Source organism: Falco cherrug, chromosome 16 (assembly GCF_023634085.1).
Source record: "Falco cherrug isolate bFalChe1 chromosome 16, bFalChe1.pri, whole genome shotgun sequence".
Lineage (NCBI taxonomy): Eukaryota > Metazoa > Chordata > Aves > Falconiformes > Falconidae > Falco > Falco cherrug.
Window position 1 is genome coordinate 5416968 of NC_073712.1, and position 66959 is coordinate 5483926.

The following is a 66959-nucleotide window of genomic DNA, read 5'->3' on the forward strand; positions in this document are numbered from 1 at the left end:
GGCCGGCTCGCTGGTGTGCTGGAGCCTGCGGTGGGCTCATGGCTCGGCTGCGAGGCACCCATCGTGTGCCGGGATCACGCCGCATCCCTGGGGTTGCCCCTGTGGGATGGGGTTTCCATCATGGGCAGTCCTGCTTTGGCCGTGTTGTCCTGGGTGCCGCTGGGAGGATGCTCCTGGCTGCGGGACTGTCCCCAAATCCTGTGGGGACGTGGGGCTTCGGGGGCACCTCGGCTCATGGCTTCACCCCCAGCTCCCAGGGGAAGGAGGTGCATGGCTGGGGGTGGCCAGGGACATCTTGCCACCTCCCGGGGTGGGGGGGGAAGGTGCCCCATTGCTGCGTTGGCAAAAGCCTTTGAGGCTCGGGATGGTCACGAGAGTGTTGAAGGAGCCACCCTCTGGGCTGAGGGGACAACTTCTGGCAAGAAATACCTGGCAGGGATGAAGTTTCTTGTTCAGCATCGGGAGTTTTTGCCTGAACTGGACCAGATTTTGGGCAGGAGTGGTGGGCAGAGACCTTGTACTGGGGAGGGAAAAACCTTCTGCTGGGACCTAGGGCTTCCCACGTGGTGGTGTGTCCCCTCTGGGTGCCACTTATCAGGCTGTGCCCTGGCAGCTGCTTTGCCAGGGAGCTGTGTGGCACCGGGGGCAAGGGCTGCACTGGCTGCTGGAGAAGCGCCCCCCAAACCTCACTGCTTTTAAGCACGGTGTGGAAGCAGCATGGAAATCTCAGTGCCTTGAACAAAACCAAAACAGCCTTTAATAACTTGCGAATTTTTTTATTTTTTGGACATCTCCTTTTTCTCCCAGGGGCGCTCCATGCAGCCGGTGAGGGGCTAGTGCTGCTGAGCATCCCGTGGCCCCGCATCCCTGCCCCGGCTCCAAGCTGGGAGAGAGGCAGGAGGCGGTGGTGAGATGTGTTGTGCCACCAAGAGGGATTCCCGGTGGGTGGCCGTCACCCAGCGGGCTGGGTCCTTCCTCCGGAGTCCAAAGTCCCCCAGCCCATCCCTCCTGGATGCAGCTGACGGCAGGAGGGAAATTCCCCGAAGTGCAGGGTAATTCGGATCTGGAATATAAATACGGCATCGTCAGGCCTATGAAAAAATGGAAGAGAAAATAAAGGTGCAGGGGGAGCGTGTCCCGTAACTTTTGTGGCAGGAAATGTGGATTTGGAAAATGTGGATTTGGAAAATGTGCTGTGCCAGGCGTAGCTGCAAAAAACGCCGATTTTGCTGAGGTGGGTTTGGGGCGGGGGGGGGGGGGGGGAGCGAGTCTGTGCTTTTCTAAAGTGCCGTCTCCAGCTTTGTTCCCAAAGTTATTTGCTCTTTCTGCCTCTGCTCCCCCACCTGCTTTCCCTGCGGTGAACTCTCTTCCCTGACCAGAGCGGTGACACTTTCATCCCGCATTTCTGCGGCCGGATCGCGGTGGGATGTGGTTTGGTTTATGGGCATGGGGAGGGTCTCCCCCTCCCCATCTCCTGCTGGTGCTGCTGTGCCCAGCGCTCGGCTTCGGCTCCGGCTCTGCTGGGAGCAGGGTTTGTGGGGGCCGGGCTGCAACTGCTCTGCCTGGCACAGATGTTAGCTGCTTATAAATTAAAACCTCAAAATCAACATGATTTCTGATTTGGAAAACAAAAGGGGCGTATGTCCCCTGCTGTGCAGGTACATCAGGGGCCAGGAGGAGGAGGAGGAAGGTGCTGCTGTGCATCCCATCGCTCCCGATTTGGCTCGGGCTCTCAGCACCCGCGGTCCTGAGTGCTCGTGCCTTGCTCCTGCCCCCGCAGCGGGTCCCATTCCCGTCCCTCTGACCCCCTCAGCGCTGGGGTGGGTTTGTAGGGTGCAGCTTGTGGAGGGGGGTCTGGGTCTGACAGCAGAGCCCTTGCTGCCCCGTGCGGGTGCAGGTGGAGGAGAGGAGCGGGCAGGCTGTGCGTGGGGCCACATCCTGCACCCGTGCAGCCCTGGCTGGGCTCAGCGCTTTCCTGGCTGCAAGTGGATGGGCGTAAAAACGCCAAAAGTCGCTGTGCCCCTCCTCGATGGCACTGGCCCTGGGAGCTGGGCTCCACATCACCTCCTGGGAAAAGGGCAGGGGAAGGTGGTTGCTTCCCGCACGCCGGCGGGTCCCTTACGTGCACTGGGTGCAGGGTCCACCAGGGCAGGGACGTGGGGGCTGCAGAGCCTGGGACATCACTGTTGGGTACAGGGTGCGCGAGCAGGTGCCACCCCCCGGCTGCCCTTTGGGGGCTCGTCCAGCCTGTGGAGGCATCTGCACAGGCTCGGGGAAAATCTCCCCAGATTTGGGGTTTGTTGTGCATGTTGGGGAGGGGGATGCCCGGTCAATGCACTCCCACGAGAAACAAGTAAAGGAAAACATCCTAAAATTATGCCAGTGGGGGTGAGGAGCCCCAGGAAGGGATTTCTGGCCAGGCTCCGCGCTCGTGGGGTGGCAGCGGGTCCTCTTCATCCCTCGTTTGCCGAAGCAACAGGTGGAAGGTCTGTGCTGCACTTCGGGTCTGGGTTTCCCAGCTCCTCCGCTCACCCAGGCAGCGTCTGCGGTGCTGTGGGACCAGCCCGGCCCTTTTAATGGGACAGATCCTGGGAATGGATCCTGGGGCTGGGCTCTTCCTGCCCTGAAGGCGCTCAGGACCCTCTGAGTGCAGCAGGCAGGTTGGGATCAGCACGGCTCCATTCGGGTTATTCATCCTTCTCACTTGGAACCGGGATTTTATTTATACCTAGCGTGGCAGAGCCGCCTCTTAGGGGCCGTTCTGAAATCCCTTGAAGCCTTTCCCTGGATGCTGGTGGGCTCGAGCCCAGGATAAATGTCCTTTTCCTTGGGAAGTGGAGCCGCAGCTTCAAATCTTGCTCTGTCAGGGCTGTTGGAGCAGCCCCATCCACAGATGGAACACCGCGTTACCCCGTACCACACAGGGATCGCACCAGTGCCGACACCGGCATCGCTGGCAAAAGCAGTGCCGGAGCAATTTTCCCCCAGGTTGCAGAGCTGGTGGGTTTAAAATACTCCCTGATGAGGCCAGTCCATTTAGAGATACAATGAGGGGAGGTTTAACAGGTGAGGGAGCTCGTTTGGGCGTTGGTGCTGGTTCTGGGGGAGGTCGGTGCCACCTGGTCACTTGTGTCCCCACCGTACCGGAGCAGCGATGCTGCAGTGGGGACCACCTGAATTTGCAGCCATAGATTTGGGTTGCTGCAGGAGGAGCTGGTGGCCGTGCCCGGCTGTCTGGGAGAGGGACAGACCCCTCAGGGGGGATGAGCGTCTCTGTCATCACAGGATCGGTCCTTTCTGACCGTAGCAGAGGTGTCTGCTGGTCCTCACTGTTGCAGATACAAACGCTCCAGGAACTGCCCTGGGAGCGAGCAGGGGGTCACTGGATTTTGCCAGGGGGGTTAGAATAATTGATGTTGTAAAATTCCTGGCAGTGGGCAGGAGCCGTGGTCTGTGCTGGGGCTGGCTGGGGGTGTGGGACCAGGGTGGCCGACACAGGGCGGTGGGTCGTGTCCCTCAGGGAGCTGGTGACCGAGACTGTGTCCACTTCGTGTCTTGCCTGATGCTTTGTGCTGGTGTCGCGGTGATTTTTGGTCTGGGGAGGAAGGGGGACATCCCCTGGGGTGGTGCCCTGCCTGGGGCGGCTGGTGACAGACCTGGTGGCACCGTGCCCTACAGTTGGTGATGATGGAGCGCTTGCTTCCCACCCAGGGGCATGTGCTTTGGGGACAGGGCTTGGCTGTGACCCTGTCTCAGCAGGAGATGCAGAAAGATGTTGTGACCCGGTTGCGGAGGAGCGGTGCCGGCGGGGAGCCCAGAGCCACGGTGCTGCTGCTGTGGGGCTCATGCCGAAGCCACCCCTGCGTGCACCCAGCTCGAGGGGGGCACCCTCGCCTGCGACCCCCTGCAAGAGCCCACGCATGCCTGCAGCTACGTGGTGCCCTGGGCTGGGGTTTTCTCGGTCTCCCATTAAAACAAGGAGTTTGTGATGCCCGAGCTGCTGCTGGGGTGCCTTGTTGTGGTTCTCAGCAGCCGGTGGTGAGTCCTCCCCAGGCAGGGAGGGCACATCAGGAGCCAGCCGGGCACTGGCCACCTTGAGCCCCGTTCTCTGCCCCAGCACCCATGGGTGCTCACGGGGCCCCTGGAATTTGGCAGCTGAGAGCTGCGGGCCAGGGCGAGGTGCAGGGTGTCACAGCTTGCAATTGGTGAATCATAAACTAATATTTTAAAGAATGAGGATTATTTTTAGGAAGGGTGGAGGGAGGAAAAAAACCTCTTATTTTTTTAAGTGTGCTTTGTAGTAAGGATGTATCTAACACCTCGTTAATGGTAATAATCCCCCGGATTTGCATGGTGCTTCTGTCCTGTGCCAGTGGCTTCCATGGCTGCTGCAGCACGGCCATATCTGGCCCGGAGCATCAGTGGCCACCGGCGTGCTGCCCTTGGGTGTCATCTCATCCCAAAGCTGGGCTTATTCAGGGATCTGGCTGTTCTCAGGAGGGAAGCATCGCCCACTGCCTGGGACGAGCAGGGATTCGGGAGGTGCAGATCACCTCAATTCACTTTGTCCTTCCAGAGCTCTGTCCCAATCCGTAAAGCAGGGATGCGCTGCCCATATTTGGGAAGATGCTGTGTGTCCCAGTCTGGTAAGGGCTGAGCTTGCGATGCACAGGGCGTGAGAGCCTGGATGGATTGGCATCGCCTGGGAATGCTGTGGGTGACACCAAAGTGGTGCTGTGGGACCAGATCGCCTTCCTGTGTCACCGGCCTGGCAGCAGTCCAGAGGGATGCTGAAGCTGTGGAGGTGTGCCGGCATCCCTCCGGGAACAGAGGGGAGAAACTCTGGATGCATTCGCGGCCGTGGGTGCGCTGGGCAAAGCGTCACCCTCCTGGATTCCCCAGTGAAGGGTGCTGGAGCGGGGATGCTCACCCAGGGAAGAGGACATGGCAGCTGAATGTGGCTTATCCAGGTGACACAGAGAAGGAGCACGGGGAACCTTGGCGATCTTTTGGCTTCAGCACAGGGTCTGCATGGGGAAACGCTTCCCCCGGCCGGCGGGATGCTCCATGCCTTTCCGCTCAGCCTTGCTCTCTTCCTCAGCACCCAAAACATGAAATGCACCTTCCCGATCCCTTCCGTGGGTGGTGTGGCCTCGCGGCCGCCCATCACCATTCCCGGTGTGAGACCCTGGGACGGCCCAGCCTCTGCTGAGCACGCCGCATCCCAGCTTTTCAGAAAGCACTGGAGAAATCGCTCGTGTTCTTCCAGTCACTGCTCTGAGCAGAGGTGTCAGGGCTGTCGGCAGCCGTGTCGCTCGCCGTGGCTGCCGTTTGCTCCGGGATGGTGCTGAGGCTGCCGTGGGGGGTGCTGGGCGCCCGGGCAGACCAGAAGTTGAGGCCGTGCAAGATGGAGCCGAGCTGTGCAGAAATAAAATCAGGAAGGTTTTTTTTGAAATTGCTGAGACCGGCTCTGGCAGTGGCTGCGAGACTGAGCCGGCCTCGGGTGATGCTTGCCTCTGATTTGGACGCAAAAAAAATGGACTTCAGACCAGGAGTTTGAAAATGCCCAAGGATAGTTCTCCCCCCCACTGCCTTTTTTCTTCTCCCTCCTCGTGAGCAGCATAATTTCTGGATGGAGACCAGGCCTCTTCCTGCATAGAAATGGGATTTGCCATGGAAAGCATCAGTGTGCAGCAGGGAGCGCATTAAATAGAGCGTTTTCTGGATGAATTTTTGCACATACATGACGAAGTCTGGGAAAACTTGCAGCGTCCGAGTTCCTCCCTCCTGCTCGATAGGCACCATGACTTTTTTTTCCGTCCCTCTGGATTATTTAAAGGCCAGAAGAGACTTTTAGCAACGTCCAGTCTGACTTCACACAAACTCAGCTGGAAAATTTCGCTTGGGGGTCTGATATGGCAGCTCGTGTCCCAGCGCCAGGTCCCTCGCGCCAGTGGCCCTGCCATCGCTCCTCGCCCTGGTCCAGTTTGTCCCTCACCTGCTCCAGGTCATTTTCTTCCTCCCTGGCTCTGCCCTTGCCCTTTGCAGCCTCCCCTGAAGAGATGGGGCGGGGGGAGCCCCCGTGGCTTGATTTTTATTTTTGTGGAAGAGCTTCCACCCTTGCTGGGAGCCTTCCTCCACCCGGCGCTGAGCTCGCCGTTCCCAGGGCTGTGGTCCTGTGCCTCTGGCAAGTCAGGATGCTTCCCCATGGCCCTCCTCTTCCTCGGCTCATGGGGGGCGATGTCCTTCGTGGCTCTATCCCAGAGGAAGAGCCCTGGTAGGCAGGTGCCTCGATGGGGACACCCGCGAGCGCAGGACCACGTTCGGTGAGCGAGAGGGATGGAGGTGATTTTGCATGTGCAGGGCATGTTGCCTGTGCAAGGCGTGTTGTGTGTGCGTGGGGTGTTGCGTGTGCCCCGGCTGGGCTTGCGGGGTGCTGCAGCAGAAAGGCTGGGGGAGATGCACACCATGGCTGCGTGTCACCGATGGGGCAAGAATAATAAATAAATTAAAAAAATAATAAATAATAATAAAAATAATGGTGTGAGCTAGGCGTGTGGGCAGAGGCTTAAACCCGAGCCGGGGTTTGCGGGGAGATGCTGGAGGTGCCTCTCCAAAACGCTGGTGTGAAGCTGGCTGTGTCCCGGCGACTGGTGGGGATGGAGCAGGCTGCGGAGCGATGCTGGGGAGCAACTTCGTGAGCACGAGAGTGTGGTTGCACGAGTGTGCGTGCACACGCGTGTGCGTGCACCAACGTGCACCGTATTCTGCGCTGATGCCCCTGCAGCCGCTGCCGTTGGGCTGGGGCTCCGCTCTGGCTGCAGGTGCATCCCATGTCACACTGGCGATGGGAGGTGGTTTTAATTATTGTAATAGGTTTGGGGGGGGGAGAAGGTGTTTGCGTGGAAAATACCCCGTATTTGAAACCCCTCATCCCATGTGGAAGTGCAGAGCGTTTCTCGACAGCAAGTTGTGCATGTTGGGAAATCACCTGCCCAGTGTGTGTTTTGGGGTTTGGTTTTGGGGTTGGTTTTTTTTTTTCCTAGTAGTTTGGAATATATTTTTTTTTTGTTCCCCATGAATTTTTTCCCCACCCTATTCATTATAATTTTTGTTAATTAGATTGTGCTGGGGAATGGTCTCTATTCAAAAGAAGAACCACTGAGAGATGTTTCTCCAAGTGTGTGTGTGTGCATTTCAGGGGAGGGGGAGGAGAGAAGATGCTTGAAAGAAATAATTTTCAAAATAATTTCTTCATAAAGCTCTTTAAAAAGAAAAAGCCAGGTCCCCTTCCCCCACCACGGCCACCTCCCCTCGGCCCCCCCTAATTAAACGATTTGAATTTTCACGTTAACCGCTTGGTGCTTCCTCAGCGCCTCAGATGATTAGAAAGGGATATTCATTTATGCCTTTTAAACACCGCCCCGATTAAAATCAGAGAGATTTTTTCCTTCATCAAAATCTAACATCCTTGAAAAATTAATTTGATGCCTCTTGTTATCAATTAATTGAATCTCGTTGGGAGAGAGGCTTGTACGGCGGGTGGTTGGAGCTGGCCCTTCTGTTCTTAGTTGCTTTCCCCCCCTCTCTTCTCCCTTCTGCTGCTGCTTCCAAACAGTGACATTATAAAACTCTGCCTTTTTTTAAAATATATATTATTTTTACTCATCTCATAAAATAAAATAAATGAATAAAACTTGCTCTCTCTTCCCGCCTTCCTCCCCCATTCCCTTGAGTTCCTCTTGTATGAAAGACCCTTTTTTTTTTTTTTTTTTTTTTTTTTTCCCCTTCCTTTCTCTCATCCCTCTTTCCTATAACTTCCGAGGCAGGGGGAAAGAAAGAAAGTTGGGGCTTTAGCAATTTCTCGGCATAGTAAAGCGGCCAGGGTCCATCTTTCTTCCTTTCTTTAACGGTGGATATTGGATATTTCATTTGAATCTCCCTCTTTTCAATTAAAAGTGCACAGCTCCTTCTCTTAAAGCCGCTCTATTCTCCTCCTCTGTCTCGGCAGCCGGAGAAGCGATTTTCCTTTCTTCAACATTTCAACTCTTCCCCGGAGACAGGCTGCCTGCATTTTTTTTTTTAATAGACTTTTTCTCCCTCTATTAAACTTTTCCAATCTTCATCCCTTTATTTTTTTTCCCCTTCCCACCTCTTTAGACAAAAAAAAAAAAAAAAGAGAGAGAGGAAAAGTTACAAAATTTAAAGAAGTGGGTCATTCAGGAAGTTATTGAAGTAAGTTAAAAAAATAGGCGTTCGCTTCATTTGTGCTCTCCTTGGGGTGAATCTATCTGGTTACTTATAGATTCACTCTTCCCTGGTTATTTATGTCCCGTTGTGAATTTGGGGCTGGGGGTTTTGGGGGAGTTTGGTGCTAACTCCAGTGAGTGCCCAGGGCATCCCAGCTTGGGGCTGGGGAGGTGCTCTTGTTTTCTCCGAAGTGCTGTGGGATGCGGGGGTGGGGGATGTTTTCCTCACGGGCTCCCCATGGCTGCTGAGGGCATGTGCCCCCCTGGTCCGGTGCCCTGGGCGAGGGGTGATTTGGTGCCAGGGCCCCCAGTGTGCGCATCCCCCCTGTGCCATGCGCTGTTCCATCCCATCGTGGTGAGGGGATGTTGTGCCAAGCTGGATTTGGGGTCCTCTGGTGAGAAATGCCGTTGCCTGTTGCCAGCCCTGCCTGTCCTCGCTTGGGGGTGCTCTGTGTTGGTTGCTGAGGATTTCGGGGGTGCTCTGTCCCCATGGCATAGGGTGCTGCAGGGTGGTGTCTGCGCTTCGGGGTGTTTATCCTTTGAATTCCCATTTGGAACGTATTGGGCAGAAAGAAAGCAAGTGTTTTGGCGGAATGAGAAATCAGGGGGTGCTTTAACCTCCCTCCCTGCTGCCAGGGCCAGATCCTGGCTCCAGGGGGGGTTCCTGAAGCTTGGCCTTTGCCCCCAAGCCTCGCTCGCATGCATGCATCTGCCAGAATGCAGGTACCGGCCAGCATCCCAACCCGCCGGGATGCAGGTACCGGCCAGCATCCCAACCTGCCGGGATGCTCCGGCATGGCAGTGGTGACTCACGCTGGGTGCAGGGCACCGGCACCCACCCAGCTGGCACCCACCGAGGGTCCTGCCCCGCTCGGGGTCCCCCTGGGCCCACACATGTGGCTCCTGAGCAGCGAGGCAGGAGCCCCCGTGCACCACGTCACTATTTAATTAGACGTCCCTGATTAACAAAACTTGGCGTTCGGCTTCCTCCTGCCCTCATCTTTCCTGGCTCCGAATCAATGGCTTTGATATGCTAATTAGGGAGTAATTTAATTTCAAAAGGCCGCAATTAACAAGGGTGTTGTGGACATGCTGTAGTTAAGCGGCATAATCTAATTTGCATTAGTAACAAGCAGGGACTAATTAGAAGCTTAATTAGACACTTAGACGGCTCTTGTGTTTACTTTCTTAATGAGATGGAGTGGGGCTCTTTTTTTTTTTTTTTTTTTTTTTTAATCTTTTCAAGAGCACAGCAAGGGAAGCGCAGGATGGAGCAGCATCCCCAGCGCCCGGCACGTGCCCAGCACCGGAGCTGCCCGGCACTGGTCCAGCCAGCCCCGCATCCGCCATGGATGGGATTTTATTTTCCTTGAAGCCTGGCAGGGAATGGGAGATGTGCCAGCCAGCCAGTCGGTGTCTCCGGGGATGCCCCGTATCCCCGTGCGGGATGGCTCGCTGTGGTGGGCACTGGGTGGAGGGTCTCCCAGCTGCGGTCAGGGTGTCCTCGCTGCTGGAGAGCTGGTGGGTGCAAGCTCCGGAGAGCAAAGGATGCTCCGAGGGAGACGTGTTTTGGAGGCAGGTGGGCTCGCTACGATTCAGCAGGAGTTGTGCCACATCCCGCTGACCCGGTGTGGCACGGTCCCGGGGGCTTCCCCGGATAGCGATGCTCACACTTCCGGCTCTCCAAGTGAGATGACCCACCTTTTTGGGGAGAAAAACTTTCCTGTGGTCGTTCTTGCTGGATTCCGCTGCCTGACGGTCACCGGGGCAGCGATGGCACCAGGGCGGGCAGGCAGGGAGAGTGGCAGGGGATGAAGGTCTGCCCGTCAGCCAGGGCAAGCGCCCAGAGGTTGGTTCTTCCCAAAGAAGTTGCTGGGAGCGAGATGAAAGTGGGAGATGAAAGTGCCCAGAGGTGAGATCCCATTAAAGCGGTGCCCGGGCTTAGCCAGTCCTTGGTTCCTTAAATCTCTTCTAATTTACAGTAATGCTCTAGATTCGTTTCAGCTCCCCCAGACTTTTATTTTAATCCCCTTTCCACATTTCCATGTGTTTATGTGTTAATTAAAGGGTAAAAAGCCACTCTCCAAGCAATCCTGGCTGCTGCTTCTCTTTAAGCCAAAGCCTTTCAAGATTAGCGAGCCACTTCCTAAAGCCTCGGCGGTGCTGGATCCGGATGGGCAGGTTGCTCAACTTTCCAGAGCTCAGAGCAGATCCGGTGCCTGGGATCGAGCCCTCATCCTCATCTCTTCCCATCCGTGCCGAGGAGCATCCTGCAGGACTTGGCAATGAGTATTTGCTTGGTCCATGCTCCTGCCGAAGGGGCAGCTGGCGTGCCGGAGCGAGAGCCCTCGCGGTGCCGTGGGGCAGCCCCTGCTCCATTCCGGGTGCTGGCAAGGCTGGAGCAAGGAGGAAAGGTCTGGAAAACCGCTTTGGAGCTGGGAAGTGGCAGAAAGGGTGGAAAAAGCCTCCGGAGCATCACAGTAGCAGGCCACTTGTAAATGTGTGGTACCACCTGTGCCGTCCCTTGCAAAATGCGGTGCAGCACCAGCAATGTGCTGGGGTCACCGAGATGTGGCGAGGAGCCTTTTCCCACCAGTGTTTCCCACTGTTCATCCTCATCCCTCCCAGGTGGTGGGTTTGAGCTTTCTGGGTTTGCATCTGGGGAGACAGAGCGAGGATGGGGACAGCTCGAGGACGGGGACCCGCTGGCCACGGGGCTGGGGCCGTACGCAGCCCTGGTCCTGCCGGCAGCCCGCGAAGGGCAGCCCAAAGTTAGAGAGCCCCTGATGGCTGCGGTATTGAGGATACTTAAAAATAGGAGAAGCTGCTAAAATAAGTGTTCAGGCAGTTGTTTCTGAGGAGCTTGTGGTCTTGGCTGTACCTGTTCCTGCCGGTCCCGTGGGCTGAGAAGCGCCGGTTTAATTTTCACGTCCGTGGAGCTGAATCAAGTGGAGAAGTGGCCATGCTTCGGTTGGGTCTGGGTGCCCCAAAATTTGTTGGGAGCTTTTTGGGAAGAAACCACTTTGTTAATGCTTCATCTCTTCCTGCCCCCACGTCCTTTGGTGCAGATCTTTGCTTTGAGTCCGCTGGCTCGCTCGTCTCCGCGTTGAGCCTCCTCTGTCTGGTGGGGATGCGGGGATCCGTGGGGATGCTGGGCTCCGTGGCATGCACACATGTGGTGCTCCCGTGGGACCCCGGGAGCGTGGTGCACACGTGATGCTCCCATGAGATCCCAGGCAGCGTGGCACACGCGTGTTGGGCACACACACAGCTCCGTGTCCAACAGCCCGGCCAGCTGATCTGTACCCTCCCTTGCAGGGAAGCTCTGGGCATCCATCAGTCTGTTAATTGTGCTAATTAGAGAGTGTGGAGGTGTTAATTGGAAAACCCTGGTATCGTGCCTGTTTGCAGGGCGGGGTGGGGGGGAATGTCAATAAAATTGAATTGATGACTTGGCATGGCGCGTGCACTTTACAGGTTAGCAGCAAGTCAGGGGATGTCAAGGAAATGTTACTGCTCAGATGAAGCAATTGTTAATTAAAAATCAACGGTAATTAATATACTCTCATTGCCATATGGTACTGCTAAAGGCAGGGGGATTCTTTACTCCAGTTGTAATTCTCTGTTTCCTTTTCTTTGTCCTGCGAAAGGTGCGTGTTTAAGTAAAAGGAGGGGGGGGGAAAAATAATAAAGAGGCAGAGTGCTTATTCAGTGAAGTGATTTTGAGTCTGAAATGGTAATTAGCAATCCATTTGCGCAGCTTCTGGTGCTCCTTGCCATTAGAGGGGTCTCCTCCCCTCCCCTTTTAAGTAAAACCATCCTTTTCTACTTTATCTGGGTGTTGTATCTTCGGTGATGACTGTCTGGACAGGGTCCCTGCCTTTCTGCCTGGGGGAAGGTCTGATCCTGATTAGACCCTCTGGATAGCAGTGTGTGGAGAATCCCTAAAATATTGGTTGCGTTTGAAGTAAAAGAGATGAAAAGCAGGAGCTGGGATGCTGCAGAGCCTTCCCGTCTGTGTGCGGGGATGCACGTGTGCTTCGGCGCTCACAGCCGGTCCTGCAGCCGGGTTTTGCTCTTCCCAACACGGCTTCAATCGTCCAGGATCAGTCCTGGCTGGAAAAATGCTCGTTCCTAATTTAAATCAACTTCATAACGTTGCAGACACTGGCTTCATTTTTTTTTTTTCTTTAAGGTTTTGTAAAACTTTTATATGAATGGAAATATTTTCATTATTATTATTACTTTCTTTATTACTTCCCTTGCAGTGTTGGGAACCCAGACGCACCAGCATCCCAGTAGGGTTTGTGAACGGGAAGTTGAGTTTTACTAGACTTGGAGAGGGAACCCAACTGGCCTGGTGTCCCGGGCTTCGGGAATCACCCGGCTGGACCCCAGCGCCGGTTCATCGGCTCCAGCATACCGCCTCTGGCAGGGACCAGGGATGACAGAGCAAGCCCACGGTTACAGCTCCTCCACCAGCAGAAATTTCCTCCTAATTCCCAATAGTTAAGCTTCAATTTATGCCCCGAAGCCAGGAAAGTTTTATATCCTTTCCAAAAACTTTTTTTTTTTTTTTCCTTTTTTAATACTTCCTGTTGTAACTCTGGATATTCTTGTTCTCCGTATAAAAGTCAAATCCCTTTTTGAGTCCTGCCGAGTTTCTGGCCATGGTGATGCCTTGTGACTGCCGGACACGGGCAGAGCCTGGCTTTCCCCGTGGGGCCACTTGCCTGGTTGAAACACGGAGCAGGCAGCGGATTTCAGAAGGAAAATGAGAAAAGAAACAGCAATAATTTAATATTCCTGCAGTCTCTTATTTGGCGTTTGGGAGGGGAAAGGAGCAAACGTCCTTTTCGAGGGCAAAAGGTGTTTTCTGTCTTCCAGCTTTTTTTGCTCCTAATGCAGCATCTGTAGGTGAGCATCCCAGCCTTTCCCGATCCTTCCTGGGGAAGCTGCTGGGAGCGTGCCACGCTCTCGCCCCGGCATCCCAGCTCCTGTGCTTCAAACAAAACCAAAGCCCGGTAATCCCGTTAACCTTGAACTCTCCCACAGCCACCGGTGTGTCACCCTGCCCAGGTTTGGTAGCACCGGGACGGCGGGAGGGAGCCAGCAGCTCCACATGGGAATTAATGTCAGTCATATACCCTGCGGAAATGACTTTTGAAATGCATATAATCTCAAACATGCAAATGAGAAGCTTGCTTCACCCTGTTTAATATGAATGATCAGCTTCTGAATAGCTATTATTACACGCCACATTTCAGCAATTATGTTGTTCACGGTTTGTCTTTCTGTCTTTTGGGGCTGGGGCAGGGGGAGATGAGGAAAAAAAAAAGAGAAGAAAAAGAGAGAAACAGTATTTCTTCTCCCCATCCCTCTTTCTTTATTCCCCTCCTGTTTCAAACTCGCCGGCCGGCTGCGAGCGACGGTGGGTGGATGCTGAATCCCGCTCCGGCACCCACCAGTGGGGAAGGAGTGGGACTGAAGGAGGGAAAACTGCGTCCTCTGCTTTTCCACGGAGCAAAGCGTGTGTTGGGAAGGAGAGGGAGAGCCCTCGGGCTCCAGCGGGGCTCCCGTGCCTGTGGCAGGGCTGCAGGGTTTGGTGCTGGATGCGGCGGTGGTGTTTTCCTCTAGTGCCAGCCCGGATCCAGGAGTTTCTCCTAGAAAAGGGAACCCTCGGGTTCATAGCTAACGACCTGCCCGCTAATCACACCCAGACGAGCCAAGACTCTTCGAAGCCAAGCCCTGTAACTCCTGGGGGTCATGTCCCACCTCCGTAGCCCCTTTGCCTTAATTTATACAGCATTTAAGAGCTGGGGGGGAAGGGATGCACTTAGCACCCAGCACCCGGCTGTGTGTTGGGGTGCAGGCGGCTTTTGCAGCCTGTGACTAGCCTGGTGGTTTCCCCCAGCTCGGCTCCGTGGCTCAGGAGCCTGGATTTGCTGAGCAGAGCTGCGGATGGATGCCCTGAGCTGCCCGCATCCCACGGCTCGGCTCCCGGCATTGCCGCAGGCTCCCTTGCCACGGCGAGCCCTGCAGCCGGGGAAGAGCCGGGAGCTTCGGGCGTTCTGCCCTCGTGCCCCGGGTGTCACGGGATGAGTTTCCAGGGATAAAACCCATCCATGGGGGTAAAGCATCGCGCTGTTGCCTGGTGAGAGGGAAACCTGTGGTTGCAGGAGGTGAAGTGCAAGAGCTGGGGCTCATGCGGGGCTGGGAATGTGGTGGGTGTTGTCGCCCCTGCGCTTTGTGGTGGAGGGCGAAGCGCCCAGCTTGGTCCTTCGAGGGGATCCAAGGGGTACAGCAGGAGGGCGGGATGCTCGGCAGCATCTGGGAGGATTTTCCGACCGATGTTTTCTGGAGTGCTACCCTGCTCTCGTTTCGTTGCATCCCAGCTCCACGGTACCTTTGGGCTTCCTTCGCCTGGTGGCAAACTTTCTGCTGGGTGTTTTTTCCTGCTGGGAAGGGCTGGTTTGTTGGGAGTTGAAGTGCTTTGTGGAAACGTGACAACTTTGTTGAGATTTTTGTGGTGAAATGCATGGCACAGGCTCCACGTGCTTGGTGTGTAGCCTCGCTGAAGCTTCAGCTTTGCCGTCTCCGCCGTCTCAAAATGAAATATTTTGGAATTCTCTGAAAAACACCCGGATTCCTGGGGGTTTGTGTCTTGTACAAGGCTGGGAGCAAGCTGAAAATGTGGTGTTTTCCTAAGGGACAGCTTGGACTTGCTTTGCCCCAGTGCTTTATAGGGCTGGCGGCGCATTCATGGCAGCTTCTGCTGCTGCTGCACATTTATTTTTTTGGAATAAATTGGACGCAGGTAAAACTGGCCGGGGTTTGACATCCCATCCCTGCATCTTGCCACCAGACCTTGCGGGGATCGGAGGCAGGGCACGGCGAGGCTGGGGGACGGGGCAGCGGAGTGGGGGATGGCCAGCCGGGGGGTTCAGACTGTCTTCTCAGCCTCTGTTCTCTCCTCCTCCTCAGGTCCTGCTAGCAAGTCATGATGGTTGAATCTGCCTCGGAGACGATACGGTCCACTCCCTCCAGCCAAAACGGGGGTCAGCAGCCTCAGCAACCAGCCCGATGGTGGCGGGGGCGGTGCAGGCGGCGGCGGAGGGGGCGGCGGGCGCGAAGGAGCTGCGAGCGGGGAGACCAACGGCGAGATGAGCCCCGTGGAGCTCCTGCACTTCCAGCAGCAGCAGGTAGGAGGGATGCCCCGCTTCCACCCTACGCAAGGCAACGCGGGGACTGGGTCCTTTGAGGATTTGGGGTGGGGGCACCACCGGATTTTACCCTCCCTTCATCCCCAGGGCTGGGCCAGGAGGTGGGTTGCACCAGGCTTGGTCATCCCTGTTGGAGCTGGGGTGCAGGTGCCTGTGTTTTGGGGTGCGCATCCCTCGGGAGATGGAGTCCACCCATCCGTGCAGCTGGTGGGCTGGTGCCTGCTGCCCCGGGGGGGGGGGGGGGCTGCGTTTTGGTGGGAGGTCCTGCCTGTGCTGGTGGGGTCTGCCTGCTCGGTTCCCCATCGGTACAGGGAAAATGGTGCTGCAAAAGGAGGAGGGCTGAGAGAGCAGCGTGCAGACCTGCTGGCTATAAAATAAGGAGCAGGTTTTCTCTGGGTCTGTGTTTGGTTATCCAGGTGGGTGCTCGCCCCTTCTCTGGTGCTCCCGGTGCCTTGAGCTGAAGCACGAACCTCACACGCGTGGCCAGAAACACGTGTGACCGCCACAAGTGCGTGCAACAGCTCTGCCCTTGAGCACACGTGTGTGCACCTTGGGGAGCTGCGTGGCACACGCCTCCCCTTGCACTGTGCCCGCCCAGGCGGCTGTGGGGAGGGGGGGGGGGATGTGTGTGCATGCCTGCAGGTTACCTTTCAAAACAAACTTTGGCAAAAACATAAATTTTCCTTCTCGGATACTAAATAAGGCAATGATCCCTGCCTCGTATGGAGATCGCCTCCCTGAGCCATAAATTCCAGCGTGAAAGCTGTAAAAAATTGCTGTGTCTGATACTTTAGTAGTGAGTGCTGTAAATCCATTACCTGAATAACAGCCGTTTCTCACGCAGTTAAGCCCCTGTTCCCCTGATCTGAAGGCTAATCATGCGTGTAATGCCGCTGCAAGTCACCCCTGCCGAAGGAGCCGTCGCTCGCTCCCCTCCCCAGCCCCGAATTTCACCGCACGCGGCAGCTGGAGCCAGGGGTGGGAAGGAGATGCTCGTTCCTGCCCAGCCGAAACAGTGCGAGTTGGAGGGTTGTGATGAAATGGGGTTATTTCCTCCAGAAAAGAAAGGGGGGGAAGAAAAAAAAAAAAAAGAAAAGGGGGGGTTTGGGCAATGCGGAGCGCTGCTGCTGCAGGCTCGTCCCTGTGGATGGTGCTCACCCGGTAAATCCTGCCCTGCCCAAAGCACAGCCCACGTTTATTTCCACCCTTTTGCATTTCTTCTTTCGGATTCCCGGTGTAATTACACTGGGAAACTCACCGGCACGTGGAATTATTAAGGCAGAGGATTTGGTAAACTTCCAAAAACAAATGACATCTGCAATGACAGCACTTTGGGGGCGGGGGGGGGGGGGGGGAAAGAAACCATCCCGAGGACTATCAATCTTCATGCTTCAGGGAGCAGGCTGAGCACCAGCTGGGGTCAGGAATAAATGTCCCCATATAGAGAGTTTTGCACAATTAGGTGCTTTATGAAGGCTTTACACCATCCTCGGGAGCATCCAGCGTTCGCCCCTTGTCACAGGCGGGCTCTTGGACCACTAGGCTATTCCTGTCTGACAGCTCCTCCGTCCCGGCTCCGCTGCAGCTCCCGAAATGTCAGCACTCCATCCTGATTTAACCAGTATGAATCCCCAAGACATTTTAGGAAGCCTGGAGGGGTGGAAACCCACCCAGCCTGGGTTGGAAGGGCCGTCGGTGGATTAAAACTCCACGTCCATTGGGGTTTGCCTGGGTGATGCAGCTCACTGGGGACACGTGCTGTGCCCTCTCGTTTTTGGCTGGTTTTGCAGTTTTTGGCAAAACGAGCTGGTTTTGACCTTCTGGGGGGCCATCTCTCTGCTTCCAGCCTTTTGAAAGGGTGAACCCGGACAGCCCTGGGGCTTGTTGGCAGGGACTTCTCAGGTTAAAACTCTTCTCTGAGGATGCTGTCTGGAGGGGAGTACCCTGGGTGGGAGCTTGAGGGGAGGTGTGTGTATGGGAGGGTGCTTGGGGACCCCCCCAGGGCTGTTCTGTAGCTGCTGGGGGGTCCCCAGAGCAAGGGGACGTGGGTGTTTGATTGCACCAGCCCGGCTTTGCCGAGATGGGGGCTGCCAGCCACGGTGCCGGCTCTGCTCCAGCACGGAGCACAGCTCTCTGTCGCATCCTCGGCTGTGCCTGGTCCACCTGCCCACCCCAATCCATGCAGAGCATCCCATGGTCCGGAGAATCCGGAGGGAGAGTGGAATGGGGTGGGGAAAGGGCATCCCCCTCCTTTCCCTCCCTCTTTCCCTCTCCCCCCAGCCCAGGGGATGGTGTGCAGGTTAAATCCTTGGATTTCAATGGCAGGATTCGGCTGAAAAGCTTGAATAGCGCGCGCCTGCATTGTGCCGGGGTTGGCGGAGGGGAGAGGTCGGCCCGGGGCATGGGAGGGCTGCCCGCCGGCCGGGGTCTCCCACCGCCGTTGCTGTGGGAACGTGGCGAGACCTCCAGCGCACTGACATCCTCTAACGGGGCTCCAAAGGGCCCCGCCGCCTTTGCGCATTAATGAGTTTTTAACGCGGGGGCCAGCCCCTCGCCCCCTGCCGCGCCAGCCCTCCTCCCCGGTAATCCTCAGCGGAGGAAAACTGGGCAGGAAACGGGGGCAGTGGGGTGATGGGGTGTCCCATCCCGGCGGCGGGAGGAGGATGGGGGATGCCCCAGTTTGGCTGTCAGGGTGCAGGGCTGCACCCCACGGGAGCAGGGGGGTGCGGGGAGACCCCCGGGTGGGCATTGCACAGGGCTGGGTGCCGAGCGGGCGCTGCTCCCCGATGGTTTGGGTTCCTCCAGGGTTTCCTTGAATTCCTGCGAAGAATTCCGGGTCTCCAAGTCTTACCCCAGAGCTGGGGGTTGAATCTGTGGGGTGTGGAGTGACAGGGTCTCGGGGGTCGTTGCAGCTTGGGGGTGCAGGGGGTGGCAGGGTGAAAGCGCAGAGGTGCTTGGAGCAGGGATGTCATGGGGAAAGTCCCCGAGCCCGGTGGCCCCACGGTAGCTTTTTCCAACTTGCAATTCCATGGAAAAGGAGCCATCTGGAAAATCCAGCTGCTCTAGCGTTGTTTGGTGGTTTTTTATGACGAAAAAAAAAAATCGAAAAAAAATTTTGCAGTTTATTGCAGACACATGTCCAAGAAATGTTAAGTTATTAAACAAAAATAAGACTTTTTTTTGAAAAAGAAGCAGCAAATGAGACTTTTTTGGTAGTTAAAGAAGGGTGTGGAGGGGGGAGGAGAGGCACTTCTCTGCCATAGGAAAGATACCATTCCATAAAACATGTGATCACATCTCAAATATATTGTGTAATCCGCTATTATTAGGGTATTTAAGATAAAAACGAGACCAGAGCACTTAAGTGAAACTCATCTCTGTTAGGTTCCTTGATTTATATTTCATATTTTTCTGAGTACAAATGCAGGAGGGGTTTTCCTCTCCTTCCCCCCGCCCCCCACCCCTTTTTTTTTTTTTTTTTTTTTAATAATTTTTTTCCTCCATGGGGTGGGATTGTCGGGAGCTTGTTCCTTGTGTTCTTCATTAGTGGAAATGGGTTTAACCCCTCGCCTGCCAGGACTGAGGAGTCAAGAGCGGAGGAATAAAGTCCAGGAGCATTAGCGTGTGCAGCGAAAGGGAGAACAGCTGGGGCTGAGCGAGAGGCACAGAGCCGGCTTGTAAAAAGGACTTCCCCCCCCCCCCCCCTCCCCTGTGAAGAATTGTGTCATTTTTGTTAATTTTGATCTCTTTGAGCCATTTGGTTCTGGTTAAGCAAGACCAGGGCTGGGCTGGGTGGAAGTGCTTCTCAATATGGCATCATTTACCGTTAATATCCATCTAAAAATATCCGTGTGTGTGTGTTGTTTTAATGGCTCTAATTCTGGAATGTGGCGATGTCATTTTTATGAGGTTAGTGTAAGAATTTTACTTTTTTTAAAAAAAAAAACACGTTTTTTTCATCCCTTCCCAATTTCTACCCTCCAAAAGGAAAGGAGGGAGAAGGGAAGATACAAGACTCTCTTTATAGATGTTCTTCCTGCGCCCTTCCTTGCAAAATTCTTGGTTGAAGATAAATTTTTAGGGTGGCTTTTCACTCATCGGAGGTTAAAACCCCATGCACAACTTTGATCCCATCCAGGTGGAAAATCCCTCGGCTATTTTCGGGCAGCGGTTCCCATCGCAGGCCGGGCAAACCCGCTCCCCCCTGCGCGGCAGGCAGCCGGCACGCTGCTTTTGGCTCCGGCAGCTGGAGCATCCGGGCACCGCTGGGTGTAATTAAAAACTACACCCTCGTAAAATGAAATACCTGGTAGAATAAGGTAGTTTAAAAATACCCTGGGCAAGATTTTCCATTGCACTGTTTGATTTTTTTTTTTTTTTTTTTTTTTTTTTTTCGGAGGGGGGGACACGGGTGGTGATGGTGGAGTTGGGGCTTGTGCTTTTGGCAAGAGCCATCCGTGTCTCCATCCTCGCCAAACTGTTTTGAACCTCTTGACCTATTTCTTCCCAATTTGACCAGGCAGCGGGAAGCCTCGGAGAGGCTCAGCCCAGGCAAGATTTGGGGAGAAAAAAGCAGGGATGAGGGGTGAAGGTGGGGGCTGAAGTGTGTGTCAGCCACCCTGAACGGGATGGGGGTCACCGTCTCCTCTCTCCCGGCTCTTCCATTGCTGCGGCCAGCTGGGACCTGGTGTTCCCGTGGGAGAAGGGGGAGTTTGTGGTGTTTGCTGTGGGAAGGCAGCCGAAAGCTGGCCCTCCTGCCGCCCTGGGGAGCCTCCACCATGTACAGGCTGGAGGTGTGGAGTCCCACTGGCCCCAGCATGAGCCGTTGGGGGAGGAATTACTGATAATCCCCAGGTACGTTGGGTGGAAGCCGGGATAACGGGCTGCTTCCCTGCTGGAGCATGAGGTGCTTTTGCCTGAAGTCAGGGAGGATCCAGCTTCGGTTTATCCAGCAGACTGGAGGGATTTGGTGTCTCCAGGGAGAGACGAGCATCCCCGTGGGCTGGGTACCCCCAGAGCCCCTTTCCATGGTGGAGAAACCTCAGCTGCCACAGGAGCAGCTCGGAGCTGGTCCTGGCAGGGTGTGGGATTCATTCCAGGCACGGTTTATTTATAGACCCCTTCCCCATCCCAGCACGTACCTTCCAGCATCTCTCTCGTCTCTCCCTGCCAAAATCTGGTGTGTTACGTGCCCGTGGCTATGGGCCACCCCTGGCAAAGTCGGGGTCACCCTCCTCTTCCTCAGCCCAGCACCATGCAGCTGCTGCTGCTCTTGGGGAGGGCAGAGCCACACAGCATCAGCTCCTGATGTAAAAGTGTCTGAGCCACGTCGAACTTTTTTTATGGGATAATTTGCTGATCAAAGGGAGCCATCCAGGAGCATGATGAATTTGACACAACCCATTCGTTCCTAATTACGGGTAACGTGCTAATGACTCTTGAATAACACCATGCAGCAGGATACAATTTTTAAAAGAAATCAGTTTTCCTCTGGTTCACAGAGCCAGGAGGTGGAAGCCCATCCGCTCCTTCAGGGGAGGCTTTTTCCTTCTGCTTTCACATCTCCTCAGCTCTAAGAAGTTGTGGGCAGCACCTTCCTCACTCATCCCGTGGGAAAGGCTTTATCCCACGGGCAGCTGGGCTGGTCCTTCTGCCCTGGGGGTAGCAGAGATGCAGGTAATGCAGGGCTCTGCATCCCAACATCCAGTTCTCAGGGCTCCTCCAGCTGTGCAACAGGTTTGCGGAGCCAGGTGCTGCCAGCCAGAGCATCCTTCGTTTGCAGGCTGAGCTGAACTTGGGCTGAAGTGGAGAAATCGCTGCCGAGTGGTGGGGAAGGAGGGAGGGGGCAGCTCTGGGACACTGGCAGAGAGGCCCCTGTGTGCAATTGTAAGGCCATGTCATTTTTTTTTTTTTTCCCCTGTAAATCTTGTAATTTCGTGCTTCAGAGCACAACAAAGTGAGAGAGCCAGCAGGGAGTGAATTAAATTCCCCCCTGAGAGGCGGCGCCGGGTGGGCAGCCAGCAGCAGGGCTGAGCCAGCCGGGTGCTGGGGGCTCAGTGGCACCCACAGGCCAGCCAGGATTTGGGTTTAGAAAGAGAGATTCTGGGAGAAGTCCTGCCTAGCACTTTTCCTGAGTGCTGGCGTTACGTCTCTTCTGTTTTCCTCTCTTTGTTGCATTTTCCATACCTGCTGCGCTGATTTTTGTTGGGCTGGGGCAGGGATTTGCCTCACCGATCACCTCTGAGACGGTGCTTACAAACACGGGGTGGAGAAAGCAGATCCATACAAACCTCTGTCAAACGGACACCCAGAAAAATAGATAAAGCTGAGGCAGCTGGTATACGCACGGGATGCAGCCAGTGGTCCAGCACCCATCCTTGGGTAGGTGCCTTGGACCTGCCAGCCCTGCTGCGTGCTGGTGCTGAGCAGCCGTCGATTGAATTCCTCCACCCTTGGCTTTTAACGGGAATTACTGTTTTCATTTCAAAAAGTAATTAAAATATCAGACCTTGAGCTGTCATAACTGTCACATGGTTTTTGTGTTCACATTACCGATGCACATCTATTACTGTTAATAACAGGGAAATAACATGCCCGTGGAGAAACGTGCCTTGTGCTGAGGCTGCATCGGCGCCGGGAGTTGGACCGCGGGCTCGTGCCATTCCCGGCAGCAAATTGCCATGTTTGTCCTCAAGGATTTTACGTTTTTAATCATTTGGATAAAGTGAGTTTGCAGGTTTGTGGGCCTGCGGTTTTTGTTCATTCCCAGCAGCCGGCCAGGGATGCTCGGGAAGAGGCGGTGGGCACGGGGCAGCTCTGGCTGCACCCACGCTGGGCACGCCGGGCTCCTGGCTACACCCTGGGGTGCAGTTCATGGTAGGAGCGTGACATTAGGATCCTGTCTGCTTTTGAAACTCCTGGGCTTTTGGCTTTCTCGAGGCTATTTGGTTCATACACGTGGAGACAAACACAGCCAGGCAGGGCAGGGGGTGCCCTGCGCCGCGTCTGGAGCACAGTTGTTGGGTTTGGGTCCCTTGCGCTGAAATTGTGATGGGTTTTAATAAAATAAGTAAGGCTGCATCTGCGAAACCCTCTGCTCACAGCTTCCAGGTTCAGCAGCAACTTTAAAATTATGTCTCATTGCGCAAGTGCACTTCTGACGCCTGTCCGTGTGCAAGGAGTGGGTCGGATGGATTTATCCACGAACAAAAAAAAAATACGGCACAACTCGGACATCCTTTGCTTTACATCTGTTGTGTACCCTCTTCCCAAGCAACTTCTAGCAGAGGGGTGTGAAAGGGGGCCTGAAATGCAGGTAGTGGGTCTGTATGGGTGCTCCATTGAAGGGTGCGGTGGGTGCTCCTTGGTTTAGTTAGAGGTGAAGTAAACAGGCGAGCGGAGCCACGGGCAGTGCTGCTCCGGGTTGCACGTGGATTTTGGCAGGGAGGGACGGAGAGGCGGTGCACGGGCTGGGGGCTTTCTTCTTTATAGCTGGAAACACAGAGAATTAACAAGCAGCCCTTTCTCGGGGGGCACAGCTGCCTGCTGGAAGCCGGGACGGTGATTTACGGCCGGGGCGATGACAGCCGGGGGAACCCGTGTGGCACCGCCGAGCCGGGCTCTGACCCCGTGCCGGGCTGTAATGCAAACCTGTCCTGCAGGCAGGGCTACAATGCCTTGCTTGTTCAGAAACGGACACACCTCCCCCCCCAAAAAAAAGGAGAAAAAAAAAAAATTCTTTAAAAGCAAAAATAAGGAGCGTATGAGGAAGCAGGTCTGGGAGCAGCAGCGGGTACCACCGGGTTGTTTTCCTTAGAGCTTTATTCCCTCTCCTGGTGCTCAGCTCCTGAATGAAGCGCCTTTTCTCGGCTGGCACACGCTGGTGCTCACCCTCGGCCGTGCTCACCTGTGACTTCTGCCGGTTCGCACTTGCTCCTCTCTCCTCCTTGTCTCTTCGCAGGATTTTCCTTAATTTCACCTACTTTCTTCGACTGCCAGCGCTGCCGTGCGTGGCTCGCTCATGGTTGTTTGTGCCGGCATGTGTTTCCACAAGTGTTTTTTATCGATTTACATTGACTTCTCCCTCTTTTGCCTGTTGGGCAACTCCCTAATGAGACACCTTCATCCCTGCAAACAAGTTAAGGAAACCTGTAGCTCTTTCTAGGCAAACACCCGTAAAAATAAGCAGGTTTTGTCTTGGTCACTTGTGCGAGTTGCTGAAAACTCCTGCGTCACCATAAACTCCGTGTGGATGTGTTTGTGGATTATTAATTCAGGGTGTAATCCTGCACTCGGCCTGACCCGAATCTGGGCGATGACTGGGACTTTTTGCTGCTCCAGCCTGACAGTCAGATGTAAAATTAACTATATACAGTCGCTTTTGACACACAGGTTGTCAGCTGCAGCGGGAAGGTAGTGGTGGCTCCGCAAGGGTGGGATAAATCCATCAGGTGCTGGTTGTGCCGGGGCTGGGACTTGGGGAGGCTGCGGATGATGCGCGTGAGAATCTGCCAGAGGCACAAAGATGCGGGACCTGGTGACTCGCTGAAGATGGGGCAGGGGGTTTTTGGAAGAGGATCGGATTGTCCCCATGGCCTTCTGTGGCTCCACAGGGTAGGGACAGCAGTTGGGATATACTGGTTGTACTGGTGTGGCAGGAGGGAGCGTCGGGGGGGTCGTGCCCTCCTCGTGCATCACTTGCACCCCATGAATCAAACCTGCGGAGAACCAGTCCGGCCGGCCCCGCGTCTGGGCGCTGCTCTGGGGACCTGGAGGGGGAGCGTGCCCGGAGGAGGGAGGAGGAAGAAGGCATCCTTCCTCCTGCCCACCCCGCTGTGTCTCTTTTGCAGGCTCTCCAGGTGGCACGCCAGTTCCTGCTGCAGCAGGCCACGGGGCTGAGCTCCCCCAGCAGCAATGAGGGCAAGCAGCCAGCGGTGCAGGTGAGCCCCCAGGACGTGTGTGTCCCCCCATCCCTCCCTATTCAGGAAGGGCTCGGCTGCAAACTTAACGCTGTGGGCAAGCGCACGTGCAAACACCCATCGTCCCCATCTCTGGGGTGGCTAGAGCACACCAGGAGCCCTCGAAGAGGGAAATCCCCTGTAAACCTCCAGAAATTTCTTAGGGTTATTTTTTTGGGGGGTGGGGGGTTGGTCCCCGGTGTGTGCTGATGGTGGGAAAGGGCGATGCAAGGGAAGGGCTGGCTCCAGGCAGGGTAAGGACCGGGGAGAGAAGGTCACCGTGTGCCACCATACGTTGGGACAGCGTTTCCGATAGGGAGGTACAGAGTTTCCCAGGATCGGGGCACCCCAGGATTGATGCCAGGTGCTGTGAGCAGGGTGCAAGGTCTGGACAAGGGACAGTCCTTTGGGGCTGGAGCCAAGGCAAGTCCTCTGGTGTGGGACAGCCACTGGCATGAGACACGGGCCCATCTGGGATGGGGTCTTTGTGGCACTGGCAGGAAAAGGGGGCTTTGGGTGGGCGCAGCACCCTCGGGTGGCATCCTGTTCCCATAGGAGATTGAGGATCTCCCCTTTTCTCCCCTGCTGCCCTCCTCTGCCAAAGGAAAGGGGCAAAAACTGGGAAGGAAAGGGGCAGAAGAGGGTGTGATCCCGGAGAGAGGGGGAGGCAGAAAGAAGCAAAGCCCAAGCGATGGGAAGTGACAATTTAAATAGCTGTGCGGAGGGGCCGTCCCTTCAGGCTAATTAAATTTATCGGAGAACAGCAGGTTACCTTATTAGAGCCACGTGGGTTTAATTAACAAAGGAAAGTAATTAGCACAAACGCTCTCAGAGCTGGAGGTCCTGCCTATGCCAGGCTGAGCCAGCACGGCAGCGGGAGGGCGGCGAGAGCCAGGGCTGGGATGGGCAATTCCCGGCTCCTCTCCCGGCTTGGTGAGCCAGGGCATGGCTGAACCTCAGCCAGCAGCGAGTGGCACCAGCAGGTCCCAGTCCCAGTGCTGCCAGTCCCAGGGTGGGCTGGCAGGGGCCGGGGGAGCCTGGAGCCCCTCCGAGTTGGGAAGCAGCAGCTGGGTATGAGAAGCAGGAATTAGTCAGGGCTTCTGCGGCACAAACAGGCGGCTTTTTCCAGCGGTGCTTGCAGGAAGGAAATGCAGTCACTGCATGGAAAATGTCTGCAAAGGACAAAGGCAGCGAGGGTGAAGTCAGATTCCGGTAACCGGCGCCTCGCTCCCCTCCGTGGGTGCGTGTCCCTGCGGAGCTCCTGCCTGCACTCCTGCCTGCACTTCTTCCTCTGCCTGTCCCTCGGCTGCGATGCACGCATGCTTCGCTGGCTCGCCGCTCGCTTAGCATCCCATTCTCCTCTTCTCCGCTCGCTTAGCATCCCGTTCGCCCGTTCTCCCCTTCTCCGCAGCTTCCCCTCGCCTCCCCTCCCTGCCCATCTGGCCAGCGGCTTTGCCAGAGTGAGCTGGATCTGCCTTCCTCTCCCCTCCTCCCTGTTGGTGTTGCAAAAGGACTTGTGAAAGTTGTAGACGTGAGTCAGAAATAGCTCATAACTCAGCAGCGAGCGGCCTCTTCCTCCCCCTCCGGCCGGGCCGGCAGCTGGAGCGGGATCTGACCGAGGGGAGATAGAGGATTAAGCAGACTCCTTTGAAAGGAAGTTTATCTAACGGCAGAGTGGTGTGGGTGAGACTGGCCAGGACGGCGGGAGGAGGAGGAGGAAGGCTGGATCCCAGTGCCGCAGCCCCTGGCTGGGCAGGGAGCAGGGAGCATGGCAGGACTGGGGGGTTCACTGCAGCATTTGGGGACCGGGGTGCCCTGGGTGTGCCAACCAGGGCCCCCGCGGGCTTTGCTGCCCCGCAGACCCCACAGCTGGGGGCTGGGTTTCCACATCGCGTGGGTATTTTGGATGAAGCGAGCAGGAGGGTTCGCAGCGTCGGGCAGAGAGAGCAGGAGCCAGCACCCAGCACCGCTGTGGATTCCCCGTGCTCACCATCACCATGCCCTTGTGTTTGCAGCGAGCACCCCCTGCCACCTTGCTGATGGGGACGGAACGATTATGGGACACCAAGTCAGCGGGAATATTAATGTCAGTCGGCAGCAGCGTGCTCTTAAAAACAAGGAGTTGCTGGGCTTAAAAGGGATCTCGGGTTGTTTTTTTCTTTTTTTGTTTTTTTTCTTTTTTTTTTTGGAGTATGAACCCTCTCTCGCCCCAGATGCCTGGAGGTATGTGTGGAAAGCCTCACAGCTGACACTCAAAAGTACAGCTGCATCTAAAAAAACTGCCAAAACAACCCACCCCCTGAAACATTTTAAAATGGTTTTATTTCTTTGCAACTTGAAAACTCTTAGAAACTTGGCAGATGCCGACAAAGTGTTGCATTTGAGGAGTTTTGCTGCAGCTGGTCCGCAGGATGCTCTGCTCTTGTGCAAGGCTGGGTGGGAGCAGTGGTTCCCCCCTCCCCGGGATCTTGTTGGCACGGGGAGATGCTGCCGGTGTCTGGTAAAAGCCCATGGTACGAGGTGCTGGAGCACGTTTGGAAAGGCAACACCCCGTGTTTTCGGTGCTGGGGTGTTTCTGGCTCAGAGGCACCACTGAATCACAGAGTACCCTCTTTGGGGTCCCTTCCCCAGCTTGGCCCCTGGAGCCAGGGGTCTCCCAGCCTCCGACAGGAGCAACTTGCTGAGGTTAAAGAGCCTCTGAAATGGGAGAGGGGCTGAAGGGCGCTGAGGAAGGGGAGAGGAGTTTGGAGCAAACTGCGGGAAATTGCTTTTCTTTTGTCTGCTGCAGCAGGGAGGGCAGCAGAGCGGAAAAGTGTATTTTGTTGATTTGAAACTTGAGTGAAATGGGTAATGAAGACAGATCAATACCAGCCCTTCTGCGTTCCCTCTCCAGGAAAAAATACAGCAGCCCGTCCGTCTCGGCTCGCACAGCGCTAGATTTTTCCATTTGAACTTGCAGCAGTGCCATTCATCCCTGCTCCCCCTCCTCCTCCCCGGAGCCCCTGGCTCTGCCAGCCCGGAGCCCCTGCCACCCCCTCCATCCCGCTCCACTGTCCCTGATGCTGTGACCGCAGCAGCAGCAGTTTGGATTAACAGGGGAGCAAAGGAGTTGCTTCAGTCCCTGTGGATTCATCAGCATGATGTGCCCTTGGAGGAGAGGTGGCCCCCCAGGGACCCTGCCTGGGTGATGCTCGGGGGCAGCAGCTCACTGCGAGCCAAGGAAGGGGCTGCCAGGCTGCAAGGCTCCGGTGCACCGTCACCACCAGCATCCCCCAGCCAGCTCCCTTTCAACTTCCAGTGGCTCACAGCCCAGCTACGTGCGATTAGTGCCTCCCCGGCGGGGCACGCCGCGCTAACGAGGATGCATGTTGGGTTGAACACGCAGGGGATTGATTCTTCCTTTCCGTCGCGTGCAGCTGAGCATCAGAGGCTGGTGGTTCTCCATGCAGCTACAGTGGTGCCCCCTCACCTGCTCGCCATGCTCTGCTGCCCTCCTCCTGTCGCCCCAAGGCAATTAATCCTTTGGTGCTAGGGCTGTTCAATGTGTCCGTCAGATAACCCTGCAGCCTCAGACTCCAGCCTGGCACATGGAGCTGGAGCTCCTTTGCGGACCTGGGTTTGCTTTCTCCTCTGACCCTGGGTAGATTTGGGTCTCTGTCCCACCTTGGTAGGGTCTAGACGCAGCGCAGTGCGAGCAGAGGCAGGGTGGAGAAGTGTTTGGGTGGCCCTGTGCCATCCGTCAGGGTACAGAAAGGATGGCTGGGGTGACGGCGGCGATGTGAGCGGCATCACTGCCTGGCCCCAGGCGCTGGAAGCTCTTGCAGATGGTCTGAGCCAGCTGAATCTCGCAGCTTGCCCGGGGATGCTGCGCGCAGGAGGGGATGTGTGGATGTGCCTGCGTGCTTTGGCTGGGCTCGGAGTGAGAGGTTTGCTCTTCTCCAGCTGTGGCAGCGAGAAGTGGGTGCTCTGGAGGGGGGTGTTGCTCATCCCCTGCCCCCACAAACAGCAGACTTCAAGCTGCTCTTGGTGGTGGTTGTTTCCCCACTTCTGTTCCCGGCTCCCAGCCTCCCTCGCCGACCTCTTTGGTTTGTTTCTGTTGGTTTTGGATTTGAAAAGGGTGTTTTTTAAAAAAAATAAAGTAACAACAAACAAAAAAATGAAACGGCACAAACACGTTTGCTGTTGTTTCTAATTGGGAGTTAAAACCTGAGATTAGATCAGAGACCAGGATGTGCAGTGCTGTGGGCTCGGTGGGGAGCACCAAACACCCCAGGTAGCTGGTGTGCACCCACCACAGGGAGTGGGTTGCTCATCCCCAGAGCCCCCCATCCCGGGTCCGCAGGGACTGAGGGGGACAAGGTCTGGGCTGTGCCTGCCCTGGCGTGGGAGCTTGGATGTGTGGTTTTAGGTGTGGACCTGGAGATGCTCTTTCCCGTAGCGGCGGTGGCGTGCTGCCCCCGGCTCCCCGGGGACACGGTGGCTTCTGCGGCAGCCTCCCGACGTGGGTGACGGAGCGGCTGGGAGGTGAAGGTCGGTGCAGGGATGCTTGGAGGCTGAGCAAACCGCAGGCTTGCTCACACACCCGCGGGCTGATGGGGGATGTCCCGGCTCTTTGTGCTGTGCCAAGCCAACTGTCCCAGGGGTCAGGAGGGCGGCTGTCCCTCTGATGGCAGCCCCGCAGCGCTGAGAGCCAACACCGGCCGTCGGGCTGTGGCTTTCCCCGCTCTGCCTCGTGGCTGGGAGTTGCAATCTGCTTCCCGTAAAAAAAAAAAAAAAAAAAAAAAAAAAGTATTCTCAGAAAAATTTAAATAAAAGCATCATTCCCCCATCCTGCTGCGTTACACCCGGCCAAATCCTGTTTCGTTCCGCCGGCTTTGGCAGGAGTTGCTCCACGCTTAACGCTGAGCGCCGAGTTTCCTCTGTAATACCTGTCTCATTTTCCACCCGCTGCCTGATGATCTGCATCCACCTCATCCTCTGGCACGGAGGGATTACAACCAGGACCGCCTGGAAAACCACCCCCTCGAGATCCCGCTCGCCGCTCGGAGCCGCAGCGCCGGGGCTTTCTGGGAGGCAGCCGGAGCTGTTAGTAAGCAGTTTTGCGGCGTGGCAGCCGGCCAAGGAGTGAGTCAAACCCTTCCTGACTCGGTGTCTGGCAGATGCCAGCTCGTGACACGGCGGCCGGGGACCAGCCGCTGCTGTGGGGCTGCCTGCGGGGCCCTGCATCCCGAGGGATGCTGGGTGCGGTGCAACCGTTGCGGGCGAGGATGGTCCCCGGCCACTCCGGTACCTGGGGAGGGTGGGATGGAGAGGAGGCAGCTGGGCACACCCCAGACACCCTGCGCCCCTCTGCTCAGTGCCCGCTGGCTCTCGCTTGCGTCACTGGCTGCTGTGACCGCCTGGATCCCAGCTTTTAGGCAGCTGTTGCCATAAGACCCCCATTATCCAGAGGTGCTGGGCTGGCCTCATCCCCTGCCACCGGGAAGCTTACACGCCGGCGGTCACCGGGCTGCAGGTGAAGGGGCTGCACTGTGCTGTCCCCCTCCCCGTTAGCAGATCAGACCCCAGTGGGGCTCTCGGCCAGACCAGGGGTGGACGTTGCCGTCCCCATCTCGTTTTGCTGGGGCAGCAGCTGTCACCGTCCCCAACAGAGGCAGCAGGGGCTGGCACCGGAGCTCGGGGCAGAAAAGCGCAGCACCACAGTTTGCTGCCCTGCGCTGAGGTCCAGGCTCCCAGCACCGGTAGGTGATGGACGGCCACGGTGAGAGCAAAACTTCCTGTAAATGGGAATTTCTCCTTTTGCGAACAAAAGTTCCTGCCCTCCCTGGAAACCTTAGCCAGCAGGGGGATGTTTTCCACGCTGCGGGTGGGAATTATTCCTGTGGCTTCGGCATCTGTCAGGGCTCTGAAAGGTGGTGGAGCCTGGATGCTCCTTGCAGGAGCCAGCACCAGTTTGCCCCGTTTGCACCTCACCCCCTGGCGAAGCCGACGCCATTTCCCCGTGTCAGCTCTGCATCCCAGCACGGAAGAAAAAGCCATTTAATGCAGACAAAGGTTGTATGAAAATATAATTCTGCTTTTGTTAGCAGCCATCAAACTCTAAAAAGCGTCACTTTTGTTTTCTTGTAACATTGTGAAAACCTCGTGTCGGATCGAGAGCTGGGGCCCTCTCGACTAATCGCCTCTCCTTTGTGTTTTTAGATTATAGGGGCAATTAGTGTTGTCAAAACCTCTGGCAATTCTCTTTGCTCTTGACAGGGTGTCAGTCCGCTGGGCGAGAAATGGAAGGTGTTATAACTCTCCGGTAATTAGGATGCCTCCGATTTGAAAATGCCAGCAAACGTGTACGAGAGGCCGCACAGCGGCGGTGGGGGCGGGGAGGCCGCCCGGATGGGGGATGCGGATGAGCAATTAATTAGGGGCTCTCATTCCAAGCACGTTGCCAGCTGATGAATTGGCAAAGGGAAATTAGCAGGATGCTTAGCTCCCAGCGAGCGGGCGCGCACCCTGCTCGCTCTCGTCTTGCCGTCCTCGCGAGCTTCCCTCCTTCCCAGATGTTCACCGAGGGCTTTGCACAGCTGGCTGCCAGCACCTGTCTGCCGAAACAGCAGCTCTTCCCTGGTGCTGGGGGGGGGGGATGCTAGGGGTTCTCCCAGCTCTCCCACAGGTGCCAGAGCCCTCGCAGGGCATTGCAGCTCATTGCTGGGGATGCTCCTGCATCCCGAGCCCTCCACCGCCAGCCGAGCCGGGGCAGTCGGAGGCGCCCCAGCCCTTGGGTGTGAGCATGCAGCAATTAATTAATAACTCTGACACGAAGGCGGCTGGGGGGGGGGGATTGCCGGTGACAAATGAAACTCAGCCCACTTGCAACGCCTCCCTCCAGCAAAATGCCTGAGTAAATAGATAAGCCTTCGCAATCTCCCTTGAAGGTCAGCGCGCTCCAGCCCGGCCTGCTGCCCACCATGGACGGGGGCGGGGGACGGGACGGGACTGCATGGGGCTGCCCCCGGGGTCCCAGCCCCACTCTGTGTCCCACTGGGGTGGCTGGAGAGGGGAGGCAGCCCCCAGGGTGGGCAGCAGGTCCAGACTGGGGAGTCTGGGCATCGCTGGGGTCCTGAGCAGGAGGGACTGGCGGGTCCTGGGCTCTCATTTAGAGTTGTCTGGGTGATCTGAAGCCGGTTGCTTTGTTTCTCTGTCACTTGGTCTGTGAGCTCCTGAGACTCTGGCATGAGAAGTCATCTACTTTGGATCAAACCGGGGTCCTTGGCTTGCGCCGGCGGCCTGGTGGGGCTCTGCCGCATCCCACGTGCCGAGGAGTCGCCTCCTCCTGGGGTCCCCTCAAAGACCCCGAGGCTGCTGCTGGCTCACCCGCTCTCCTGCTCCCAGCCAGCAGCAGCCATCTGCTTTCCTAGGAAAAGGGAGCATCTGGGAAGGGTTATTGGATTACAGCAGAGCCCTAACCCTGCCCAGAGCCTTGGGATGGGCTTTGGGCTGGTGGGATCCGCGGAGGGCTGGGACCAGGCAGCACTGGACGGCTGTGGTTGGGAAGGCAGCGTCGCTCCACCTGGGAGAACCAGCGGAGCTGGGTTCCATCACCAACACCTTCTCCGGCGCTTTGCCGCGGGGGTGTGGACCCATGTTATGATAACCAAAGGCAGGGGGTTGGCAGGTTTTCTTAGCCCTCCCTCCACTTGGCACGGTAATTAGGTGAGTTACTGGTGTCAACTGGAGGTAAAGCTTTGATGTGTCTGTGGAAAACCTGGTAACCTCTTCCTCCGTGCGCTGCTTTGCAAAATTATTTGGGTGATCAGTATCTTCCCCACTTCCCTTGGCGTTTCCCTCCTCCCTGCATCCTCCGGGACCCCAAGGAAGGGAGCGGTGCCCGGCACCTTTCCCGTGCTCGCAGGAGGGGAGGGAGCTGTGGTTTGGAGCTGACTGCCCATGTGCTGCTGCCTCCTCTTGCTGCCTGATTCCCCCGGTTAAATTTCGTTAAAAGAAGACCCTGCGGGCAGAGAGCATCCTGCCCTCGTGGGGGTGGGGGGGGGCAGCTGGTGGCGTAGGAAGCTTCACCCTGGTGCCAGCTGCACCACAGGGCATCTCCCTGCCATCGCCACGTCCCCAGTGCTGGCTTTGGCATGCCAGGACAGACTGGTGGCCAAGGGCTTTCCCCCAAGGTGATGCAGGGATGGGGGGACACGGAGGATGCCCCGGGAGAGCCTGGGGGTGGGGGGCACTCACAGGCTGTTGGCATTTGGGAAGGGTTTTCCAGGGCTGGAATTGGGAGTGGTGACGTGTCCTCGCTCTCCGCAGGTCCCCGTGTCCGTGGCCATGATGTCCCCGCAGATGATCACCCCACAGCAAATGCAGCAGATCCTCTCGCCGCCCCAGCTCCAGGCCCTCCTGCAGCAGCAGCAGGCGATAATGCTGCAACAGGTAACGCCGGTGCTGGGCTGGCTGTGCGTGGGCTGGATCTGGCCAAGCCATTTCTCACAGGTGTCCGTGGGTGCTGGAGCTTATTGAGGGCAGACAAATTGGTCCTTTCCTCCTGGGGCTCCTGCGTTCCCCGCGTATTTCCTTGGGGATTCCCAGTGTGTCCAGCACCAAGGGATGAAAAGAGCCGCAGGTGCTAACAGTGCAGGTTTGGGGCTGCCCAGCTCTTGGGGACAGCTGGGGACAGGGTGGATGATCCTGGCTCCACCGACCCCACATGGAACCCCCATGGCCAGGGCTTTGGGGCAGGAGCCTGGGTCTGGCTGCAGACCTGAGTGCATGGGTTTGTTTCTCACGGCCCCACTCGGCTTTTCCGGAGCGCTCTGTCAAATGTAAAATGAATGGGAAGGGAAGAAAAAGGAGGAGAAGAGAAAAAAACAAACCTCAACTCCAAAACAAAACAGGTCTGCTTGGGTAAACACCTCCTGCCTGCGGGAGGGAGAGAAGGAGAAATGCCACAAGCATCCTCCACGCCCTTCCTCCTGCCTCCGTACCTGTTTACTCCAAACAGGCTGATAAGGATTCAAGATTGGCCCCAGGGAAAGAACAAAGGGTAAACACTACCCTGGGTGGGTCCTTCCACAAGCCTCTTTGGAGCCGGATAAAGAAACACGTTTGACTGCAAATTAAACAACCCAGGCCGGAATAGCTCGCATTCTCCACCAGAAGAAAACCAAACATCACACCTCTCACCCCTGACCCAATGTTCCTGCAGCCGCGCTCGACCATGCTGCAGAGACCTGGCTTTGACTGGCTTGCGGGTAAACACCCAGGCTTTCCAAACCTGTTTGCCGACAGAAAAAGCAAAGTTGCTGCTGTCAGCGCTGTCAGCCCCGAGCTGATAAAGGCTTCCCGGCATCCAAAGGGGCATTCCTGAGCTGCTGCCGTTGCCCCTGTGCGGGGGTACGGGCTGGGTGGGAGGGGGCTGCTGGGTCTCGCTGACCTCCCCGTGCCTCTGCTCCCCTCCTGCGCAGCAAATCCATCACCAACAGTTTATTTTAGGGGCTGGGGCGAGAGCTGGCATCAACGCCAGCAGGTCGTGGGGCTGGCTCCTGCAGGCAGGGACCCTCTCCAGTGGCTCATGGTGGTGCTGGGGCTGTTTTTCTGTCTTTTACTGGCCCACCAAAGGGCTCCTCCAGTGAGAAGCTGGGTTGCCTGCACTTGTCCGTGGTGCTTGCGAGGGGGGGATGCAGGTCTGAGCCCCTGGTGCTCACACGGTTGCACCGGTCAGTCCAGGAGCTGTGGCTGATCCTTGCCCCTTCCCAACTGGGAGCCCACCGGCTCTCACAATACTTCCCAGGGGTGTTTTGGGGTCCCACCGTACTGAAAGTGGGGTTTCTGCACCGCTGAAACATCGCAATATGTGCCAGAGCGCCTGGGCTCGCTTCTTTAAAGGGGTTCACCCATCTCCTGGCATTCCAGATCTTCACATCAAACAAAATCCCCCCTCAGCACAGCCACAAAATCCCCAGGATACAGAGAATTTAGTGAGCCGGGGCAGGGGGGGGGGGGTTGTGGCTCTCCTCCCCGGGGCCGGGCAAGGCGGACCTGGACCAGCCGGTGGCAGAAAGCCAGGGCAGCCGGTTGGCATTAAGACGAACAGCAGGTTTGGCATTGGGGTTGTTTGGGGCTTTCGCTTGCTGTGAAGATCCAGAGCCCTTAGGAGCGTGTGCTCAAGGTTTCTTCTGCAGCCGTGACTCCTTCGGCGGGTGCTTTTCCTCTTAACCCGCAGCCAAGAGCCTGCCCTGACGGCGCGGTGCCAGGAGCTGGCATGGCTGTGGCAAAGCCCAGCGCTGGGCACGGGTAGCGCCAGGCAGGGAGATGCAAACGAGGTGTTTCTGCTGCTAATCTAGGCTGCTCTCTCCCCTCCCGTCCCTCCCTCCCTCCCAGTTGCAGGAATACTACAAGAAGCAACAGGAGCAGCTTCACCTGCAGCTATTGACACAGCAGCAAGCCGGAAAGCAGCAACCCAAAGAGGTGAGCTCATGCAGATGGGTTCTGGGCCATCAGATCTGGCAGCAAATAAAAGGGGGACCAGCACAAAACAAGGTGTGCGTGGATCCCAGCACCCAGGGCAGCCGGCTAGGAGCTGGCAGGGATGGACACGGGGTGTCCTGCTCCTGGGGGGTGCCAGGGTGGCCGGTCCGGGTGCTGGGAGTTCCTCCTCCTCCTCCCTAGCCGCGATCTGGCACATGCACCGAGCTACATCGTTCTTGGCACCGCATCCTTGTCGGTGTATCTAGAAACTCCGGGGTGGGTGTGAGGAGCGGTGAAGTCAGTGGGTGCGGGCTGGCAGCTCTGGCGAAGCCGCTGGACCCTCAGCAGGAGGGGTGGGTCGCTGCCCCCCCAGCACAGAGCAAGGGCTCCCCAAATCCTCCTGGTGGGAGGGGGGCAGGCGAGGCTGGGCTCAGCCCTTGCCCGATGCGCTGACCCTGCCAGGCTCTCAGCACGGCTCGGGCAGCCCAGTCCTGGTTGAGCTGGCATGGCAGCACCCTGGCAAGTAGGCAGGCAGGGCTGGTCAGGTGGGAGCCCAAACCAAGGCTTTTCCTGCCAGGAAAGGTGGTTCCACAAAACCTAAGCACTGCATGAAATAGCCGTGATGCTGGCGAAGGGCTTTTCCAGTGAGAGATGCTCAGGTAGGGGATGCTGTCAGCACCCCCGTGACCAGGGACCAGGTTGGCAGTGATGGGCCCTTTGCTGGGGAGGTGGTTGGCTGAGGGAGAATTGTTTATGCTGGTGTGATTGCGTCAGTCTTGTGTAACTCCCTTTACACAACAGGTTCTGCTGCCGTTTTTCGGAGTAATGCACTCCAAGGCGTTGTAGCTTTATCAGCAATGCTCGGGTTTGGGGATGTGCCGGTTGCACGGATGCTGGGGGTTGACCCTGACGGGCAGCGGGCAGGTAGCACTGCTCCCTTCCTTTTTCTTACATATTTTTGCCCTTTTCTCTTCCTAGATCGGTGCACTTGGTACCATTGGGGGGTATTTTGCGTTGCATGTGCTGTTGTATGCCTGGCATCACTGCCCTCTCCCTCGGGCATCCTTCCTTGGGCTCCCAGCACCAGACGGACATGGAGCTGAGCCATTTGGTCCCTGTCCCCGGCTGAGCATCAGTAGCAAGCAGGGAAATGGGTGCTGGGGCCATTCATTGCAATCCCCCTTCGTGGAATCCAGCACGTTGATTTACACTCACCTGTTCTCAGCACTTAAAAAATTCAGCTTGCTTTTGGGGAAGAAAGCATATAAGCCCAGGCTACATATTGGGGTGGGGGCTTGATGGCAAAGGACATGCCGGTGCTGGGGGAACAGGAATGCTCGGGGTCACACCGGCACCCACTCAAGCTTTCAATAGACTTTGACCCAGGCTTTCATTGCGGGCTGTGGGCGTATTTACGCGGCGTGCGTGGGGTCAGGCTTTATCAGAGCCATCTGCAGGAGCTGGAGTAGCTGCTGGTGCTCCAGGAACGGGGGAGGCATAAATCTGAGCTTCCTCAAGGGCTTTCCTCTTGGCCGTGGTGATGTTATATTGCAGCAACGAACGGGGATATAATTAAGCTCTAACAAAGGGCTTGCTTAGTGGGCTCCTGGTTTCAAAAAGCGCATGTTAACTTTTAATTAAATGGTACAGAGGAGACGAGAAATTTATCAGCTAAGAAAGTCTTGAGTGGCTGGCAGGGGGGAGGAGGCATTAGATGCTGCTATAGGGGTGTGTGTCCAGCTCCTGGCAGCATCACCACCCCATGGCTGGGAAAACCAGCCAGGGGTTCCCCACGAATGGATATCGTAGTGTTTCCACTCCCCAAACCCCTAGCCGGGCTTTGTGGGGTCAGCTTCATTCCGTGAATTTGGGCAGCTGCTATTAATAAAGCATGCGTTCGGCAGCGGCGTGTGCCTGCCGGCAGCGGCGGTGCCGTTGCTTCCCCCGACGGCGCAGGGAATAGCTGGCGTGTCTGGGATGCCGCTGCAGAGCCGCTCTTGGCCGACGTCGGCTCCTTCATGGAAATCCACAGCGGTATTTAATTACGGCCCCGCTGCAAGGTTTGTAAACCGAGCGCCTTCTGCTTTCCCTCTGCTTGATTTCAAGGACTCGCCTCGGTGTAATTGTTAAGTCAGCGGCTCGTCTGCGAGCGCGGAGGAGGATCAGCAGGTGGGAAAGGCTTTGTGCCGCCACCACCACCGCCACCGCGCCGAGGAAGGTGCCGGGAGCAGGTAGCAGCATCCCATGGAGGAGCGTCTCAGATCTCCCCAGGAGGAGCGGCGTGGCTGGAGGTCCCCTGGCGGGTGCGGGGAAGGGGAGAACAGGAACAGAGGGAGCGCGGAGGATGGAAACGTGTCGGAAGCGCCTGTCGGCAGCATCCTGTCCCAGAGGATGCGGGGGGGATGCTTTGTGTCCGTGGTCTGCAAGGAGCTGCGTGGCGGCGGGGGGTGCGAGGAAGGGGCTGAGGAAGACGGCTGATCCGTGCATCCACACGTCTTGCCGGGATGGGGCTGAGCTGCAGCAGCTCCCAGCCCTTCCTGGAGCCTTTTCCTGTGCTAGGGTGTACGGGCGAACCGCCGGCCCCCAGCAGCATCCTGGGCACGGGGGGAGCAAGGACCTGCGGCGCAGGGCTGGGACGGCTCTGGGCAGCCCCTCGCCCTCATGGCAAGAGGCAGTGAAGCCAGTGGCTGCCATCCCGCTCTTTCCCTGGCTGCTTTGCCTCTCCAAGCCCTGCTCCTGCAAGCAGCGTCCGGGTGCAGAGACCCCAGTATCCCCTGGGGACGAGGCCAGTGGATCTCCCTGTCCCCCTAAAGCTGCTGGGGGGGGACGTGGGTTGTCCCTCTCCCGAGTCTGGTGGGGCAGAGGAGGGGGCTGGCGCAGGGGGGGGGTTGCCTGCTGCCTAACCTCGGTGTCAGCTTAATGAACTGCTCCTGTCAGTCCCGCGTGTCACGCCGAAACTCCTCCTGATGTGCTCATAAATCAAAGTGACGGCGGCTCTTACCCCAGTAGCTGCATCCAGTCATCTGCGTCTAATGTACGCCGAGCACAGGCGCAGCTCTGGACCCCAAGCCCCTGCGCTGGGATGGGAGGCAGGACTGGAGGGGGGGGGGGCAGGATCTGACCCTAACACAGAGCAAGCTTCTCCGAGGAGTGCTGGGGGGTCCCCTCCGGGAGGGGCTCAGCCAGCATTTGCCAGGTTGGGGCTTGGTGAGAGGAGAGGAGCCGAGCGAAACGCACAGAGCGATGGCAGGGAAGAGGTTTTCTGTAAGGTTGGGGCTGAAAGTCAGATTCTCGCCGCCCTGCCTTCTCCAGGGCAGACTTGACTGCAAGACCCCGGGCTGGTGGGTGCTGGTGGGTGGGTGTGCACGTGGGTGCGCATCCTCACCCATCACGCTGGGTGGGTTTGAGCCTGTGCAGTTTATTGGCTCCGCAGTGCAGCAGTTGCTCCCTGGGGACTGGCAGGTTGGCTTCCCCAGGGAGAAGTGATCCTTGTTCTGGCTCAGCCCAGGCATTTGTGCATCCGCCAGGCACCAGGACTTGTATTCCCAGGGCTGGTCCTTACGTTGGTGGTCTGGTGAAGCTGGAAGGATGCACATGCGGATTCGAAGCACGGGAAGGTGCGGGTTCAATGTGGACAGCATCGTCCCTGCCAGAGCCCGTGCATGGGTCAGGGCTGCCCGGTCCCGTGGGGCAGGGGGGGTCTGACTCCACCGGCCGCAGCTCCGGTGAGGCCAGGTCAGGAGAGCCCAGCTGGGCTACGAGGTGCAGGTGACGTGCCCCGGGGATCCTCGTGACTTCATTCACTCCAGTTTCCTCCTGCCCTGCAGCCTGGAAGTGACATGAATGAGGCTGTGTTCATGCGGAGCCAGGGCTTGCCCTGGGGTCCCTGGGGAGGGCAGCAGCAGAGACGGGAAGAGGAGGAGAAGCCGCCCATCCCATCCCAATCCCATCCCAGTCCCATCCCAACCCATCCCAGCTGCTGTTCTAACGCAGGCGAGGGCACGCAAGTCCATCCCACGTGGTGGCAGAGCTTCCCCTGGCAGGGGACAGGGACGGTGCTGCCTCTGTTAAGGCCCTCGGGTGCGCAGCCTTGTCCTTGGGGGTTTTTTTCCTCCATCATGATCCTGCGGTCCATGGCCTGCTCCCTCCTGGCTCAGCACCTTGCTCAGGAGCCAGGGCAAGCACAGATTTCTCTTCACTGAGCAGAAATCACTTTGATTTGTGCTGTTATCTTCAAGCATCAGAGGTGCAGGACTGAGGCAAAGCCAGAGAGGGTCTGGACCTGACGCTGGGGGTCAATCCTGCCATGGCCAAGAGGTGGACAGGACAGGGAAGAGTCTGCACATCCCTCTGAGGCTGAGAAACCAGACTTAAACTCTTTCTGTGACCTAGACGGGACTCACAGTCGTGCCTGACATTGCAGACTGTGGAGGATTTGCAGGACCATGCCTGGAGCCCTATCCTCGCCCTTCATTTCACAAAGCCAGGGCCAAGCATCTCCAGGGGACCACCTGTATCCCAGGGGTGCTTTCGGGTACAGCAGCGTGCGCTGGTTCTGAACTGGGTTTGCCGTGGAGAGCATCTGCTGTTCCCTGTTGAGCAGAGAGCGGGATGCAGCCTCGGGGATCATCAAGCAAGGGAGGTGCGGCTGTGCCAGGTCCCTGAAGTCCCCAGTGCAGCAGGAGCCTGAGTCCCCACGATGCTCAGACCCAGCCAGAAGATAAAGGGATATTTCCTTTTGCAAAGCTCTTGCGCTCATCAGTAAGAGCATGGCTGTGGAAATACTTCTTTTTGGGGTTGCAAAGTGCCTTGGCCGTGCTCCGCCGAGGAGGGGGCTTGCTCTGCCGAGAGGGGTCCCGATGCTTCTCTCGCCGAGGATAACGGAGCTGCCATGGAGGGGCTGGGCTGCTGCTGGGGCTGGGTGGCGCGGCACAGCCGGCTCAGGCTGCCTGCAGCCCGGCTCCGTGCAACCTGCAAACAATGTCTGCACAAACAGAGGGGTTCGAGGGGTTCAAGGGGTTACGGAGACGCCTGCCCCGCTAATGAGGCCGGGCAGGCCCAGGGCAGCTCCCCTTTCGTGGCCGGCTCGGATTAGCAGCTGCCTGTCCCCATCCCTAATTGAATTCTCTCCCCTTCAGTTAATTCTCATGGATTTCTTGGTGCCTCCCCAGGGACCCATCCTGCCTAACTAGTTTAGGGCTTGGCTGGGTTGGTCAGAGCACGGCGGGCTCCTGGGGGTGGGTGGGAGAGTTGCCTACCTGGGGGGTGCTCCTGGCCATGGTGGGGGCACCCATCCTGGCACAGGGCACCAGCTCCCCTGCGGACAGTTGTTTTCTGCCCCCTGTCAAGAAGGGGCTTGTAATGGTCATTTTTGGCAAATAGGGACCATTTCCCTGCTTCAAGGAGGGTCCTGTGCAGCCAGGGTGCCTTTTGGGTGCTGGGAGCCCCCTTTGGGTGATGCTGGGTGCCTGTGGGAGCTCACCCTGCAGCTGAGCCTTCCCCTGTGGGACCCCACAGCTTTCGTTTGCGGGTTCGCCCACCTCGCAGGCAGAGCTGGGTCTCTGCTCTGAGCAAGACCCCAGCTCTGCTCACTCCCTCTCTTCTCGGTGCTTTATTTTTCCCTTCCCCTTTCCCTTTCTTCTCCTCCTCTTCCGACAGATCAAAGCCTCCGTCCGGCTCAGCCACCAGCTGAGCAGGCTCAGCGCCCAGCAGCAGGATGGAGGCACACAGGGCCGCGGCACCACGGCTGCGGGCATCCCTCACGGCCGCCGCCGGGCCCCTGCGAGGCTTCTGCTGCAAGGCTGGAAATAACACGCTTTGATTTCTCCCTTTTGTCTCCTGGCAGCCGTTAGGGAACAAGCAGCTGGCCTTCCAGCAGCAGCTCCTGCAGATGCAGCAGCTCCAGCAGCAGCACCTGTTAAACCTGCAGCGCCAGGGGCTGGTGAGCCTCCCACCGGGGCAGGGCACCGTGCCCCTGCAGACCCTGCCCCAAGGTAAGGACCCCCGCCCAGGCAGAGCGTTGGGGGGAGTCCCCGTGGCTGCAGCTTCTCCCTGCTCCGAGTGATGGAGGGCTGGGGAGGGGGCTGGGGCATTGCTTTTTCTAATGTACCCATTTAAAGTTTGGGATCTGGTTGTATTCATGGCCGGAGCAGCTTTGGGAGTGTTTGAGCAGGGCTGGGTGCAGGATTGGGTCCCCAGCTTCCTCTTGCTGAGGGGTGCCAGGGTGTGGGGGGCCGGGGTCTCCTTTCCTCTGGTCACAGCTCTGCAGGGCTCCGTGGGTGCTGCGGGCACCTCGTTTTGGGCTTCCCGAGGGTGCTGTGCAGCCTCCCGGCACAGCTACCGGCACAGGGGGCTCTGCCCGGCTTCAGGAGATGATTTGGTGGTGCATGGTCCATGCTGGGCTGCCCGAGCTTTGGGGAGCCAAGCTGTGCCGGTAGAGGGGGGAATCCGAGGGGTCCCGAGCCAGCCCGGTGCATGGGTGCCAGTGGGTGCTGCTCCTCCCCGCTGACAGCGGGTGCTTTCTCCCTGCGCCGCAGCTGTGTGCCCCTCGGACCTCCAGCAGCTCTGGAAGGAGGTCACGGCCACCCAGCCTGTCGAGGACAGCATTAAGCAAGAAGGTCTCGACCTCACCACCAACACCTCCAACTCTACCTCGTTTTCGGCCGCCAAGGTCTCGCCTCCCATTTCCCATCACCCTCTGCCCAATGGACAGAGCACCATGCACACACCGAGAAGGGACAGGTACAGCCCTGGCATTTGGGTTTTACCCCTGGAGAGGTGGAAGGGGCTGGGATCCATCACCCACAGGGCTGGCGGCAGGGTTGGGAGGGTCGGGGGTTTTCTGCCTGCCCCCAAAACAATCCTACTCCTGTTTTGCTGTGCCCATGGAGGACTGGGAACCACCGCTGCGGGGTGTCCCGTGGGTCCCCGAGGGCTGGTCCCGTGCACGGGAACGCTGGAGCATCACAGCTGCCCCGTCTGATGGTCCCTTTCCCTCTTCTGCAGCTCTTCCCACGAAGAGACCCCCGGCTCCCACCCACTGTACGGCCACGGAGAGTGCAAGTGGCCCGGCTGCGAAACCCTCTGTGAGGACTTGGGACAGTTTGTCAAGTAAGTGACTTTGGGGGGAGGTTTTCCTGGAGGAGGGGAGAGCCCAGGCGCTCAGGGTGGAACAGCATGGTGCTGCTGGAGGGGGAGACCCCAGAAATAGGTCCGGACCCCCTAAAATCTGTCTGCCCAGAGATAGGGGGGCCCCGTGCAAAAGGCAAAAACCCAGCAGGGTTTGCTGCTGGAGGAGAACTGGGCAGGCCCAGGCAGCGGGCGAGGGGTCTGCAGCTCCCCTCCTGGGGGGCGAGGGGAGGGGAGGGAGCAGATGGCAGCGCGGCACCCGCTGACACTGCTTGTGGGCTCCGGCGCTGACTGATTAACTCCGCTGTCGAAGAGCCCTCTGCTAGCGTCAGGGTCAAACAAATTGTTTTCACGCTTCGTCAGAGGTTTACTTAATTAGTTCATTTGCAATTAGATCTCTTTGTAGCCGGGATTTTTAGCAAAGACATCAGAAGGAACTGACGGGCTTGCTTGCTCCTTCCAACCCGCCCCCCCCCCCCCCCCCCCCCCCACCCCCCCCCCCCGCCTCTCCGGCTGTCTGCTCAGCGCGGTGGCCGAGACGCACCGACGCGTGCTTTGCTCTCCATCAGGGAGATCTGGGGGTTTTACAGACCTGTCCTGTCTGCTGCCACGCACTCAGGGCCGGCTCCACTGGGAGCATCCCTTGGACCACACCAGCCTCCTTGTTGGTAGGGAAGGAGCCGGGCGGAGGCCTTGCAAAGGAGGATGAGGAGGTGCAAAGGCAGCCTGCGGATGCTGGGGGAGCCCTGCCTGGTGGCGACGGAGCGGGTGAATGATGAGGCATCTCCTCCCACCTCTGGGGCATGTGTACACGGCACGGGGCAGATGAGCAAGCTCCGCTTTGGAAGCTGGAGCTGGGGTTGGCCAGGGCTAGGCTGTGGTGCCGAGAGAGCCTTGCTGTGCCAGCCAGGGCTCTAGGGTCCTTGCACTCCCCCGTCCCACCTGCCTGCCCCCCCAAGCAGACCTAGGGCTTGCAGGAGCAAGCTCCCCGAGGGGCAGCCTCGCCGGCAGCACTAGTGAGGTGTTTCTGTCCCCTCTCCGCCAACATGAGCATATGTCGGGGTGAGGGATGGATGGAACGAAGACCTCCAGCTCCCAAAGGCTGAGCCCACCTGCAGCAGGGACCTTGCTTGGAGTCCGGGCACCAGCTTCAAGCCTCCTCTGAGCATCACCTCCATGGAGTAGCTCGGAAGGCCTCAGCAGTGGGGGTGGAAAGGGGCAGCAGATCCTTTGAGCAGTGGTTTATAAAAAACCTGTGAGGGTCAGGGGGAGGCGTATCTGTTCCCGGCCAGCACAGCTTTGGCTCTCGATAGCTTTTTCCCTGGGGAAACAGCTGTGCCCTCGGTCTGCTGCGTGGGGAGAGGAGCGGATGGCTCTGTCCAGCTGCAGCCCTGTGGAGTGGGGTTGGGACACCGGTGGGGTTTGCTCACGTACAGGCTTGGCAGCCGGTCCCAGTTACCTAACTTGTTTTTGCAAGTTGGGGCTGGAAGTCTCGCAAAGAGCCGGGTGAGACTCCTGCTGTCTTCTGCCTCTGGACTGAGGGTAGATAGTCCTGGGGCACCTTCTCCTGGGATGTCCCAGCAGAAATATCCCAGCCTCGGTCCTGGAGAGCATTGGCCCACAACCCTGGGACACCTGTGTGTTTCCCAGCGTCAGATGCCACCTTTTGGGGTGTTCCTGGGGTGGCCCTGGTACAGTTTGCCCTGCTGCCCAGCATCTCCCCCTCCAACCTGTCCCACTCCTCCAGTGAGGAACCCCGGGGTTTGCACCCTCCCCAGCAAGGAATTGGCCTGGCTATGTGACATCTCTGGTGCTGGATGTGTCCCCAAGCTGCTGCTTTGCTGGGTCTGGGGGCAGGGACCCCCAGAAGGTGATATCCCTGGCTCTGTGGCAAGTGGCGTCCCCATCATCGACTGCTTGCCTCTGCCAGGAGCCCTTCCCTTCCCCATGAGGGAGGGAGGGCAGGAAGGACCAAACGGCCTCGTGCTTTATAAACATAAAGTAGCCGTATAAACATCAGGCATGAAAGCGGTAGAATGAGGAGCACCCTGGAAACGTCACCTTTTGCCTTCAGGGGTTTCCTTAGAGGGTGTAAGTAAACCTCCATAATGCCACCTTTGTCCTGGAAACCTGCTCCTCAGGTCCTCCTGGGCACCTGCTGCCAGCAGCCTTCTCCAGGACATTCCATCAACCAGTGGGTGGTCATAAGCACTGCAGGGCTGCCCCAGCGCTGCCACGGGCAGGGCTGGTTGTCTACAGCCACCCTCCAGCCCAGTTTGCTTGGTGCCTTCGTGCCTCAGTCTCCCTTCTGCTCGTCACGCTGTGGGCAGCGGTGCCAGAGCATCCCCAGCACAGGCAGCGCCTCACGGGCATCCTTGGGCGTTGCTGCGGTACAGACGGTTTGCAGGTCAGGGCTGATCCCAGGTGTGGCCCAGGTGGAGGGGCCACATTTTGGGCACGTCCAGGCATAAACGCCCGTGTTCTCCTCCCCAGACACCTCAATACAGAACATGCACTTGATGACCGAAGCACGGCCCAGTGTCGAGTTCAGATGCAAGTGGTACAGCAGCTGGAAATACAGGTGGGTACCACCCCAGCCCCCAAGAACGCAGGTTTAAAAAGCTGTTTCCTTTCCAACTCTGCACGCCGTGTCTTGGCTGCTCTCTGCAAGAGGGGGTTAGCAAGGTTGGGGACGGTAGTGAGATAACCAGCCACCCCCGGGGCTCATTTTAAGCATCCTTCCCAAATAGGGGTGCTGGCCCTGGGCCACATCCTGATGGAGATCAAGGCCTGGGGGACCCTCCAACTAATTCCCCTTCTGACAACAGCATCCCTGCACAATTAGAAGGGATAAGTCATCCCTTCTGCCCAAAGTGTCCCTGTGGGTACAAGAGGATGCCACAGACCTGGAAGACACATGCTGCCTGGGGGGGTACGTGCCCCTAGACACGAGCTGTGCCCCTGCCCTTGTGCCCAGCCGTGCCACTGCAGTGAGAGCCACGGGGCTGCTGGGTGCCTGGGAAATCAGGCCACTTATTTTGGTGGCTGAACACGGTCTTTGGAGCCCAACTTCGGGGTGCTATTTTTGGAAAGCCAGTTCTTTAAATAGTGCCTTTCCCAGCGTCTCCGACTCCCCGATGTGTCGTGCGTAATTCGGTTAATCGAAAAGGGGTGGGGGTGGGGGAGGAATGGGAGGAAGCGGAGGGTTGTCATCTTGGGACTTAAAAGTGGTTGAGGAGGAAATTGAGACAGGGCAGTGGTCTCTGTCGGAGGGTTGCTCACCGAGCCCCCCACGGCATGACAGTGCCCGGGTGTGTGGTGGGGGCTGGCAGCAGCTCAAGGCGGTTTGTGCCCATCGCCATGCGGGGCGGTGGGTGTCACCACGGGGGACACCAGCCCCGGGGGGCGGACAGCAGCCTTGGGAGCCTCTGCCCAGAGTTACGATAATGGGGGCTGTGGAGGCGGGGGGGGGATGCAGCAAAACCTTCCCGGGTGGGGAGGCTGCGAAGCCGCCTGGGCGAAGGCGTGCGAGCGCATCCTGCTCCCCAGCCCCAGCTAAAGGGAGAGGTTGAAAGCAATTACTGGGGCTTGAAGAGGGGAGGGAAAGGAAGGGGAAGAAAAAAAAGCTGAAGGGCGAGCAGAAAGCTGCATGTGCAGAGAGGAGAACCTGCCACCAGAGCTACCAATTATAAAGTTTTCAGCGCGGAGCTCCCGCTGTGCCAGCGGAGAGCGCCTGCATCACGAGGGGAGACCTGTCAGCTCTAATGAGCACCACGACAGCACGAAAGCATCTGAGCTGCTCCAAACTTGCAGCAAACTCTACTCTGGCTCCTGCCTTTAACTCCTTCCTCGCCTGACTCCCGGCTCCAGAGCCTGCCTGGGGAGGGGGCTTGGCTGGCAGGGAGCTGGCAGCACGTGGTAATGTGGCCGACCCCTGAGCTTGAGGGGTCGCGGTGGAAAGGGGAGGTGACGGGGAGAGAGAGGGTGTCAGATCCCATCGCCTCCGCCGGGCTCAAAATCTCTCCTGGTGCCACAGTGAATATTTCACCCTTCTCCGCACTCGGGGGAGTAAACAGGCGAGAGCGCGCAATTAAAGCGATGTTGTGCGTCCGGGTGGATGGATGGATGGACGGAGGGATGGGTGGATGGACGGACAGAGGGATGGGTGGATGGACGGACGGAGGGATGGGTGGACGGACAGGGAGCTGCTGGTGAGCGGGAGGCAGCAGAGGCTGGAGGAGGGCGAAGGGGACAGGGACAAGAGCACCTGGGCAGGAGGGTGAGGCTGCGGTGGGTGGCTGGGACGGGGCCATGCTGTTGGATGGCAGCCAGAAGGCACGGGAAACAACTCCATTTCATCCTACATTTTTCACCTGACTGCACACATGGAGCTGGAGCAGCAGTAGCCCCTGTGCCCCCCACAATGCATGCCACAGCCTGCCACAGAGCCGTGGCCCCGCTGGTGCTCTTGGGAGGGCTCAGCGTCAGGCAGGAGGTGGCTCCTGTGGGGATGCTGGAGGATGCTGCCTGCCCAGAGCCAGGGCTGGGGGCACCTCTGCAGTGGCTGCCGGCACTGCCTGACCATCTCCCTTCTGCTTCTTGCCTCCTGCAGCTGGCAAAGGAAAGTGAGCGTCTCCAAGCAATGATGGCCCATCTTCACATGAGACCTTCAGAGCCAAAGCCTTTCAGCCAGCCTGTAAGCGTGCGTCCCCCTCCTGCCCTTGTACATCCCCGCAGCCGCTGGCTGCCATCCCCTCCCTGTCCTGTGCACGGTCACCACAGCCCTGCGTGGCCCAGCTGGACGGGCTTCTTGGGGTGGCCATGCCTTGACCGTGCTCCGGCACACATAGTCTGGTCCCTTGTGCTGGTGCAAGGCATCAAGCAGGAGTGAAATGCAACCTGCGTCAGAATGTTGTGCTGTTCCGCCAGTTTGGACATGTAATGGTTGCATCCCAATCCCATCCCATCCTGTGGCTGCAACCTCTCCTGCAGCTGCATCCCATCCCGTGGTTGCATCCCCATCCTGTGGTTGCAACCTCTCCTGCAGTCGCATCCCATCCCGTGGTTGCATCCCCATCCTGTGGCTGCAACCTCTTCTGCAGCTGCATCCCATCCCGTGGTTGCATCCCCATCCTGTGGTTGCAACCTCTTCTGCAGCTGCATCCCATTCCGTGGTTGCATCCCCATCCCGTGGCTGCAACCTCTCCTGCAGTCGCATCCCATCCCGTGGTTGCATCCCCATCCTGTGGCTGCAACCTCTTCTGCAGCTGCATCCCATCCCGTGGTTGCATGCCCATCCTGTGGTTGCAACCTCTCCTGCAGTCGCATCCCATCCCGTGGATGCATCCCCATCCCGTGGCTGCAACCTCTTCTGCAGCTGCATCCCATCCCGTGGATGCATCCCCATCCAGTGGCTGCAACCTCTCCTGCAGTCACATCCCATCCCGTGGTTGCATCCCCATCCCGTGGTTGCAACCTCTTCTGCAGCTGCATCCCATCCCATGGTTGCATCCCCATCCCGTGGTTGCATGCCTTTGCTGCCTGCTTTTCCGTGCCGAGCTGCCAGTGTGCCGGGGGGCTCTCCCCACCCGTCCTTTCCCATGCCGGTGCCCAACCACCCGTCCTCCCTCCCGCCTGTCCGTGCAGCTGAACCTGGTCTCCAGTGCCACCCTCTCCAAGAGCACTTCCGACACGTTCCCCGACGGCTTACCTCATCCCCCCACCTCCGCCACGGCGCCCATCACCCCCCTGCGGCAGGGCCCCTCCGTCATCAGCTCTTCCACTTTACACAACGTGGGGCCCATCCGCAGGAGAAACTCGGAGAAGTTCTGCACCCCAATATCTTCAGGTGAGCATTGGGATGGGGCTCAGCACCCTCCAGCACGCGGTTCCCAGGTCCCCAAGCTGATCCCTTCACCCCCCCACCTCCAAATTTCTTATCCCCTCTCCAGAACTTGCACAGAATCACGAGTTTTACAAAAACGCAGATGTCCGGCCACCCTTCACGTACGCCTCGCTCATTCGGCAGGTGAGTGGCTCCCCGTGCCGTGGGCTTCAGCTCTGCACCCCGAGACCTGCCTGTGGGGCACCTTGGGCAAAGCCCCGCTCTCCCCCATTTATCTCAGTCCTGGGGGAGCCCCTGCACGCGCTGAACCCCCATGTCTCCCCCCGGTGCCTCCCTACGGGATGGGTGTCAAGCCCCACCAGGGCATCACGGGTGATGCTCTTGTCCCCTCTCTGGTTTCCCAGGCCATCCTGGAGACCCCCGACAGGCAGCTAACGTTGAACGAAATCTATAACTGGTTCACGCGGATGTTCGCCTACTTCCGAAGGAACACGGCCACCTGGAAGGTGAGAGCAGCTCTGCTCAGCGCCGGGGGGCTCACCCCATCCCACCCAGGGCTCACCCAATCCCACCCAGGGCTCGCCCTGTCCCAGCCAGAGCTGCCTGCCATGGGGGATGCTCCAGCTTAAATGGGCACCTGTGGTAAAGGACCAGTTTATGGCACAGCTCTGAGATGGTGCAGGAAAACTGATTTTGTGGATAAATCCCACATTTCTCCCCCCAAAGGCTCATCCCATCCCACCCAGAGCTACCTGCCACGGGGGATGCTCCAGCTTATATGGGCAGCTGTGGTAAAGGACCGGTTTATTGCACAGCTCTGAGGTGATGCAGGAAAGTGATTTTGTGGACAAATCTCACATTTCTCCCCCCAAAACATATCCCTGGTCTCTGGGAGCACATCATCCATGCAGTAGGATACAGCAGAGGGCTGCACTGTAGAAAGCTGGGGCTTTTTGCGGAGCTGGGGCTGGAGCAGAGCTGCCCACTATGAGAGAAGGGCAGATAAAAGCGAGACACCCTCGAAACAGCAGATCAGGGTAACGGTAACGCAGGGCAGCGAGGCGCAGTAGGGTGCAGATGCTGGTCCATGGGTATGGAGGGAGAGTGGGGATGGTCCATGGGGTTGGAGGGAGAGTGGGGATGGCTGGGGGGACGGCTGGCAAGCAGAAGCACCCGTGGTGCGCCCCTGCTTGGTGCTTGTTGCTGTACAGGCAGGTACTCGCAGTTTTTGGTGCTGAGCAGCCGTTTGTCAGGACTAGGCTGATGGGCATCAGTTCTGGGGCAGCGCGCAGGTGCTGGGGCTGCTCCCCCCTTGGTTATTTAGAACTGGAGAACTGAGAAAACGTGTTGTGGAGGAATGGGGTGGTTGTGAGAAGGAGCAGTTACTGCCCTGACGGGGGAAGATTTATTTCTTGTTTCCTGCTGCGTGCGTTTACTGAGACGCAGCATCCTCCTGCTTAGGGCAGCAAGAAATAAAGGGGCAGAGGGAAAGTTACACTTAAAAAAAATTTGAATAAACGAGGCACAAGCGAGACGGTGCATTTTGAAAGGGTTAAAGGAGGAATCGGTTCTCCTGGAGCCCAGGGCCCCCGTGTGTTGCTGCTGCAGATTCCAACAGCGAACTAACGGGCGTTTGGGCTCCAAAGCGCTATGGGTGGCCGCTGGCTTGGGCACAGCCCACCCTGAGCATCCCCACACCCCAGCAGGGAGGGTGGCAGTGGGAAGGAGCGGGGCTGGAGGGGTCCCAGGTGCCTGGGCCATTTCTGGTCCTGGCCGTGTCCCTGCGTCAGGCTGGAGTCCCCCTCACGGCACGCGCGCAGCACTGCAAGCCGGGGAGCATCGTGGGGAGCATCCACCGCTGGTCGCTGCCGCTGCTGTCGCGAGCTGGGGACACCCCCAGCTGCGGGGACAGTGTGGGCAGTGATGGGGAGCACTGGGGCAGAGCCCGCGGTGGCCGTCCCTGCTCCCAGGACGGTGTCTCGCCGGCCAGGGCAGAGCAGGGGCTGTCCCCAGGGCAGCACTCCACCCGTTTTTTACAGTTTTCCCATCTGTGGAATGAGACAGCAGCAGGTGAAAATGCCTTTTTCTTGCCTTTTTACTGGCTGAAAGGAGTAAATATTTTGGGTTTTTTGCTTTGCAGCTTCTTCGCACCCCGTGTTATCCAAGGGCAGAGCTGATGTCTTGGACAAGGGCATGGTTCCCTTCTTGCTGCTCTTTATTTTTTCCCATTCCACCACCAGAAGGGATGGCAGGGGATTAAAAAGAGCTACCAGGGGGGGATGATTCCCTTCCCAAATTCCAGTGTCCAAGGCCAGGCTTCTTTTGAAGGAGCGGGATACACAGGAAAAAATAATGTATTTCCACCCTTCAGAAAGCCACCGTTTCTGCTGCAGCTTCTCCCTCATCTGCTGCTGCAGCTTCCCCATGGGATGGGGCACGGGTGCTGGGGGCCAAGGTGGGTACCCCATCCCCACAGGGGGGCAGAGCCCCGGCATGATGTGGGGGCCCACAGGGGGACCCCCGGCACGGCACGGCACGGGGGGCAGGGCCAGGGGTGTAAAGCAAACATCATTAGAAAAGACAAAGATGAGAAGCAAACAGAGCAGCCAAGTCTGGCACTGAACAAATACTCGACTGAAATACAACAGCCACGTTAGGATGAGGCAGGGGACCCATCCCGACACGAGGTGGGAGGATTCCCGTGGCGGGGGTCTCGCCTGGCACCTCTTCCATGTCCTGGGGCCAGCACCCTGCCTGACGCCCAGCACAGGGAACAGGGCATCCCAGGCTCCGGTGATGCTGAATCGCATCCTGCCCAGTGCCAGGATTTATTTTATTTCCATTTTGGCTTTTGCAAACACATACCCGCCAGTGCCTCGACGCAGGGGGGTGTCACCAGAGGGAGAGGGGGGACATGGGCACTGCTGGGCTGCGGCTGCGCCTCCACGTGCAGGAAAGGTTTCGGCTTTGCCACGCTTCTTGCCTTTAATCAGGGCTTTGTTTGGATGAGGAGTCCCCTGCGTGCACAGGAAGGAGGAAGGGGAGCACGGGCAGGATCCGGCCCCAGCGAGGGGAGGAAGTCCTGTGTTTGCTCGCCAGGGGAAGGGGCTCAAGGGCAGCAGCAGGACCCGGCCCCGGCCAGACCTCAGACCCCTGGTTGCGGGCAGGGTGCAGGGTATTCGCAGAGACGGTGCAAGGACAGAGCCGCGGTTCATCCTGCTGCCATGCTGGTCCAGGAGCACAGTGATGTCTGGGGTCCCCCTGGGATTACCAGCTCCCCAGGGTGTCTGCATGGTGCTGAGTGCAGCCCGAGCCTCCTCTCTGGGTGATGCCAGCACGGGGTTTGAGGATGAGAGATGCTGAGGCCCCTGGGGCAGGGCATGTCTCAAATGGAGCGTATCCCCTTGGGTGCGAGCGGCGACGGCACCGAGCTGGGACCCAGGGACCTGGCTCTGCACCGCACCCAGCATCGCACGAGGAGCTGGGCTGGTTCCTGGTGTGACTCAGGGGTTCCCTCCAAAAAATCACATCAAACAGCACTTGACTGCCCAAATCTCTGTCCCCAGGACCACCGCCACCTGGCTCCCACTGGGGCCATTGCGGCAGCACTGGGCACACTGGGGTGGCCGGTGAGCAGTGGGCACAGGGCAGTGACCAGAGGATGGATGAATGGATGGACAGATGATGGATGGATGGATGGATGGATGGATGGATGGATAACCAGGGAAGGAGCCCAGCTTTGTTTATTTTTGTCCTTAAATTAAAAAGAAGGAGGCAACAGTGCAATTCGATGAGTTTCTGGGAACTCTTCACACTTTCCAGGGTGGGGGGGTTCAGTCCTTGTGTCTCCTTTTGCCTTGTTGTGTTGGCCAGCTTCTTTGTTTATACAGCCCCCGTTCGACCTTTTAAATTGCTGTTAATGTTTTAGCGTAACGAATTAGTCTCTCATCACGAATCAGGACTCGAAATAAAAAAAAAAAAAAAGAAAAAAAAAAACCTCCGAGGCCAACTTCCTGAAATTGGGGTCATTCTCATTTGCAAGGCAGAGAATCTGAGAACCTTAATGCAAGGAAATTTATTCAAAGGCAGAGCCCCGGCGTGATTAGGCCCTTTGTAATTATAGCTCGGAGAGATTCCACTCCAGCCTCCTGCCTCCCTCATGGATTAGCAAGTGAGTCGGAAAAATACACAGGATTTAATTAGAGGCAAATTAAAATTGGTAATGAAATAGGGGCAGTAGCAAATGGCAGGGAGTTGGAAGGGGAAATGGGAGCTGGTATCTCTCGGGGCTGTGCTGTCTGCCTACGTGTGTGTCTCTTTATTTTACATTTAGAAATGTAAAGATGGTCGATGTAAAGAAGAAAGGGAGGGAAAGGACCAAAAAGGGAGGGTGGGGGGAAAGAAAAAGAATGAAAAAGATTAGCTGGCTTTGCCAAGCTTCCCTGAGTGAGCTGCAGTGGAGAGGGTGGCTCAGCTCCTGGGTTCTTGCTGGTGTGACTTGTTCCTTGTCCCACGCTGTCCCCATCTTCCTCGGCACCTGGCCAAGGTCTGTGAAACGGAGTCGTGTCCAACGTGCAGCTCCGGGGCTCAACTCCTAAACCCTCCCGGTGCTGACGGGGCGAGCGAGTGTTCGCAGCACCCATGGGTGGCTTTGCAGAGCGTTTGGCTGTAGACACGCCGAGCGTGGCCAGAACAGCCAGGCGATGTGGGGACCTGCAGGGGCTGGGCGAGGAGGAGAATGGCGAGGAAGAGGAGGGCTCCGGGCGGCGGGGTGAGGGGCCGTGCCACTGAGCTCTCCTGCCCGCTCTGCCTGCAGAATGCCGTCCGCCACAACCTGAGCCTGCACAAGTGCTTTGTGCGCGTGGAGAACGTCAAGGGAGCCGTCTGGACCGTCGATGAGCACGAGTACCAAAAGCGAAGGCCACCAAAGATGACAGGGTGGGTCCTTCTTGCCCATGGGGGTCAGCCCAGCACCCGCGCTCCCACCTGCCCCTGCTGCCAGCGCCCTGGTTGCCGCGCCGGGAGCGCTCAGCCGTGCATTGTTCTGCTTTTTCTCTTTCTGCAGGAGTCCGACTTTAGTCAAAAACATGATTTCAGGACTCGGTTACGGAGCACTTAATGCAAGTTACCAGGTAAGGACCCAGTCTCGTCCCCGGCAGGGATGCGGGGGGCACTGAACCATCACCCCTCCGTAGTCCTGTTTTCCGTCACGGTCTCACATCCTCCACGCCTCAAGCCGCTGCCGCTTTCTGTTGCAGGCAGCGCTGGCGGAGAGCAGCTTCCCGCTGTTGAACAGCCCCACCATGATCAACACCAGCTCCGCCAGCGGCATGCTGCACGTGGGCCACGACGATGTGAGCAGCACCGTGGAGCAGGTCAACAGCAACGGCAGCAACAGCCCGCGCCTGTCCCCGCAGCAGTACAGGTCAGCCCGGCCAAGGGTGAGGGGGTGAGGGACAGGGCTGGTGGGGGTCACTGGGCTGCGGAGGCTTTGGAGCTAAGGGACGGTGGCACGTGGGGCACCCAGAGCTGCTTGTTGCCTCCCACGGCTCCTTCCCCCCCCAGCATGAGGAGCAGGGGTTGGACCAGGAATTTCGTGGGGTTGTGGCGAGTGGGACCAGCTCCCCGAGGCTGAAGGCTTCCCTCCCCGCAGCCATCCAGTGCACGTGAAGGAGGAACCAGCTGAGGCAGAAGATGACAGCAGACCTGTCTCGCTGATGGCCACCACCAACCAGAATGTGACGATTCCTGACGACAGGGACCTGGAGGAGGAGCTGCCGGTGGAAGACTTGTCCTAAGGACCCCTGCCTCCTCCCCACCGAGGGGCAAACCCTTTCCACCCTCCCGACTGGAGACCAAGCGACGGCTCCCACCTCCCCAAGGTGACCTTCGGCGTTAACCTGTTTTTCAAAGGCACTTCCACAAAGCAAAAGGGTTTCCTTGGTGCAACAACCTGTCGCTGATGGCTCGTCCCTCACGCTCCCCACCGCCCCATGCTGCAGACCCGGTGACTGACCGACCCCTGCCGCAGGGGACATCCCATGACACGAGAAGCAAAAACCCAAGAGCTGGACTTTTTCTCCCCTCCTCCCTTGATTAGTGACTGGTGAACGAGGATGGTAGGTTGTTTCTGTCCGAAATGGTCCCTTTTTCCTTCCCCGGGCACGGTGGGCACAGGGAAGGCACCTCCGTCCCCTTTTCCCCTCCGGTGTTCTGCCCGGTGATGCTCAAGCCTCCACCAGTGACCACCCTGGGGAGGGAAGGCGGTGGCAGGAACCCGCTGTCATCTCTCCGTCTCCCAGTGGGTTTTGCACTAGGAGGGACCGTGGACCCTGCCCACGTGCTGCCTCCACCCGGCCTTGGGGGAAGAAACGGCAGAAACGGGGGCGAGTCCCCTGCCGTGGTCTGGATGTCGGGCTTGCAGCGTTGGCTCGTGGCTGGGGAAGGATGAGGACCAGCGCGTCGGTGGGACCGTGTCCCCTTTGCCTTGTCACCTCTGGCAGGTTGCTAAACTGCCCGGCGAGCAGAGCAGCCGCCCTGGGTTGGCCCCTGTCCCCACTGGTGGGGGGGCTGGTGGCACCCAGCGGTGATGACCATCCCCAGCCAGCCACCAGCGCCGGGCAGCGAGGACACGGCTCCCTGCTTCCTTCTCGACACCGGCTGCAGCAGGTGACACCTCTCCCAGCCCATGCAGGGACGGCCAGTGGCCCGACCTCGCCGTTGGGGAACGTCTCCCGTCCCCTTGCGCACCCGGTTCCTCCTGCCAAGCCGGGGCAGGGACTCCGAGGATGGGCAGTGGCACAGGGATGCAGCACCCGCCACCGCCGAGCCTCCTCCGGAGGGGCTGGCATGGGCAGAGCCCGGCGCTGAGCTGCCTCCCAGCCATGCCGCTGGCAGCAAAGCCGCCCCCGGTGAAAACCAGTGGTGGGCAAACCTGGCCGTGGCCCCCGGTGAAAGCCGGTGGTGGGCAAACCTGGCTGTGGCCGGTGTGCCGAGCCTGCTGCCACCGGCGCTCCCCGCTTTCATCGTCTCTTTTTGTTATCCTTTTGTGTGCGTGTGCGTCCAGATGGGAAGATACCAAAAGATTTCTAGAGACAGAAGGTCCGTAGTTCAGGTGAACAGATGGTAATAATGCCAAAAAAAAAAAAAAAAATTAATAATAACGAGAACAACACAACCAAACACCCCTCTTCTCACTGCTCTTTCTTTCTGTGGTGGTGATGTGGGTACCCAGCGCCAGGCTCCTCCCGGCAGGCAGCTGCGGCCACCTCGGTGCCCTGTGCTGGCCTCAGGGACCAGCACCTTTCTCGGGGACCAGCACCTTCCCCAGCACGGCCGGGCTGGCACTGGCTGTCCTGGCATGCAGCAGGGTCTTGGGGGATTTGCCGTGATGGATGTGGAGCTGCTCCCGTTTTCGAGCCCAGCTCTGGGCTCTCCCGAAGCAACGCCGAGCGCTGCTCCATCCCTCCCTGTCCCTGGTACCCTGGGTTGAGACTTCGGCGGTGGGGGCTGCATCGCTGCTCCAGCACGTGGCCCCCAGCCCCATGCGGGGTCCTGGCGCCGGCACGCCGGGAGCTGTGGTTTGGGTTGAAAATGCAACACAGCTGTGGGTCAGGGGGATGTGTGCTCGTGTGTCCCCATGCATCCATCACCTCTGTGACATCGCAGAGGGGCTCTTGGCCCTGTGGCATGTGTCCCTGGGGCAAGCCTGTACCTCAGATCATCTTCTTTGCTGCCTGGTCCATCCTGGGTACCCAGGTGGCTGCAGAGATGGCGGGGGGCTGGCCCTGGCTCCCCCCTGCAGCCATCGGTGAGGCTGAGCGCCCCCCCCCAGCCTTGTTCCCAGTGCCACCCTGGCACCATCCAGGGGATGCCGAGCCCCTCGGGAAGCAGCAGCCACCCGGGGGGAGGCACAGCCCGGGGGGGCTGTTGATGGGGGTCAGCAGCATCCCCCGGCGGGTGTTGTAGAGGCGCCCTTGAACCTTCTGAAAAACCCTGAAAATCCTGCAAAACCCACCCTGGCCAGCCCCTGGCGTGGGTGCCCGTGCAGTTGCGTGGGTGCTGGCCGTGCCGTGCCGTGCCGTGCCGTGCCGGCCTTCGCTAGGTGTCTCCACTCGACCCGTGTTTCTCTCCACGCCGCAGCCTCGCTCGCTCCCTCGCTGCTGCCAAAACACCCTGGCCAGGAGGTTTGCCAGCCCCTTCCCCAAGTCCTCCTGCCTCTCCCGGTTCATCCCTGCCGCTGCTGGCTCCGCCAGACACCAAAGACCCTGCTGGGGCTGGGGGGGTGCGGACTGAGCCCCATCTCTTGCAGTGTGGGTGCAGCCCTGGCCCCCCATGTATCTCCAAAGGAGCTGCAAGGCCAGAGGTGTTGCGTATTTTCCCATATTTTTCCATGATTTGTTTTTCTTTTTTCTTCTTTTTTCTTTTTTTTTTCCTCTCTCATTTTTTCTTTTTTTTTTTTCCCTTTCTTTTCTTTTTTTCATTTTTTTTTTCAGTTTTTTGATCTTAAGTTATTATTTAAAACAAGTTTACAGCTGCCGCAGGCGGGTGTTGCTGGAGGGAGGCTGGCATTACACGTCGCTACTTCACTTGTATGAAGGACCAGGGAGGGATGGAGGGGCTGGATGTTGGGGTGCAGCCCCTGGACCCCCTCCGCTGCTGCTCCACCACGGTTCACCCTTGGCAGGGGATCGCCTGCCTCCCTCCAGGCTTTTGGGTTTTTGGTTTGCATCTCCCCAGCCAGGGGGGGGTGGGGGAGGCAACTGTGGCTCTTAGGGCAGTGCCAGCACCCGGTGTCATCCCTGTGCTGCTCCAACGTGTCTGTGACAGCCCAGTGTCCCTGAGGAGGGAATAACCTGGCCTCGTACTGATTTAATTTGTTTTTTCCTCAGGAGGGGGAGGTTTTGCAGCCTGGTGCATTCACCACTATTGCATGGGCGCGGGGAGGGCTGCGGGCGGTGGGTGCTGCTGGCCCCAGCTCCCCCCCACTGCGGGAGGTGTTCTGCGTGGGGGTCCTTCCCCCCATCCACAGGGCCATGAGCTCTGCCTGGGTTCAGACCCCCCCCTCGCTGTTTCAGGGGGGTGTTTCAGTAGCTGCTCCCCTTCGTTTGCTTTTCCTGGGTCCTTTCCCTTTGCCTTCCTCGTGCTCTTCAAATTCCAGTTTTTAGCAGCTCTGCAACCCCCTAGTTCCACATATGGGTCAGCAAAATCCAGGGTGGTCCAGGCACGAAGTGCCCCTGGCATTGGCAAGCCCTCCAGCGCCTGCTGCAGTTCCTGCTCGGGGCAGGGGGTGTGATGTTTTTTGGGTTTTTTTTTAAGCTTTTCCAGAGGTACAGACATCCCCGAAATGCTTCCCAGGGCCAGGGTGAGCCGCATGCCTCCAGATCCCCAGGGGTCCAGCCAAAACCCCTGTACACCATCATGCCATCACCCCCACCCCCCACGAGGACAACCTGGCGCCTTCCCCTCCGCGCTGTATATTCCTATAGGTCTTTAGCCGCCAGCCTGGCTCCGAAGAGCACTCTCTATATATATTATATATATATATAAATAAATATATAAATATAAAGGAGTTTTTTTTTTCTTTAAACAAATGCACAGGTTTGGAAAGTCCTGTGGCTCCAGGTGATGCCTCTTCCCCGGCTGTTGCTGAAACGGGAATCCTGGTGGGTGTTTTCACGGGAAACGCGCCCGGTTTGATACTCAGGGGTAAATTTAATTCATTCTCTTACCCCCTGCCTGGCCCGGCTGCCTCTGCAGGGTCCCATCCGAACCCAGGTACTGTGTCCTCTCCCAGCCTCGCCTGCGCCTGCCCCTCTCGCCCCTCTGGTTTATTTTTTGCTGGTTTGAATGTTACAAAATTCTGCGGGATTTACCTCAAACACGCCGGAGGCGGGGGCGGGGGGGAAGGGAGAGAAGGAAGGATAAAGGACCAAACGCGATGTGTGGCAGAATTGTATGTCTGTATATATTGAGATATATATATACTGGGTTTAAACCTACCAACACAAATTGTTCTTTTGGGGGGTTTTCTGGTTGTTTTTTTGTTTTTTTTATTATTTTTTATTTCTTGTTTCTTTCTGCCCTGGGGCAGTTCTGTGAGGGGAAGGCGTGGGCACCTCTCTGTAAGTAAAGGCATTTTTCTGGGTATCTCCCACTGAAGGAATTACTCATTTTTCCATGTTTTTCTTTTTTTTTTTTTTTTTATTCCCCTCAATGATCCCCTCTCCCTGAATAGCTAGAATAGGTAGAGCTGGGGAGGATCAGAAACCAGTGCTCAAAGGGAAGGAGTGCTGGGAGCACTGGGAGCTGCTGGGGAGGCCAGCGGAGGCGAAGGGAGAGCAGCAGCCGAACCTGCGTTAAACCAAAGGGTTTCTTTGCTTTGTTTACACGCCTGGCCAGCCCCACTGCCCGGGAGGCTCTCCCTGGATCTAGGTTTTTGTCCTGGAAGCACTGGGGAAGGTAGGGACAGGCCAGAGCCAGGGGCTCAGGGACCCTCCGCTCCCAGGTGATGGCCCGGGGGGAACCCAGGTGGGTACCCAGGCTGGGAGCATCCCTGTCCCCTGGCTGCTCCAGGCAAGTGCCAGCCCTGCCACAACCTTGTCCTTTCCCGCCCCCCCGCCCTCCCCCCCCCCATCCTCTTTGGCGCTGGGTGGGAAGGTGATGCTAGGGAGGTGGGATGAGGTGGGACGAGCTCCAAGAGGGGGCCGGAGGGTGGAGGGGAGGGAGGATGTGTATAAAGTGACCCTTTCTCTCCCGCCGCCGCCTTCGCTGCCACATCCCTCGTGCTGTATAAAAGGAAATAGCATTGCTGTGTATTTGTACTCTGAACTTCCGTGTGTCTGCTTTGGCAGACGGTAAACCCTTGTACAGTAGATCTAGCTGCATGTAATCTGTATGGACAATGGCATTATAAAATGCAATAAAATAAATTACCTATCATGCTGCTGTGCCGGCTGCTTTGTTATTATTGATAAAAAATAATCTGCGTTTTTTAATCCTTGTAGGCTCTTCAGCAGCGAGGGATGATGGTCAGCCAAGCATCAGAGGGGAGAGGAGTGACTTGCTGTGCTCTGTCAGTGTCGAGATAGCTGGGGGGCTACAGCAGCCCTGGTAATTTTGGTCCCTGTATCCCAGAAACCTGGGAAGTGCCTGAATTTCCATGGATGTGTCGATGGCAGGACAGAGCCCTGCCAGCCCTCCACAACACCCAGCTTGTGCTGGTGCACTCCTGCAGATGGGATGGGATGGGATGGGATGGGATGGGATGGGATGGGATGGGATGGGATGGGATGGGATGGGATGGGATGGGATGGGATGGGATGGGATGGGATGAGGTGGCAGCGGCTCCTGGAAAAATGCAACGGCAGCTCAAACAAGAGTGTCCCTCATCTTCCTCACCAAACAGCCCTTGCTTCACGCTGCTGAGATGGGAAAGGTTTTCCTTAAAGGCTGGGGTGAAGGTGAGTTGCTGGAGTTACCACAGCAGGAGATCTCCCTGTATGAATGAAAAATAACAATTAGTAGTTATTTTAGAAGTTATATTGAGAATTGATAAGAAGTTAATGATGAGTAGGTAAGAGAGTTTTTGCCACTGCTCTTAGGGAATTTTGCTCCGATCTCTTTTTTTCATTTTTTTTTTAAGACCAGTTCTGCAGTGTAGCCCCTCCACAGCACATTTAACACATGCCCAGCCATGTTCTTCAGAGGCTTCTGCAGCCAGAGGGCTGGAGGTTTATCCAGAAACCCTCCGGGCACATCAAGGCTCCAAAAGCAGGGCCAGGTTTGCAGCCTCAATATCTGCCCCTTAAAAACAAAAAAAGTGAGAGTTTGGCCATCCCCTCGGGGACACGACTTCCCGGGGCACCTGGGCTTTGCCATAAGGATGGCAAATGGCCTTTTGGCCATTGCTTTTTTTTTGGGTGGGTTTTTTTTTTTTTTTCCTGAATATCCTCGCTCTGATTGCCAGCCAGGGCTGCAGCAGCAAAGGGGACAGGGATGAGGATGGGACAGGGCAGGGAGCAGATTTCGGCCACCACTGCAGCCCCCAGCCGCTTCGCAGCCCAGTGAGATGGCTGGCTCCCATCTGTGTCTAGACCCTGCCAATATTAATAGACTGTTATATCCCCTTTCCCTCCGCTGCTCCGGCTCAGCCAAATTTGCTTAATCTTTTTTCCAGTGGCCCTTTTCCAGGGCTCTTTGAACCGCAGCCAGCTCGCCGGTGGCTTCCTGGGGTGCACTGAACGTGCCCCACTGCCCGCCCGGGGGGGCTGAGCCAGCACCCATGGGTGCACAAGCCATGGGGAGAGTGTCCCGTTATCCAGCAGGTCCCCAGCTCCCACGGGGAGGGTGCGGGGGCTCGCGGCGGGGCTCAGGCTGTCCATCATTTGGGGGAACATGTGGCTTTGATTGATTTAACACTTGGAGAAAGAGCTTTTAACTTTTAAACTAGAAACTTTTTTTCCTTTTTGTCCCCTGCTATGGACATGAAAGCTTTCTTGGTTTGATTGCTAAACCAGTATGTGGAGGGGGGAACAGACTGGGACCAGCCACCCCCTCCCTCAGCTCCTGGGCGCGGAGCAGCACCACCCACCCAGAAAACTGGAGCAGGAGGCACCCATCCCTCTCCTCTTATTCCCTCCTGGGTGCTCCAGAGCTTGCATCCATGAGGATATCACCCTTCCCTGCAGCTACCTCGAAGCTTTGCCCCAAATCCATGGGAGTTTTGCCCACCCCTGAAGCACAACGCAGGGTTTGATGCTGGGGACTGAGCCCCCGACCAGGGGCAAGTGGCTGGCTCAGATGCACGCAGCCGCCATGGCTTTTAAATAGTTAAAAAGAAAGGGAAAAAAAAAAAAGAGTGCTTTTGGTTGGTTGGTGGGGTTTTTTTAAATGAGCATGAAGGAATTGCAGCACGAAGGGCCAGGAAGGGATGTGGCCATAGTGTTCTTGCTCTGAGATCTGTACCCCTCCCTGAGCCCTGATGTCTCCGGGGGTCTCCGGTCCGTGTGGCTGTGTCCCCCCCCCCAGGATCAGGGCTGAGGAGGGGTCCCAAAAGAGCACGTTGGGTCCAAAACCAGCACGTTGGCTCCACAACAGCTGCCCACCCGTGGGCTGCAGGCATGTTTGCTCCCTGCTTCAGTTTCCCTTCTGCATCCATTTCGCTTCTCCGGTTTCGTTGTGGGGCTGGAGGCTGCTGCAGGAGAGGCAGCACCTGGGGGTCCCAGCTCCCCCCTTCCTGGATGGGTACAGACAAGTTCCTGTACGAATAGCCCTTGAATATACTTTGCATGCAGCTGATTTCTTCTTCTTTTGCCGTTCAGTGGTGTATTCCCTGCAAAGAGATGGTGGCTGATTTAATATCAGCGTTGCATCGTGTGCGGAGCAAAGCGCAAGCTGTGATGGGGCTGTGAGCCCCCTGCACAGGGGATCTCAAAAAGCAGTGGGAAGAATAACTGCTTTAGTTAGAGGATATGATATGATATGATATGATATGATATGATATGATATGATATGATATGATATGATATGATATGATATGATATGATATGATATGATATGATATGATATGATATGATATGATATGATATGATATGATATGATAGAAAGGAATAGAATAGAATAGAATAGAATAGAACAGAACAGACCGGAATAGAAAGGAATGGAATGGAATGGAATGGAATGGAATGGAATAGAATAGAATGGAATGGAATGGAATAGAAATAGAATAAAATAGAAATAGAATAGAATAGCATAGAATAGACTAGAGTAGAATTGAATAGAATAGAATAGAATAAATAGAATAGAATAGAACAGAACAGAACAGAATAGAAAGGAATAGAATAGAACAGAATAGAGTAGAATGGAATAGAATGGAATGGAATAGAATAGAATAGAATGGAATAGAATGGAATGGAATGGAATGGAATGGAATAGAATAGAATAGAATAGAATGGAATAGAATGGAATGGAATGGAATGGAATGGAATGGAATGGAATGGAATGGAATGGAATGGAATAGACTAGAATGGAATGGAATAGAATGGAATAGAATGAAATGGAATAGAATGGAATAGAATGAAATGGAATGGAATAGAATGGAATAGAATGGAATAGAATAGAATGGAATAGAATGGAATGGAATGGAATAGAATGGAATAGAATGGAATAGAATAGAATAGAATAACGTGGCTTTAGTAGGTGGGAAGGAAAAGACCAGGGAGAGGGGGAGCAGGCAGTGGCTGGGTGTAAGCGCCTGCGTTTGCCACCCCGGCCTCTTGGAAAGCCTCGGCTCATACCCATCTGTGCCGAAAACCTGGAACATTGACCCCAAGCCTGCAGGTCCCCCAGCACAGAACGGGGAGGAGAGGACAAAGGGGACCTTGCTGGCAAGTGTGAGCACAGCACATCCCTTCCCACAGCAGGATCCGGCCACCTGCGGTGCTCCGGGGGTGATGGGGAGCCCCAGAGCAGCTCCAGCCAGGGCAGGTGGTCGCCCCCACCCCAAAGCCAAATCTGCTTTGCTGACCCAAGCTCAGCGTCAGCCCCAACACAGCAGCGGTGAGAAACGCTGTCACCGGCCCCGTGCAGGGATGGTGCTGCTGAGTGTTCCCTCTCCATCCCCACGTGCACCCGCATCCTCAGCACTGCGCGGCCTCACGCCTCCATTTCCTTCCTTGCAAAAGGCCACAGTGGTGCTCAGCCCCCCACCTGGCTGGGACCTGTCCCACTCACCCCCCCAGCACTGGCGGGCCAGAAGCCACCACTGCCACCCACCACGGCTGCCCCCCCGTGTGACTGCTGGGACCATGGCCCCCCAAGCCATGGTCCCAGCAGTCACCCGGGGGGGCAGCCGTGGTGGGTGGCAGTGGTGGGGCTGGTCCTGCGTGATGCTCCTGCAGCTGCTCATGTGCCTTGGGCCCCCCCATAGCAATCCTTGCACACAGCCCCCCCGGGGACAGAGCGTGGCACAGAGGGGAGGGGGGGGAAATCTTTAATTTTTCCATCTTCAAAAGATGAATGTTCATGGGGGCCCTTTTTTTTTTTTTTTTAACGTCCATTTCCTTATTATTTTTTTTCTTTTATTATTTACAGAAATAGCTCGTGACTCATCAAAATCTTTTAGCAGAAAATCTAAAACAGTGGGGTCATTCACTGCGAACCCAGCCTCTCCACCGCCCCCCCCCCCCCCCCCCCCCCCGCCTGCTTCGCCCAGAAGGTTTTGAGAAGGTTATTTTGTTTAGAGATTTTGTGTGCGGGCAGCGACTGGTAATGATGCTCGACAGATCAGGGGGTTATGGCTTGGACCCTAAGCAAACACCGCTCAGCCTGCACAGCCCGGCTCTGTGCTGAGACACAGCCGAAATCTACAGTCCCATTCATGGCAGGTTAACCGCATGCTGTGGTTGGGGTTTATTTTGGGGGGGTGGTGTGTGTCTTGGTGTGTTTTTTTTTTTTTAATACTTTTTGCTTTGTTTTGTTTTCGGATTGCAGGCGTTTTCTCTTATTTATTTATTTTTCTTTCGAAACTGCAAAGGGTTCGCCGAGGGACGGATGCCGGGAATGTTGCAAAATACTCTTTGAACTACAAAGTCGAGGCTTTAATGCTAAATCCTCGCCGGGGAAGGTCAGGGAGGTTTCAGTCTCTGCGCCCCCCCTCCCCCATCCTTCTGTGGCACCCCCCAGCCCAGGTGATGGGGGGCTGTGGGGTAAAGGGGGAGCAACAGAGTCAGGGGTGATGGGGCGCCGATGCTGATCCCCACGAGGAGCCCGGGAGCTGGGAGGACTCGGGTGGATTTACTTTGGCGCCGAAGGAGCTCGGAGCAGTGGCTGGTGCCAGGGCTTGTGAATGTGGGTCAGTGCAGTCACACACCTACAGAAATGGCCTTGTTTTCCAAAATACAGCCAGCTCCCGCAGCGTTCCTTGGGGTGCAGCAGTCCTGGGTGTATCGCGGCATTAATCCAGGTGTAATCAACCGCAGGATTCATTTGTACACTGCAGGGCACCCCCAGCTTCTCACCTGCCCACCCCAGAACCCTGCTAAAACTGCTCAAGGGCAGGTTTTTAGAGGGGACAATGCTTTGGTGGAGGGGGGAAATACTTGTTTTTTGTGGGAAACGCTCCTGTTAGCGTGCTGGGTGCTCAGCATCACCGAGCAAATTGTAACCCCCCCATGACAGACCTCATTCACACCTTCCTGCCCACCTCCATCCCTGGAGCTTTCCAGTACAGGGACAGGGCTTGGAGCCCTCATGGGACCCCCATGCCCAGGGACCAGCAGCCCCACAGCGAGGGAGGGGGTCAGAGGCTGGTTCGTTGCTGTTGGGCACCAGCGATGCAAAGCAGCAGCATGGTTTTTTCCAAGGCCCTTCACGGGAGAGCGGCAGCGGGGCCAGCTGAGCCGCTTGCCCTGCCAGATGCTGCTGGTGACCGATGCTGCCGGTGACATGCCTGAACTGTCCCTGCGACGCAGCACGCTAAGGAGAGGTCGGGGAAGGCTGAAAAAAAGAAAGAAATTTGGACTTGCCAGATTTCGCCTCCTGCTTCTGAATGAACATGGGACGCAGCAGGAGAGAAACCCCCATGGGAGGAGGCAGCAAGGAGGTGGCAGGAGGACAGCAAGTGCCCGCGTTTGGAGGGGGAGCGGTGCTGTGCCTCTGAAGCCGAGGGTGTCCCCGCTCAGGGCATGGGAGACTGGGTGGGATGGCCCACGGGGCAGGCAGCACTACGGTCCCAGCGTTGCTGTGGGTAAAGTGCTGCTCTCCAGCCCCAAAACCCCTGCAAAGCACTGTCCTGCGCGGCATGGCTCCCACCGTGCCCAGGTCTCTGCCAGCCCCAGGAGCCCCTTTCCCCCTCCAAAGCCAGCGCTGCACAGTGGGGCAGAGCTAGGGCCACCGAAGTTGTGACTCAGCTTCCCAAGTACTAAATTTTATTATTTTTTTTTTTGTGGGGGTTATCAGGCCAAGCTGTCAGCACAGAGTAAAAACGCTGCTAATCCCCAGCTGGCTGTGCAGCCTCATGGCCTGAGCCGAGCACGTGGCACCCAGGTTCCTGGTTCCATCCTCCCCCAGGCAGAGCATCACCCACCCAGGCAGCCGCCCTCCTCCTTCCCCAGGTCCAAGGCATCCCAAGGTTGCTGGGTCATCCTTGCATCGAGCACCTTTGTCCAGTGGGACCACGGGGCTGCCCAGGAGGAGCGAGGGTGTGTCTGCCCCAGTGCAGCCGGGCTCACGGGTGTCTGAGCAGGTAAACAGGGAGGAATGTGGGGCGGCAGTGCGTGGGGCTGGCGTGTTCCCGGTGTGACTCACAGACGCTGCCTCAGAGGCCGGCCATGCCGGCACACCCCGCTGCCCCGCTCGCCGTCACCGGCTCGGCCGGCTCTGCGCTTGGATGCTGCTTTAATGAAGCCTTGTGGAAAGCTGGCTGGGTCCTGCTGGGGCGGTGTCAGGTGAGGGAAACGGTCCAGCCGCTGGCTCCTGGGGGGGTGACCTGTGCTGCAGTGGCCTCCCTGGGGACAGGGCGTCACAGCCTCAGTTGATGCTTCACCCACATTAACAACGACACACAGAGAAAGGCTCATTGCAGCTGGGAAGGAGGGTGCATGGCCCCGCATGGTGCTGGACCCCATCCTGCTCCCCGTCCTGCACCCCATCCTGCTCCTCATCATGCTCCCCATGCACTCACCACTGCCCAGGCAGGGAGCACGTGGGGCTCGGGCGGTGTCAGTGTCCCTATTTTTCCAACCTGCCAAGCAGGGACTGCGATGTGCAGCACCCAACACAGCAGGGTGGGCAGGATGGTGCTGGCTGGCTCTCAGGAGGATGCAGCTCCAGCAGCAGGATCTTAGGGCCACTGTCGGGTGCAGGCAGGAATACTCGCAAGCCAGTGACAAGTTGGCTTTAAAGCAGACCCTTTTTGGAGGCCTTGGACAATCCTCTCCATCTCCCTGGCTTCAGGCTGGAGCTTTCAGCAAGATCCTGAGCATGCTGGGTCCCTCCAGTCCCACTTCACCCCCCAGGCTGCCTCATTTCCCCCCTTCTCAACTTGTTCCCTTACATGTGGCCACAGCGGTGACGTCTCAGCGCCTTCCCCTTCTCCCTCGCCACGTTAAATGCCACACCACAGCGCAGGGGACAGCCCCGATGGCAGCAGGATTACAGCATCACCAGGCGGGAAAGCAGCGGGATGCGGGAGCCAGCTGGGGCTGTCCCATGGGCTCAGCGCTGCTCTGGGAACTGGGAGCCACATCTCGAGATCGTAAAATTGTGCCATCACCCAGCCCCCCGGCGTGTCTGGGAAGCGGTGACCGAGGGAAGTGGCGGCTCGTGGTGACCCCAGCCCTACGCTACAGGGGAGGGCGGGGGGGGGGGGGGGGCAGCCCCCCATGCTGCCAGCTGGGCCAGAGCCAGGCTCCCGCTGGCAGCATCGTGGCTCCAGCCGAGCCCGGGTTGCGATTGCAGCCTCTCTGCAGGCTTGGCGAGGCTGGGCTGTTGAAATGCGGGAAAACACGGCGGCGTGGTTAAAAAAAAAAACAACCACAAAACCAACAACTTTGAAAAATGTCCCGCCGGGTTCTACATGAGGCTCTGCACGAGGATGAATCCTCGTGGGGATCCGGCAGGGACACAGCGCCGGAGCGAAGCCAGCGGAGCCTGGGCTGGCCTGCTTGGGGGGTGCTGCTACTGCTCGGAACCTGGGTCCCAGCCCAGCACCTCCAGGCGTCGCCCTGAAGGAGCCGAACCTCATTTACCAGTTGGGGAAACTGAGGCAGGGAGGGGCGAGGCGGGGGCAGAGGGTTTCCCTGGGGTGCACCAGCAGTTGGGAACAAAAGCACCTCCTTGTTTCTGGGCACAGAGCGGACAGGCTGGAGCACCCACCCGGGGGTCCCGAGCAAGGCTGGGCGGTGGGAGTTCCCCAAACCCACTAATCCCCACGACCCCCCTCCTTCAGTTTTGGGGTGGTTGGTTGTTTTTTTTTTTTTTGGGGGGGGGGGGGGGGCGCAACACCGAGCCGACAGCGCAGCAAAGCTGAGAAATTCGAGGCTGGCCCTGGGAGCCAAGCAACCTCTGCCTGCCCTGCGCCTCTCCCCTC

At 57.6% G+C, this 66959-nt stretch overlaps 1 protein-coding gene across 1 annotated transcript; it reads left to right on the top strand.

Moving 5' to 3' along the window:
* The first annotated feature begins 15237 nt into the window (after positions 1-15237).
* Positions 15238-55055, top strand: FOXP4 (forkhead box P4). The gene is given in 17 exon segments (XM_005447052.3): positions 15238-15288; positions 15290-15451; positions 24322-24411; positions 32740-32862; positions 34810-34896; positions 40742-40889; positions 41433-41637; positions 41902-42006; positions 44518-44605; positions 46637-46720; positions 47671-47872; positions 47976-48052; positions 48274-48375; positions 52686-52807; positions 52935-53001; positions 53128-53294; positions 53523-55055. Coding segments are annotated over 17 exon segments (2013 nt in total). The 5' UTR covers positions 15238-15249; the 3' UTR covers positions 53668-55055.
* Positions 55056-66959: the final 11904 nt, after the last annotated feature.